General features: G+C 39.8%; 3 protein-coding genes across 5 annotated transcripts in view; 1 reads left to right on the top strand and 2 right to left on the bottom strand.

Annotated features, from left to right (window-relative positions):
* lats2 (large tumor suppressor kinase 2) overlaps positions 1-20,638 on the bottom strand; it is a 71,901-nt gene extending 51,263 nt beyond the window's left edge. Inside the window, exons 1-3 of the mRNA XM_072263054.1 lie at positions 20,312-20,638; positions 19,780-20,006; positions 11,699-12,219 (exon numbers count right to left, since the gene is read on the bottom strand). Coding sequence (XP_072119155.1) covers positions 11,699-12,037 — 339 coding nt within the window. The 5' untranslated portion in view covers positions 12,038-12,219; positions 19,780-20,006; positions 20,312-20,638. The remainder of the gene's footprint in view (positions 1-11,698; positions 12,220-19,779; positions 20,007-20,311) is intronic.
* Positions 20,639-34,347: 13,709 nt separating this feature from the next.
* sap18 (Sin3A-associated protein) lies at positions 34,348-45,455 on the top strand. Its single transcript, XM_072263065.1, has 4 exons — positions 34,348-34,491; positions 40,372-40,481; positions 40,681-40,803; positions 45,015-45,455. Exons 1-4 carry the CDS (start codon positions 34,378-34,380, stop codon positions 45,169-45,171), a joined length of 504 nt encoding a protein of 167 aa, XP_072119166.1. The 5' UTR covers positions 34,348-34,377; the 3' UTR covers positions 45,172-45,455.
* Positions 45,456-49,810: 4,355 nt separating this feature from the next.
* On the bottom strand, positions 49,811-71,711 carry ska3 (spindle and kinetochore associated complex subunit 3). Of its 3 annotated transcripts, XM_072263055.1 has the most exons (10): positions 71,617-71,711; positions 69,538-69,653; positions 67,485-67,549; positions 62,777-62,942; positions 59,170-59,581; positions 58,643-58,740; positions 55,566-55,729; positions 52,222-52,437; positions 50,929-51,035; positions 49,811-50,257 (listed from the first exon to the last, which is right to left on the bottom strand). In XM_072263055.1, exons 2-10 carry the CDS (start codon positions 69,635-69,637, stop codon positions 50,251-50,253), a joined length of 1,335 nt encoding a protein of 444 aa, XP_072119156.1. In that variant the 5' UTR covers positions 69,638-69,653; positions 71,617-71,711; the 3' UTR covers positions 49,811-50,250. The 3 variants fall into 3 exon arrangements, with proteins under 3 accessions (XP_072119156.1, XP_072119158.1, XP_072119157.1); XM_072263056.1 differs by lacking the exon at positions 49,811-50,257 and having other exon boundaries at positions 50,925-51,035; XM_072263057.1 differs by lacking the exons at positions 67,485-67,549; positions 71,617-71,711 and having other exon boundaries at positions 69,538-69,592.
* Positions 71,712-72,089: the final 378 nt, after the last annotated feature.

Below are 72,089 nucleotides of genomic sequence, written 5' to 3'. Positions count from 1 at the left end.
ATGGGTGGAGAGGAGAGATGGCCACTATAAAGAGAAGGGAAGTGGTGAGACAGGAGTGAAAGTGATAGGTGATAATGACAGGAAGATTGATAAGCATCTCCCACCAGCAGCTGTCTCCAACCACCCTCCCCATTTCCTAGCTCGCTCCATCTACCTCTTTTTTTTTCTTTGCCTGCTTCCATCTATTAGCTGAGTCTCCAAGATTTACTTGACTCTTTTATGGACATCTTGGTTTATATGATGATGGTTTTTACAAATGAACATCAATTTAACTCAATTGATAATCCTGACAAGACTCAAGTGTATATTCATAGTATGACTGAGCTGACACCATATTATTGAAGGTGTTAGGTTTCTGCTGAGGCATTGAGCTGAAATTGTTTATCTATTCAAGTCATTGTAAAAGATTCCACAGCATACAGCTCTCTTTATCTCTCAACCAGCAATGCACATGCTGGACAAAACCTCAAGTACAGATTAACTGGCTCTACTAAGAAGTGGCCCAATGATTGCCTCTGTAACAACAGTGACAAAATGTCAACAGTAATAAATGCAGTTATAAATGTTTTGGGATATCCTGAGGCAATATGATGCAGATTTTTATCTTTACCAGCTAGAGTTTAATAATTGTTTAGACAGGGAACCCAAAGAAGAACTTGATGGGGATGGGATTACTCAGCAGTAATTTAAATCTGCTAAATGTTCCTTCCATTCATTCAAATGGAAGAAAAGTAGTTTATTTTGTTGCTGTCAGCAATGCTTGGAATATGTTTGCTTTTCAGTGCTTCACCCTTTCAATGCTTAAGCCTTCCACAAAAATATCTTGATAAATGTACTTTATTTTTTTAAAAATCATGTTTGATGATATATTAAAATGGGAAAGAAGGGCAATCATATGAAAGGTAATGCATCACACATTTACACAAAACTGTATTTCATTTGTTGTTACAAAGTGGTGACATGATCAAAGAATTAGTGAACTTTCTTTAAATTTGGATTAATTGTCAATTGATTTCTGTTCCTCCATTGACTCGGATGCCAGAGGAAATGCAAGCCTTGTTTTCGGTTACTAAAAACTTCCATATAACTGTAATACTGTTGGAATCCTCTCCCAGGAGTTAAAGTTGATAAATTCACAATTTAAAAACAAACTAGGCATTATTAGTCCATGCTAACACCATAGCAACCAACATAAAACATACTCTAGCATTGCATAACATTTCTGTTTTGCCTTGGAGGTATTCCCAAATAGAAATGTGTCCTTTGCTTCTCCTCACTGCACCATTAGAAAGCTTAGGATCATCATGTTACTGCTAATGAGTGGGTTGTGGAAGAATAAACACATTTATATGATGTTCTTTACAATCTGATAATGTCTTAGGATCACTATACCAGTTACTGAAGTGCCACCAGTACCATACTTTTAAATACACAAGATTGCATTAACAATGTGCTAATGGCCAGACTATGTTTGCTTCATGTAGCATTATCTTTAAAGATAAATATTTATCAAGCCTACATGGAGACCTCTTGTTCTTTGAAAATCACCAAGGGATGTTTATATTTGTTTGAGAGGCAGACAGCAATCCTCACTGGTTTTTCATCGCACCATAAATTTTCTTCAGCAATTGGTAACACTGTGATAATGATCTTAATGAAATTCTGTAATGAGACTAAAATCGAACCAATCAATGTGCAATTGCACTGAGAAAATCATTGTCTTTATTTTATTATTTGTACTACAGAAACTAGCAAATGTTGTTCCCGAGAAAAATGAATCAGAATTTTTGTTCTTAGAGGTCATCAATGTTATACAAAGCACAAAAATGTTTGACAAGGATCTGATGGTTTATAAGAGATTGTTCTGAACTAATGAATCAACAAAGATGGCTAGTTTGAATCAGATCAGAATGGAAGGCAAGGCTAAAATCAAGCTCAGTATTGCCATAAACAAGGTTGCTAAACGTGTCAGAATAATTTTTGTGCCAGGTATTCCTCAATCTGCAGAATTTCATAAAACTTCACACTAATTTTACCAACCACATAAATGTGCTCTACTCAAAAATTCTGTGAACGCGTGTCTGAAAACAGCCACCACATATGAAAGGAGGTCCTTCCAAGGACGTGCCCAGGAATTGAGAGATTATATTTTAAAGGAAATGGCTGAACAGGCTAGATTCTTTTCTCTACAAAAGCAAAATGAAAGAAGAATGGTGAGGAAATCTCAGAAGATTTTGATGCAGTGAATCCAGGTGTTTTGAAGTACAAGAGAGACCCACTCCAGAGTAAATTGGTATATTTATTGTCACATGTACTGAGGTACAGTGAAAAACATACCATGCATTGCAGCCATACAGAATTGTAAATTCATTACAACAATGCACTGAGGTAGGACAAGATAAAATGATAACTAGGTGCAGAATAAACAGCAGAGAAAGTGCAGAGCAGGTAGACCGTAAGATGGAAGGTCACAACAAGGCAGATCGGGAGGTCAAGAATCCACCTTATCGTACTAGGGAACGATTCAATAGCCTTATAACATAGATGTCCTTGAGCATGGCAGTAGGTGCTTTCAGGCTTTTGTATTTTCAGGAGGGGAGAAAAAAAAGAGAAGGTTCCATGTGGGTGGAACCTTTAATTATGCTGGCTACTTTAGCAGTCAATGAGAAGCGTAGGCTGAGGCCAAAAGCATTAAAAAGTTAATAATACAATGGTTTTCGATTAATTGGGGCAGGCTCTTACTTAGGACAACTCAAAGAACAAAAACTGATTGAGAAAATAACTGAGGTTCCCTTTATTTATTTTGGACACAATGCCCCTTCACTGGGACAGGAGATTATTGCTGAACAGTTTCTAGCTAACTTCAGTTACATGCACTTTAGTGGCCGTTAGGCACTACACTTTGCTTTAAGCAAAGAGTTTTTAAAAACTGTCAGTTGCATGTGTTCAAAAAACAGCAATTTTTGTCACTGAAGGGTGGCGAGAAATAAACGCAAGACAATTCAGAACTGTTTTGCTCACTGCAGTTTAGGCTTGGAGGTGCTAGAAACACCAAGGAGTGAAAATGAAACTATTTCACTACTTCGACAAGTTAGGCACTATGAAGAACTTGCAGGTATTGCAAGTATTGATATCCGTACCACCCCCCACCGCTGGCATGCCCTCTCCATCACCTGACTCACACTCCTTCCGTGGCACTTCATCCTTGCCATTCCCAACATCCTTTGCTCCCACCAGATTTATAAACTCACACCCCACACGCATACATTATATACACATACCCACACACATCTCCAAGACATTTGCACAGTCTGAATATTGTACTATTATGAATCTGAGGTGATTTTTTTCTTTACATTTTATTTAGCTTTTAGGTTATTTATGTTTAAGTTTTCTTACATTTTGAATCATTAAACATTTTTCTTACATAAAAAAAAGATGAAGCTCCTATCAATAAATTAAATAAGGCATAAAGCCTTTGAAAGATGATGGAATGAAGGAGCAACAAATATCTTTAATGTTAAATCCTCAACCAATAACAAAATGTGGAATGCAATCAATGAAAAAAATGTACTGATAGCACAGAAAGGAATCCAGAACTCATGACTGGCTCAATGATAAGGAACTTTTGAGTTCTCCAAGTAATAGATAAAATTTCTCAGTCAGTGTTGACTAAGAGTAAGAAATCAAGTGCTCACATCAGCGACGATGCACGATTGTGGGCCCAGGCATGAACACATTTTGCAATCAAATGGTCAGGACATACCATAGTGTCATGCCAATTGATGACAGACAACATCTTGCTTAATGACATTATCCAACTCAATAGTATTTAGCAAATGTATTTTGTTGAAAGGAATTAAATTTTCAAATAGCTCCTTGTAACACTCCTAGCTCTCTAAAGCTTAGGCAGTAAATGACTGTCTGACATTATACTAACCTACACAGACCAGAAACATCAAGATTTATTCCAGTCAGTGGTGAATTAGTTTCTTATCAGATATTCTCTAGGGACACCATCCTTCCCACATCAGGGATAAGAAAATAAAACCAATACAGGCCTCAGTGATACGAACATACAAAGATGAAAGGAAAGCTAAATAGAGGTAAAACTCTAAATAATCTACGTTCCAACTATTTGAAAATTTTATTAGCTTGGCACCTGGTTCAATAGGTGCTAACTCTCTAACTATATTTTACAAACGTGTGCCCTGGTTCCTACCCTCCCTTGAAGCTCACCTGGTTCTTTCTCCCACTCACTCTTCCGAAACTTACTGAGGCACATTTCCTCTGCTCTCTTTAAACTAACCAGATTCACTGGAAAACATATTATTTTACTGCAGTAAAATGAAAACACTTCTGAATTGAGTATTCACATGACATCCACGTGTGCCAATAACTTCGCAATCAGAGACACTTTGGAGAATTGCAAAAACTGTTTTTAATATCTGTATGTTCTATGAATGTGCGGTGGCACAGTAGTACCACCCATGATATTGCTGTTGCCTCAGCGTTCCAGTAAACTGGCTTGATCCTGATCACCAGATGCTCCAAAGATAGACTGGTTGGTATGTTACTTGGTCAATGTAAACTGCCCCTAGTGTGCTGGTGAATGGTTGAATCTGAGGTAAAATGATGGGAATATATAGAAAATTTATAGTAGGGGTAGTGTAGATGGTCGATGTGGATTCAGTGGGCCAGAAGGATGTTTCTGTGCCATATACAGTAACTCTCTGCCGGTCTAACCTGTTTCAATAAAGAACAATACAAAATTTTCATTCCTAATTGCCTGCTTATCCTAGATCTAAATTTTTCTATGTTTAATGAACGCATACATTAAAGATTTATTGAACTCTTACCATTTTCTTTTCTTCCTGCAGAAGTAACTAAGTTCCCACTTTCCTGATAAACTCTGTCGAATGCCACCTTACACTTACTCACTAAGTCTAGCTAAATATTTACAGATTGCACCCTCCTTATTCTTCACTTTCCATTCTAGCTATGAGCATTATTGGACAAACATTTACCCAGGTCTTCTGATCTAATTGACACAAGTTACAAATTACCAAGGCTGGGTTCTTTTAGTCACTTTCTCGTAGCAGCCTACCTGCCTGAGAAAGACTATTTATTTCTACTCTGTTCTATTCTGTAAACAATCCTTTCTCCACACTAGATGGAAGCCCAATACTTATCTTATGTGACAACGTTATTAAATTCCTTTTGAAAATCCACATACACAAGTACAACATCCCACATCTGGCCTGCTGACTACATTCTCAATTTGTCAAACACGGTTTCCCTTTCATAAAACCAGACTGATTGTGCCGAATCTTATTGTAATTTTCTAAAAGACCTACTCTCACATCCTTAATTACAGATTCTGGCAGTTTCCTGGTGTAAGGGGGTTTCGACTTTTATGTTACTGCGGAGGCTAATTAAAATGGCATCTTTGTTATGTTAATCTGGGGAATGCGGCTTTGTTGTGTTAAACGCTGAGAAAGTTTGCGCGAACAGTTTGTTTTTGCTTTAGTGTGTGATAAGAGAGTGCTATTAACCAATTGGGATAGTTGTTATGGTTTTGGTGTATTTGAAGATACTGTATGCGCGGGGTTTTGGGGCAGAAGGCGGGAGAGCAAACGAATTACCCAGTTTGGCAGGGCCGAGGCTGTTTCCCTAGACGACAGCGAGCTGAGCGACCCTAAGAGTGGCCGGGGGGCTACATTGTGGGGGCTCGTCCGGGATGCTTGAGTCTGTTGGTATGCTGTGTGGGTGCCCTGTTTAAATCTGTAATGTGTGTCTCTGTGGGTTATTTGCTGTTGATTGCTGTATGCGTTGTGGGTGCAGTCTTTGTTTGAGTTCAGGCTGGCATTGACGAGTTGGAGGTGGCACTCGGGGCTGTCCATGCAGTTGGGAGAGAGAGGAAAGAGTGGTTTGATTTGGAGGTAGAGTCGGCGAATAAATGTTCTAGCTCTGGCAGGCTCCGCCTGGCACTTGGGATAGTGTCCACCCCAAGAGGGGCGGAGACTAGCGAGACATGGGCAGAGCGGATCTCTCAGTTGTTAGATGAGTGGCAGTGCTCGGTTGAGGGAGAGCAACAGGGATTGGTTGAAAGTTTGAGTAGGCGGGCTGGTGACGGTGTTAGAGCTGTCAGGTTCACTTACACCGTAGTGACAGCTGTCAGTTATTTGAAAGAGGGGGGAAAGTTTTCAGTGTGTCTTCTCTGGCGAGGAGGGCGGCTAAATTGCTTGCAGTGCCAGGGGGACCATTTCAGGGGATCAGTTGTTCAGCTGATCAGAGAGGTGTTGGGAAACTTAGTGGAGGCCCAGTGGGGGAACGGCCTGAGGTCTCTGGGGAAGCACGTTCCCAGCAATGTACCAATGAACTTCCGAAAGGAGCAGACCCTATTCCTGAAGGCTTAGAGGGGCCACGCCGCAGGGTGTCGCTATGGATAGAGGGAAGCAATGCTAAAGCTATCCTCAACCCCGGGGCACAGATCAAGTTGTTGTACAGTTCGTTTTACAACCGGTGTCTGAAGCATTTATCCTTGACAACCGCAAGGGCACCGGAGACTTTGGGTACTAGTTGCAGTAGTTATCCAGAAGACGATGATTGGTTAATGACCCTGGAGTTCATGGAGGCATTTTCTGGGCACCCAGCGTGTCGAGTTGCTTCTGAGGACGTGTGTAGCAGCCTTGAGCCGGTACCGAATTTAAATGAGACCCAGCGGTGGTACAGCCTGGGGAGAGTAGCTGAGGGTGAGACCCTCTTAGTAGATGCTCCGAACTACCATGAGGGAGGGGAGTTGACTGCTGAAGACACCTCAGTGAGAGAGAGGTCGCGGCAACTGGACCCTGGCGGCGTGGAAGATGAAGGCAGCGTGTGGGCGGATTATGCGACGTGGTTTAATGTGCTGCATCTGAGGGATGGATGTTGCCAGATCCTGAGGAGTGCAGCTGTTGGGCTGAAGATGGCCTTTACTCGTTCCCTAGGATTCTTCCAATCCGAAAAGATGCCCAAGGGCATATCCGGAGCCCCTGCATCCTTCCCGCGGGTCATGAGGAAGACCATGGGAGAAGTGAAGGTGTGTGGAGTTTTGACGTATGTGGATGACCGCCTAGAGCTTGGATTCGCCTGGGGGGACTATGAGGCGAGGCGAGTGGCTGAGCCCGGGGGACCGAAGCGAAGTGTCAAATGTGGAGGAGTTTTTGGCCGGAGAGGTTTGGTGCAATGTGAGGAAAATGACCCGACATACCAGTTGAACTTCCTGGTGTTGGGACAGACGGTGGTGGACCGGGGGATGGAAACCCAGGTCGTCAATCTGAATGAGACACATTCTCAAGACGTCCATTCAGAACAGATTGGAAGATTTACAAGTTGGGGAAGATCAAGGAAGTGTTCTGACTAAGGTCAACAGAAAACCGAGAGCCCAGGGAGGGGAGTTTGACTACACTCCCGAGGAGGTGAAGAAATGGAGGACAGATCTCGGAAAAGGGAGGCGGACGCTTGAAAGGAACCTGAAGATGACTATCGCGAGTTTAAATGAAGTGGAAAAACTGAAAATTGACCTGGAAGACGCCCTCAGGAAGAAACAACCGGAGGCTGAACATTCTTTAACTGCTGCTTTTCAGGTCAGGGTGGAAGAAGCTGGTGGGGTAACTGTGTCCCAGATTGAGATGGCCAGGAACCCTGAGTCAGAACTGTGGAGGCTGTGGCGAGAGTTGAAGGAGTCCCCGAAGAAGCTGACGTCTCGACTGTAGGAGGCTGAAGGGGTAGCCCCGGCTAAATGTTTCAGTTTGGAGAATCTCAAACAGCAGCTACCGATCGAGGGAATGAGGAAGGATACGGGTTCGAAGGATGATGTGCTGTACATGTGGTACATGTTGCCTTTCGCTAACTTCCCCGTGATTGAGGAAGAGACCTTTGGCCCTTCTCCCACTGAGTCAGGTGTAGTGGGACGAGCTAGCTGTGGGCAGTCTGAGTTATGGCAGGATCAGGAAGGAGGAGAGGCGGGGCCCCGGACACGGGACTGGGGGCTCCAAGCTGTAGTGGTGGCCTGAGTGAGAGAGGAGTTGGCAAGCAGGCCCGAGGTATCCCTAGTAGTGCCTGAGCCTTTTGGGTTTAGGTGAGGGGGTACGGAGGTCTCAGAGGGTTAAGAAGCTCCCAGATAGGTTGGCCTATGTAGCGTCTGTGGGACGGGAGTAAGGTCCACTGTTTGGGGAGCACTGTCACTGTGTGTGTGTGTGTGTGTGTTGTGTGTCTGCAGGACTGGTTGGCGAGTTATTTAGCAGTCATGAGAACATGACTTTATTTGGTGGGGGGGAGAGTGTAAGGGGGTTTCAACTTTTATGTTACTGCGCAGGCTAATTAAAATGGCGTCTTTGTTATGTTAATCTGGGGAATGCGGCTTTGTTGTGTTAAACGCTGAGAAAGTTTGCGCTAACAGTTTGTTTTTGCTTTAGTGTGTGATAAGAGAGTGCTATTAACCAATTGGGATAGTTGTTATGGTTTTGGTGTATTTGAAGATACTGTATGCGCGGGGTTTTGGGGCAGAAGGCGGGAGAGCGAGACAGAGGATGGACGAGGTGCTGTGAGTCCGCTAACGGGGTCGGACCCCGAGCGGGACGTTCGGCAAGGAGACTGATTCGTGGGGAGCGTCTGGTCGACCACTGTTGTTGGTCCCAGGCGGCCGGTCGAGGTGGTCCGAGGGGGTCGCAGGGTGAAGAAGAAGGTCCTTGAGCTCCAACGGCTTTTGTGCATGAAGAGATTGAACTTTGATAAGTGTGGCACCTTTTATTTTCCTTTTATATTTTATTCTCTATTAATTATATAGTTCCAGTAATATCTATAAACTGTAAATCATTTAATTGCATCTGGTGTATTGTCTGTTATTTGGGCGGGGTGGGGTACCTCACACAGCATCCACACAAACGAATTACCCAGTTTGGCGGGGCCGAGGCTGTTTCCCTAGACGACAGCGAGCCGAGCGACCCTGAGGGTGGCCAGGGGGGCTACACTGGGAAGTGATTTTAATTTATTCATTTTTCATATTTTCTGTTACTGGCAAGGGCAGCATTCATTGTCCATTCCAAATTGTGCTTAAAATGGTTGTGGGTCATCAGCTCGAATTGCAGAAGACTTCTGGTGGAGGTATTCTCACAGCGCCATTACACAGTGAGTTCCGCGACATAGGCCCAGTGACGAAGGATCAACAATCTTTCCAAGTCAACATGACATACACTTGGAATCTGCAAATGCCGTTATTCCCATCTGCTCTGGTCCTTCACGTGGTGAAGACCATAGGTTTGAGAGGCGCTATTAAAGTAACCAATTAACTATAGTTAACTCAAGCAACACACATCAAAGTTGCTGGTGAACACGGCAGGCCAGGCAGCATCTCTAGGAAGAGGTACAGTCGACGTTTCAGGCCGAGACCCTTTGTCAGGACTAACTGAAGAAAGAGCTAGTAAGAGATTTGAAAGTGGGAGGGGGAGGGGGAGATCCAAAATGATAGGAGAAGACAGGAGGGGGAGGGATGGAGCCAAGAGCTGGACAGGTGATTGGCAAAAGGGATATGAGAGGATCATGGGACAGGAGGCCCAAGGAGAAGAAAAAGGCGGGGGGGGAGGGGAACCCAGAGGATGGGCAAGAGGTATAGTCAGAGGGACAGAGGGAGAAAAAGGAGAGTGAGAGAAAGAATGTGTGTATAAAAATAAATAACGGATTGGGTACGAGGGGGAGGTGGGGAATTAGCAGAAGTTAGAGAAGTCAATGTTCATGCCATCAGGTTGGAGGCTACCCAGACGGAATATAAGGTGTTGTTCCTCTAACTCATGTGCGATATGAACCAGTACCACTAGATACTGATACTGTAGGGAATGGGCATTTGCGGTAGGACAGGGATGATCAATCACGTGGACAGTTCTGCCATCAGTGGTCAAAGAGCCACACAGTCAAACTGCACAGAAAGAGACCTTTTGATATAATTTATGTTTATCTAGTGCATGTTGCTTATATGATGCTATGTGCCTGCGATGATGATACAAGTAAGTTTTCACTGCACCTGTGCAGATGACAGTAAACTCAACTTTAAACTGACCAAGATGTCTGAATTAGTCATGCCTGCTTGCAGTTGTCTCATATCCCTTTCCATCCGTGCAAGTCCACGTAAAGATCCAACTCAGAGTCACACAGCTTAAAAGCAAACCTTTTGGCTTACCAAATCCTTGCTGACCATCCACCACCCATTTACACTAAACCTGCATTAATTCCACTTTTTTATTCTCCCCACAGTCTCAACAACTCCTCGCTTTCTCTCCGATTAACAACTCCCTGTTTTCACTCTGATTACAGTAGTCACCTGTTAGGGGCAATTTACAGCGACCAATTAACCTGTAACCTGCATGTCTTTAGGAAATAACAGGCAGGGTAGACAAAGGCCAGTCAGTGGGTGTTTTTACTTGCAATCTCAGAAGGCCTTTGACAAGGTGCCGCACGTGAAGCTGCTAAACAAGAGCCCATGGTATTACAGGAAAGATACTAGCATGGACAAAAAAATAGGCTGACTGGCAGGAGACCAAGTGGGAAAAAGTGATCTGGATGCTAGAATTAATGGCCTTGGTTCAGGTTTGAGGACAATACAAAGATAAATGGAGGGGCAGGCAGTCTTAAGGAAATAGGGAGTCTGCAGAAGAACTTGGACTGATTAGGAGAATGGGTAAATAAGCAGCAGATAGAAAACAGTGCAGGGAAGTGTATGGTCATGAACTTTGTAGAAGGAATAAAGGTGTCCACTGCTTTCTAAATGAGGAGTGAATTCAGAAATCCGAGCTGCAAAGGGACTTGAGAGTCCTTGTGCAGGATTCCCTAAAGTTTAATTTGCAGGTTAAATTGGTAGTAAGGAAGGCAAATACAATGTTAGTATTCATTTCAAGAGGACTAAAATATAAAAGCAAGGACGCATTGCTGTGGCTTCATAAGGCATTGGTTAGACCACATTTGAGCAGTTTTGGGCACTCATCTAAGAAAGGATGAGGGGCCAATTGAGAGATTCTAGGGGAGCCTCACAAGAATGATCCCAGGAATGAAATGGTTAGCATACGAGGAGCACTTGTTGGCTCTGGACCTGTTTAGAAGAATGAGGGGGAACTTCATTGAAGAAGCCAGGAGAATGGGGTCGAAAAGGAAAATAAATCAGCATCAGCATCATTGAATGGTGGAGTACACTGGATAGGCGAAATTGCCTAATTCTGCTCCAATGTCATAGGTGAGAAGAAACCAGAGCACTCAGATGAGAGACACATTGACGTAGAGTGAAGGGGTAAGCTCTATGTAGCACCCAAAGTCAGGATTGAACCCTGGTTTCTGGCATCATGAGACAGTGCCTCAACCAGCTGCCCCACATGACCTTTTGTTTCTCATTATATGCACCACCTACAATGAAAACGGATTTTAAAAAATTAACTGTACAATGGCTTCGGACATTTCACACCATTATTTCCTCCTACTTCTACCTCAGTCATCTACTACTGTCATTATCATTTACTGGTATCCAGTTGTACCCTCCTCATTACAATTGAATGTGGAGGTAGCTCGCATGGAAATTACAAGCCAATACACTTTTAGTTTCCCAGTGATAGTCAAAGCCTAACATTTTATAAATTAGTGACACATGGCAAAATGTACCATCAGTGAGACGTACCTGTTCACATCCAGCATTCACTAATTCTTGAAGCATCTGCCTGTTTACTTCAACGCTGATGGATGAACCCGACTCATTTGCAAATGGCATTAGGGAGTTTCTGATTTCCCTGAGAGCTTTCTGATAAGGGCCAAATTTTGGGACCGGTCGCATCTGCTGCTGTCTGGTGGAATCTTTTCCAACAGTGACTTTCAGGTCAAGCTGGGTTTCATTGTTAGAGCCAACATTCAAGCCCTGACTTGAAGATTTAGGAGGTTGCTTCAACCCCTCCCGAATTTCCTGTAGTCTTTGGCGGCTGTTTCCAACATACGAAGTGGCTGGAAATGTCTTTGGCCTCATCACCGAAACAATTTGTGCTTTTCATAAATAAACTCTATGGACTCAATGCAGATGTTGAGGAAGTTGTATTAGTCTGCTGTAATCAATATATTTATACTTCCTCTCTTGATAGTCACTCGTGGTCCTTTGATTTATTTTCAACAGAAAGATTATGTCAACTTCATTCCCATGACCATCCTGATCTAAAATATAGAAGAGGAGTTATTAAGACAGTTTTAATTACAAAAAGCAAAATCCTCTAACCTGTCACTTGATTGAAATATATTATGAACATGCTTTCTCCTTTACATACATGTCTGCAAGTATGTGCACATTTGTGGATGAATGGTTATAAAAAGGTTGCAAAAGTCAACATTCCAAGTATATTTTCAAATAAAATGTGAATATACACTTATTATTTTTCAAAAACTGCTAAGAATATCCTATACTCCAATATCCAAGTAGCTACTTAACCTCTTGTTAATAAAACACAGTTTATCCAGGTCTTAATATTTTCCCTCTCTTTCCTATTCTTGCAGAAGTTCCAGACTCATGTTGGAATAACGTTGAATAGTTCTCTGGGGGATTTTTTTTTCATATATGAACCCAGTAATGGGGTAGATCACATGATCATGATAGACATCACAGCTAGGCTTCACCTTGTCTTTGCTAAGTGACAAAGAGTACAATTTCCAGCAGGGTATTCTGGTTGGCAATGAGAAAAATTCTGGCTGGTTTTTATCTCCTTTCTAGCCAAGAGTGTTGAGGCCCCTATACTGCGCTATTTCTGAGAAAATAAACAAAAGCTATTCAGAAAGCAGTACTTGATACTTATGAATTCAGCCCTTTCTGATATCAATACCAATTCTTTTTGTTTAGAGGGTAAGTTGGTTTAATTGATAGCTGCTTGAGTCAACCCCCACAATGGACTTGCACATGTATTCCTGACACTTGTCACATTGTAACAGTGACTCAATAAGGTACTTTTTAGGCAGCCCTCAAGAATGACATTTTTTATCCATTCCAGTTCTGTTGGATTTAAGGTAGCTATTAAGAATTCTGCCACAAGAGAGGCAGAGACATTTAATGTGGTGGTTTGTTTAGAATGTTCTTTTGTTTCTTGTGTTTTCTCTTAGGATCCACATGATCTTCAAGTAACTCTCAGTACTTTCCCCAATGCCCCTTCTTAATTTTTAAGGCAATGGGACAAGGATCCCAATAGGTTTAGAAGAATATTAATCTCTCCCCACCTTCTCTCTCTCTCTCATACACCCCCCCCCTCCACCCCCCCCCCCAAAGGGAGGCGTGGACAACAAACTTGAGGTACTTTTTCTGTCCTTCTGGGAAACTCTTGACATGTTGAGCTCTGAATAGATGACAAGCTTCAGGGAGTTTAATGTCAGCCATGCAAACAGTGTGAGCATAGTCATAACTTCAATGATGGAGATATTGGCCTGGAGAGGAAGCTGATGTCAATTCTGTCAATGAATTAAGACAGCTCTTCAGACATAGTTTTGGGAGTCACTTCTCCTCTACTTTGAGGTGCCTTCTGGCAGTGGTCCATGTCTCTAAAGCATACAGAAGAACATAGATGACTGCTGCTCAGTAGAGCATCAACTTCATGCTGGTTTGAGTTTTGATCTTTGAATGCTTTTCCCCCCCTTGAGGCCAAAGGCTGGGCAGATGCACTGGATGTAGTGATGAATTTCACTGAGATGCAGCTCTAAGATATAAAAAGTGACCCATATTTTCTAAGATATACAGTGCATCCCAGTTATTGGGGGCAGCCCCTTATTTGTGACAACTCTTACAGAACAAAAACTAACTGAGAAAATAGCTGGGACTCCATTTATTTGGGACACTATGCTGCTTAATTGGGACTGGCCACTGTTGTCAAACAGTCTCTAACTAGCGTCAGTCACGTACACGCGCGAGGCCGTCAGACACTACACCGTGCTTAAAACAAACAGTTTTTAAATAGCGTCAGATGTGTGTGTTTGTGTTCAAAAAGCAGTTGGCAAGAAATAAGTAGCAAGACAATTTAGAATTGTTTTGCTTACAGTAGTTTTAAGCATTGAGGCTTGGAGATGCCAGAAACAGCCGGAAGTAAAAATAGAACGATTTCACTACTTTAACAGGTTAGGAACTACAAAGAACTTGAAGGCATTGACAATCATCTTGAACATTAAAATGAAAAATGAAGATTTGGAGCATGTAATTGTCAATAGTTTTGTATAAAGGCAATCCATTATCTGTGGTGATTTTGTTCATTTACAGTTAAAAGTACATGACACAGATGAATTCTTCCAGCATTATTAGGAACTAATACCAATTTGTATTACTGCAGTAGTAATGACAGTGTTCTAGTTTGTTCTATATGTTATTTAAATACATAATTTGTTACTCCATTTGTCTTTTTTTAAATACCTTTTTAAACTATTTCCATGAAACTTCAGCTAATTGGGGCAGCTGCTTAACTGGGCCAAAATGTACTGGTCCCGATGTGTCCCAATTAACTGGAATCCACTGTAGCTGAGAATATTTATTGGCTAATGTTGTGCAATAGGATATGTCAGAATCAGAATCTGGTTTATTATCACCAGCATGTGATGTGAAATTTGTTAACTTAGCAACAGCAGTTCAATGCAGTACATAATCTAGCAGAGAGAGAAAAAAATAAAAACATAATAAATAAACAAGTAAATCAATTACATATATTGAATAGATTATTAAAAAAATGTGCAAAAACGACCTTCATTTTATGGAAAAGCAAAGCAAGGCCCATACTCTTATTTAACTATCTGTTAAATCTTAGATCTCCCCTTTCTCTCCAACCTCAGCTTTCAGGTGCCTGTTTTGAGTGATACACTTGGGAACTTACTGATGGTACTATACCAATGCCAACCATATCTATCCTGTACTCTGGAATTCCTATCATCTACCTTCACGTATGCAAATACTCGTGCAGCAACTCAATGCATAAAAGAATGCAGACATGGTCAAGAGGTTCAGTTGTTCAAACATCAGAATGAGGAGGAAATGTGATCTAAGTGACCGACTGAAATGATTGTTTGTGCCAGATGGGGTGGTTTGAGCACCCTGGGATTTTCACACACAACAATCTCTGGAGGTTATACAGAATGTTGTGAGAATCAAAAAAAAAACATTTAGTGAGTGGCAGCTCTGTGGGGGGAAATGCCTTGTTAATGACAGGGGTCAGAGGAGAATGGCCAGACTGGTTCAAGCTGACAGTAACTCAAATAACCCCATGATACAACAGTGGAGTGCAGAAGGCATCTCTCGATGCACATGTTGAACCTCAAAGTGGATGGGCTACAGCACCATAAGACCATGAATACACACTCCTGTACCTAATAAAGTGGCCATTCTGTACACGTAGCAAAAGCCAAGCTAAAAGAAATTCAATAACTCTTCCAATCTGAAGTTTAAAAATTATTTTGAAGTTAAGCTATTTGCTCGAAAATGCAGAGATGAACAGTACTTTCCCATTACAATGCTATTACTAAGAGAATATATCAAATATCCACAGTCAAAATGCCCTCTAAAATATACCTATATCTCCTATTCAACACAACACACACAAAACGCTGGAAGAACTCAACAGGTCAGGCAGCATCTATGGAAATGAATAAACAGTGAACATTTCAGGCCAAGACCCTTCTTCAGGACTGAAAAGGAAGGGAAAATATGCCAGAATAAAAAGGTGGGAGGGGAAACGAGAGAAGCATAGCTAGAAGTTACATGGTTGAAGGGTCAGAAGGCAGCAGACATCACACAGGGGGAGCAATGAGAGAGGGTCTCACTGAACCCTTATTGAAGAGAAGATTTAAAATTCTTCAGGGTTGACCCATTCCCCAGATTTTGTTGCCATCTCAGTAGATCAAGTTTTCAAATTTAATTGAGGGGAAAATCTTGCAAATTAGTTTTTTTGTTTTACTGGGGTCATAACATACTCCACACTAATTTGGTACCATATATATTTTAAACTTTGTTGATTAATCAGCATGTCACACTGATTACTGCATTCTAATAAAATAATTCTTCCTTCAGTTACAGCACAGCTTTAATGCCTAATATACTCTTCGGAGACTCAGACAGAACCATTGAGAATCATGTGACTATTTATAGGGGAAGAAAGAGGAAGCTCCCCTACATTCACAGAGTGCCAGGTATTCTGTGATTGGCCAATGGAAACAATATTTGCTTGTTCTAGCCCGAGTAGACAATGTCAGTTATTTCCTTTCTTTGAAATGGCCACACCAAAAAAAAAAATCACCATAATTAGAAGTGCCAAATTTTACCATTTTGAAATGCAAAGTTATGGACCTTTATCCTCTGGATTAGACCAATGCCATTAACAATATAAACTACAACTTCAAAAAGACACTGAGAAAAAAAAATGTCAATAAAACAAAATAATGATATTATACAACAGAGAGGAAAGTGGAGGGGCATCTTGTGCTGTACAGTCGATCAATAAATTAAATATCAATTATTTTATGGAATGCATGAAGAGATGACGTAAATATCAATTATTTTATGGAATGCATGAAGAGAGCACCACTCAGTTAATTGTCTCTTTCAAGCAAATCAGTTAGTTTTGGTTTTTCTGGGCTGAGGTGGGGGTGGGGGCTTTTAAGCAACATCAGAATTGAAATTAATTGCTCACTTGTTTATTTTAGAATGCTTAAAATAGAATATTATACATGTGCACTATTTTGCAATAAGTACTTTGCAGGAAAAAATGTGAACTATGCAGTTTATAACAAGCTGAGGCAAGTTATAGTGTATTCTTTTCTTTCATCCATGAATTGGTTTAATCAGTAGTGTCAATTAAAGGGAGGAGACTTAACTTGCCATGACTTGCACAGGAAAATGAACAAATTTGTAATACTTATTAATTAAAAGCATTTACATCTATTAAGTACAAAGGCTTACTAATTGTTTTAAGACTTTGATATACATTTTGCAGTAGGATTTGACTATAAAAAGTTAATAATAGTTTTAATGTAGTTACAATAACCACAGCAGTTAACTCTTTACAATGTAACTGTTAATAGAAAACATGGGGCACCTTGTGTATAATTGGCACCTTTAATTCTTGAAAGACAAATATTACAAAAACATTAAAGTTATAAAGAAGATGTAACAGCTGAAATAATGTTGAGCAAGTTCATTATCACATTTTTCTTACAGGCTTTTTTCTTAGTAGCTGTTGTATTTGAAGTGTGCCTAACCAGAGGAATTTTATATCATTAGGCAATAAGCAAGAGATACTGATGTCCTAACTACCTTCTGGACCACTTAATATTTAGAGAATATATGTCCCTGTTGCAAAGCAATAGCTCCGCATTTGCTGAGTTCAGCATTATTAGACACTCTCACTTATTTGGCAAGAGGACACATTCTAATAAATTTCCAATACTTTCTATATCATACTACAAAAGGCCACTTTTCTGAAAGAGAATTTACTCCCGTTACACATTTAACTACTTAAATGTATGCAGAATATGGCATATGAGAAGTAATAAAACAACTTGTTAGTAATTTAACAGATTTTAAAAAAAATGGCACATGATATGACTGTTCTCAGGATCCATGGGACCTAGTTTAAATATTTATATTCTCCAGGATTCTACAACTTATTTTTAAAGTCAACTAATAAGACTAAGACAAAATATTTTCAAAACTGATTTTATTAACTTAAAACAAAAAATACTTCAGCTAACGTTTTACCTTGTTAATATTGGTACTGTTTCAGAGATAAAAACTTTCATATCTGTATTGTACAAACATCTTCTGTCACGGTAACCTGCACTGTTCTAATTTACCATGTTATTCTTCTGTATGCAGTTACATTACCTCTTTTCTGCAGCTATGGTTAAAATTACCTTTTTGAAAATTATGAAAACATTTATTGATTAACTGCTAGCACCCCATGTAATATTTTAAAATAATTTAAAGATTGTAGGAAATCAGATACTTGTATTTAGCTTAATGAGGCATAAAACCACATTCCAATGTTTCCTGCTAAAAAGAGAAAGTTACACCAATGTAGGGATTTAAAAAAGAGGGAATTGCTTTGAGGTTGAAATCCAGTGATAGTTAATTTGTAAAACTTTGAATCTTTTTCAAGTACAAAGTGATTGCTAACAATTATGTTGTTTTTCAGGTTTTGATACTACCAATCAAAATTGGATTCAGCAAAGTTTTGCATTACATTGTGTATACACACTGGGAAAAGTAATGCATTTGTTTATATAAATAGTAAACTGAAACATTGATTAGCAGATATGTTATAAATTATCTCTAATTTGGATTATAATTTGTTTGTGGATTGTTGTGATGAGAAACAAATGCATTACACATTTTAAAGTCTAAGATATGCAACAAATAAAGCACTAGAATGAAGACTGATGTTAATGGCACATAACCAATGTGAGAACATAAGAAATAACCAGATCTAAACCATTCACTCCTACAAACATGCTGCTCCATTTAGTTACACCATGGATGATCTTTCCTGTCAACTACACCTTTATGCATTACCCTTGTGTCTTCATTCCCCCACTTCAAAAATCTCTTAGTCCCTAGTCAGGTGATCTTTTGGGCTCATTACAAACTTTAGAACTTGGAGTTCAGCACTTTCATATCATGATATTATTACTCTTATTTACCCTTCCTTTAGAACTTTATTTTAAAATGCAAAATGTGTGTAGGTTTTCTCCATGTTTTTAAATTTTGTTTCCCTTACTCCCACCTTGAATACATCTTGAAACATATTACATCGTGAAATTTTTACTAACTTTTGAGATTAGTCACTCTAAAATGTCACCCGCCCACCAGAAGTATTGTCATACCAAATGAGCTTTTCCAACATATTTTCAGATTTTTCCAGCTAGTTCCCTTTAGTTATTCCAGTTAGTTTTCCCACCAGAAAACCTGAATAAATTTCATTCACTTCTCATTTAAGTCATTGTTAAGATTGTAAATAATTCAGACCAAGCACTGATCTTTCTAACACCCAACACCATTCCAACTGGCAAAGGAGCAAAGTATTTTGTTTCATAACCAATCCAATGATGGGCACTATATCTATCTTGCAAGTCCTAACCGCCATGAAGTCGGACAAATTAGTTAAATTGCATGACTTCAACAAAATTAGATTCTAGAATTTTCTCTAAAAGTGATAGCAGGTCGATTGCCCTCCAGATCCTTGTTTTCTTTTTTCCCCCTCCCCACTAAATGCGAAAGTTAGAAGCAGAATATACCATTAACAAAGAAACCGATTATTCTAGTAATCGACGAATAGATTACAGTACTCGAAAGTAGTTTATCGACAATTTTACTCTTCTGATAAATCTAACCTTCTCTTTTGATTGTACTTGATATTTTACACCGAACGTCTAGAATTACCGATGACAAGCTTCCGAAAGCATGCAAGCTTCAGAATTGCCTACATTGCGGCCCTGATTCAGCGGACGTCAGTGGCTACTCGAAGCTGTCATCGGAGGGTCTTTGGCTGGCCTCAAAAATGTTCTGAAATTATTATCATGTTTCAAATGGACACGCGAACTCTCCCAAAGTGGGATCTATCCTCGAAGTGGTCAAGGTTTAAGACGACTGCGAAATGGGTTTACTTCACGGTACATTTAAGATCGTAGTCAAAAAGAAACTGCTTCAAATAATCGGAGTTTTTTTTTAACGTGACAGGACAAGAAGAGATTTAAATAATACATTACCATCAAAAATATCTTCCGTAGTTAATTACGTTAAAATCACAAATCGTCTCCCCAAGACTGTCCCCGATGTAATGGGGTAAATACAGGCAATTTGGAGTCACCGCAGTTTCTCTTTTTTTTACACGAAGTTATGCGGCTCAGAGCCAATGGAACGCACCTCGGCCCGAGCAACCACATTCCACAGCAGGGAGAAAATACATTCAATCTACCAGCGACACCATGTTGTGCTGTGGGAATAGAGAGAAAAAAGAAGTCCCCATTTACCAACATTATCATTAAAAATTACTATAAAGTGGCATAAATCTGGTTAGTCTTCAACAATTACTCAAATTATTAAGAAACGTCAGCTGTAATCCTATAAAAAGCTCAGGACAGTACTTAACTCAGATTAGTTTCACTATTAAATTTTAAGAAATTCAATGCGTAGGCCGGACAATTTGATATGTATAAAATATTTAAATATGATAAATCTAATCATACAATTGAACTGCTTTGAGAGCTACTGCGTTAAGTTTTCAGCTTAATTACTTACTTGATGTTACTGCCTTTTCTACCCCTGAGCTTCTTGTTTGTAATAATTTCCTCCGGATCGTGCGCTTTAAACAGCGCCGACCGCAGAGCCCGGGGTCTCGGTCGGCGTCTAATTTCTGCCCCCCGCTCGTTCGCTCTCTGGCTCTCAGAATGTGGGCCGGAGTTCGGAAAGCACCTGATTGACAGCCGCGTTCCACATTATTTTCATTCCATTCGGGTCACGTGGCTGCGCTCACGCGGAGCGGCCCCGGCATACCAGCAGGAGGCGGGGCCCCCGCTCCAAAGATTCGTGACGCTTGTCCAAAATAGTTTCGGCTGACGATTAGTATTTCGTGGCATCTATATGGTACCCACTTTTTAATTGCATATCTTTGACTTCTTTGTCTCTTCTCACTCTTCAAAAAAAAATTCCCCAGTCGTGGTCTACTGCACTTGAACTTTGAAAATAACCGAACTAATGATGCAATAAGAATTAAGGGAAACCAATAATCTCGTGATTTCTCTTTAAGAAAATAGGAGGTGTTTCAAAATAACAGTACAGTTTCTGCTTTTAGCAATGAGGTACAACATCCTTGTGGCTTAATTCCGCAGATAGACCTGTTCTGTTCCGCGCTGTTCGATAGTGAATTTTAATATACAAAGAGCGATACTATTCTTGAAAGGGATTCAGACCTGCCATCCGTGTATGTTAAATCTCTTATTTGATATTGAAAATATCAAATGTGTGTTTTACTTTCGCACAAATGACTTCTTACGTCAACAAATTGCCCTTCTAGATCCGGTCCAAACTGATTGTGCTTATCGCTTCGAAGGGAAGGTGATAAATCCTCTTGACGTTCGTAGCTCCTTTCATCATGCAAACTTCTGCTGCAGATTTCCTTGAAATCATCCCATTCCTCTGATATGGAACAGTTTGCTTTGAAATGGATTCATATTGTTTGGAGTTCTGATGTGCGTGGTTAGAAATGCCTATCACACATTTGTTTTTGGTCTGATGTAGGGCTTATTATTGGTGTACCACCACTCTTAGCTGTTTTTGTCACTGTTGTTGTGCTGTGTCTGTCTTCTTTTGACTGTCGTCATTAGCTTTCTTAATCTTTTCAGAACATAGAATAGTACAGCAATAGCCCCACAATGTTGTGCTGACCCTTAAACCCTGCCTCCCATATAACACCCCACCTTAAATTCCTCCATATACCTGTCTAGTAGTCACCTGTGGACATGTACCCCCAGATCCCTCTGCTCCTCCACACTACCAAGTATCCTGCCATTTACTTTGTGCTCCGCCTTGGAGTTTATCTATCCAAAGTGTACCACCTCACACTTCTCCAGGTTGAACTCCATCTGCCACTTCTCAGCCCACTTCTGCATCTTATCAATGTCTCTCTGCAATCTTTGACAATCCTCTACACTATCTACAACACCACCAGCCTTTGTGTCGTCTGCAAACTTGCCAACCCACCCTTCTACCCCCACATCCAGGTTGTTAATAAAAATCACGAAAGGTAGAGGTCCCAGAACTAATCCTTGTGGGACACCGCTAGTTACAACCCTCCAATCCGAATGTACTCCCTCCACCATGACCCTCTGCTTTCTGCACGCAAGCCAGTTCTGAATTCACCTGGCCAAACTTCCCTGGATCCCATGCATTCTGACTTTCTGAATAAGCCTATCCTGTGGAACCTTGTCAAATGCCTTACTAAAATCACATCTACTGCACTACCCTCATCTATATGCCTGGCCACCTCCTCAAAGAACTCTATCAGGCTTGTTAGACATGATCTGCCCTTCACAAAGCCATGCTGACTATCCCTGATTAGACCATGATTCTCTAAATGCCCATAGATCCTATCTCTAAGAATCTTTTCCAACAGCTTTCCCACCACAGACGTAAGGCTTACTGGTCTATAATTACCCGGACTATCCCTACTACCTTTTTTGAACCAGGGGACAACATTCGCCTCCCTCCAATCCTCCGGTACCATTCCCATGGACAACGAGGACATAAAGATCCTAGCCAGAGGCTCAGCAATTTCTTCCCTCACCTCGTGGAGCAGCCTGGGGAGTATTCCATCAGGCCCCGGGGACTTATCCGTCCTAATGTATTTTATCAACTCCAACACCTCCTCTCCCTTAATATCAACATGCTCCAGAACATCTACCTCACTCATATTGTCCTCACTATCATCAAGTTCCCTCTCATTGGTGAATACTGAAGAGAAGTATTCATTGAGGACCTCGCTCACTTCCACAGCCTCCAGGCACATCTTCCCACCTTTATCTCTAATCGGTCCTACCTTTACTCCTGTCATCCTTTTGTTCTTCACATAATTGAAGAATGCCTTGGGGTTTTCCTTTACCCTACTCGCCAAGGCCTTCTCATGCCCCCTTCTGGCTCCCCTCAGCCCTTTCTTAAGCTCCTTTCTTGCTACCCTATATTCCTCAATAGACCCATCTGATCCTTGCTTCCTAAACCTCATGTATGCTGCCTTCTTCCACCTGACTAGATTTTCCACCTCACTTGTCACCCATGTTTCCTTCACCCTACCATTCTTTATCTTCCTCACCGGGACAAATTTATCCCTTACATCTTGCAAGAGATCTCTAAACATCGACCACATGTCCATAGTATATTTCCCTGCAAAAGCATCATCCCAATTCACACCCGCAAGTTCTAGCCTTATAGCCTCATAATTTGCCCTTCCCCAATTAAAAATTTTCCTGTCCTCTCTGATTTTATCCTTTTCCATGACAATGCTAAAGGCCAGAGAGTGGTGGTCACTGTCCCCCAGATGCTCACCCACTGAGAGATCTGTGACCTGACCCAGTTCGTTTCCTAATGCTAGATCTAGTATGGCATTCCCCCTAGTCGGCCTGTCAACATACTGTGACAGGAATCCATCCTGGACACACTTAACAAACTCTGCCCCACCTAAACCCTTGGAACTAATCAGGGAAGTTAAAGTCACCCATGATAACAACCCTGTTATTTTTGCACCTTTCCAAAATCTGCCTCCCAATCTGCTCCTCCGTATCTCTGCTGCTATCAGGGGGCATATAGAATATTCCCAATAGAGTAACTGCTCCCTTCCTGTTCCTGACTTCCACCCATACTGACTCAAAAGAGGATCCTGCTACATTACCCACCCTTTCTGTAGCTGTAGTAGTTTCCCTGACCAGTAATCGCACCCCTCCTCCCCTTCCCCCCCCATCCCTTTTAAAGCACTGAAATCCAGGAATATTGAGAATCCATTCTTGCCTTGTCTCTTCTTCCTCTGTCTGCTCTCCTGAGTATAGAGTCGCCAATGACAATGGCTCTCCTCTTCTCCGTCCCACCCTTCTGCACCACAGGGTCAGACTGAGTGCCAGAGGCCCTGCCACCGTGGCTCACACCTGGTCGGTTGTCCCCGCTAACAGTATCCAGGATGGTATATTTATATATTTCCTGTTGGACTGTATTTGCATATTCGTCTGGGAGGTGCACAACTGAAATGAACAGGTATGAACACTGGATTAGGTAATTCACTCCCATCAACCCAGCCAGTTCACTCTGTTGACCTTTAGCCCTCCCCCAGCCCATTATGTAGACTCATTACCCTCTCCCACCAGGTTCCACCTGCCCACACCCATCTACTTAGGTTTATTCTCACCTTTCCTGTACACTCCCCAACATGGTTCCACCTGTCCATCATTCCTCCTTCTACCACTCTCTGCCTCTACCCTTATACCTCTCTTCTGTTCTCCCAGCCATTTCCACTAGCCTATTTTAAATAAAATTCTCACGTTTCCATCTGTCACCTACCAGCCTTTGTCTCAAACTGCAAAACTAGTTATCTAACATTCTTTTTTCCATTAAGATTTTTTTCCTGTTCGTGTTTGTGAATCTAGAACTACCATCAGTCAACCGTTTCACTTTTGGTAGGTTTCAATGTGCACGTAAAGTATCTAAGCCATTCTCTGAGGTTTAATTTGAGGGTTATGTATCAAGCTTGTGACTTATGAGATTCAATAACATCTTAACTTCCATCTGAAACACACACAAAATGCTGGAGGAACTCAGCAGGTCTGGCAGCATCTATGAAAATGAATAAACAGTCGATGCTTTGGCCCGAGACCCTTTATCAGGACTTTTTTAACTTCTGTCTCTTTGGTTTTATGACCTTTTCAATATACTGTATCATTTAAAATCATTTTTTTCTGATTTCTCTACTCTTAAAGTTATTTGCAAGTGCAGCACATCTTGCCCTTGCTAGCTTTTTGAAATAAATACTGAAGTGGTCCTATTCTCCTGTTTTTTTTTTACTTACAGCTGATTCTTTTTTCTTTTTTAGGTATGTATCCAATTCCCTTTTTGTGCTTATTTTTATTAGGTTTATTTTCTGTTTTTTTTCAGTAGTGTAATTAAAACCTTATCAACTTACTGCAAAATACATTTTTCATTTTCCCTCCAGTTGGTTTTCCAAGTCTACAACTCCCTGAATGTGACTGTGAAGGTAGATAGGCTGGTAATGATGAAACTTTATCAAACTCTGATTAGGCCACATCTGGAGTATTGTATTCAATTCTGGTCAACCCATTATAGGAAGAATGCGGAGGCTTTGGAGAGGGTGCAGAGGGGGTTTACCAGGATGCTGTCTGAAATAGCAGGCATGTGCTAAAAGGAGAGTTTGGACAAAATAGGTTTGCTTTTCTCTAGAGCAACAGAGCTGAGGGGGGACTTGACAAAAGTTTATAAAATTACAGTAGGAGGGGTATAGATGGAATAGATAGCTGGTATCTTTTTCCCAGGGTTGAAATGTCTAATACTAGAGGACATACGTTTAAGCTGAGAGAGAGGCAAGTTCAAAGGAGGTGTGTGTGGTAAGTTTTGTTACACAGTGAGCAACTGGTGCTGAGAATGCAATGCCAGAGGTGGCAGTGGAGGCAAATATGGTGGGGGTGCTTAAGGGGCTATTATATAGGCACAGGAATATGCAGAGAATGGAGGGATATTCACCCTGTGCAGGCAGAAGGAATTAATTTAATTGGGTATCATTAGCTTAATCAGTTTGGCACAATGCCTGAGCCGAAGGATCTGTTCTTGTGTTATTCTGCTCTATGTTCTATAACAACTTTTAAGTCTGTGTTGAGAGCTAACAGACACACTGGCCAATGGAAATAGGTTCTCCCTATTCATTCCAACAAACTTCTGATTTTGAATGTTTGTTTTACATTTCCTTTTATCTTTATCACTCCCAAGAAGAACAATCTGAATTTCTCTAATCTCTCTACATGACTGGAGCTGCTTTGCATGTTGGGAGTTGGACTGTGCCCAATCAGTGAGTGGGCGCATGAGAAAAAGCTGCGATTTCACTTGCATATGTGGCTGAAGATTTAAAAAAAACAGCACTTTGTGGTAGTTTTTGGAGTTGGACAGTGCCCAATCAGTGAATGGGATTCATTAGTAAGGGTGAATAAATATAAGGTAGGGGCAAGCAGAGTGACCATTGTCTGAGTGAGTCAGTGTTGCAATGGCTTTGGCTCATCAGGCCTGAGCAAGGTAAGTATCTGGTAAGTTTCTTTTTCTTCTTCTTTATTCATCATTCCTCATCTGTTATGGTACAGTTAGGCTCCAGGCTGTATTTTGTTCTGTGTGTGAGATGTGGGAATTCTGGGAGACTCAGGGAACACATTAAGGAACTAGAGCTGCAGCTCGATGACCTTTGGCTCATACGGGAGACTGAGGAAGTGATAATTCAGAATCAGGTTTATTATCACTGGCATGTGTCATGAAATTTGTTGTCTTAGCAGCAGCTATTCAATGCAATACATAATATAGAAGATAAATAAATAACTAAATAAATTACAGTATATGTATATTGGAGGTTAAAAATTATGCAAAAACAGAAATAATATATATTGAAAAGTAAGGTAGTGTTCACAGGCTCAAGGGCCAGTGAGGAGTTGGATGGCAGAGAGAAAGAAGCTGTTCCTGAATCGCTGAGTGTGTGCCTTCGGGCTTCTGTACCTCCTACCTGATGATAGCAAAAAGACAAGGGCATGCCCTGGGTGCTGGAGGTTCTTAATAATGGATGCTGCCTTTCTGATACGCCGTTCCTTGAAGATGTCCTGGGTACTTTGTAGGAAACTGGAGCACCCAGAGGGAATCCATGTGGTCACAGCGAGAATGTACAGACTTCTTGCTGACAGCAGTGGGGATTGAACCCCAGTCGCCTGTACTGTAAAGCATTTTGCTAACCGGTATGCCAGATGGGAATAGGGCTGAGGATGGGGTAGTTGGTTTACAAACGGAGGCAGTGTGTAGTGAGACTGCTAGCAAGGAGAGACTGTTGACTTGGCAAAATTTCAGTCAACAGGATAAGTTGCAATGCAAAAGGGGGACAAATTCAAAAAGGGTGATGAATACAGGACTGAAGGTGTTATATTTAAATGCACAAAGTATACGGAATAAGGTAAATGAACTTGTAGTACAGTTACAGATTGGCATGTATAACTTTATGGGCATCACTGAATCATGGCTGAAAGAAGACTATAGCTGGGAGCTTAACATCCAAGGATACACATTGTACTAAAAGGACAGGCAGGTAGACAGAGGGCGTGGGGAGGCTCTGTTGGTAAAAAATGAAAGCAAATCATTAGAAAGAGGTGACATAGGATTGGAAAGTGTAGAATCATTGTGGATAGAGTTAAGGAACTGTAAGGGTAAACAGACCCTGATGGGAGTTACATGAAGACTCCAAACAATAGTAAGGATGTGGTCTACAAATTGCAATGGGAAATAGAAAACACAAGCTGAAGGGGCAATATTACGACAGTCATGGGAGATTTCAATATGCAGGTAGATTGGGAAAATTGGGTTGGTGCTGGATCCCAAGAGGGGGAGTTTGTGGAATGCCAGAGAGATGGCTTTTTGGAGCATCTCATGGTAGAGCCTACTAGGAGATCAGCTATTCTAGATAGGATGCTGTGCAATGGGCCCTTAAAGGCCAGTGATCATAATATGATAGAATTCACCCTGCATTTTGAGAAGGAGAAGCTAAAGTCAGATGTATCAGTATTGCAGTGGAGTAAAGGGAATTATAGAGGCATGAGAGAGGAGCAGGCCAAAGTTGGTTGGAAAGAAACACCAGCAGGGATGATAGTGAGCAGCGATGGTTGGAATTTCTGGTGGCAATTTGGAAGGCACAGGATAGATACATCCCCAAGAGGAAGAAGTGTTCTAAAGGCAGGATGACATAACCGTGGCTAACAAGAGAAGTCAAAGCCAACATAAAAGTCAAAAAGAGGGAATATAATAGAGCAAAAATTAGTAGGAAGTTAGAGGATTGGGAAGCTTTTAAAAACCAACAAAAGGCAACTAAAAAAGTCATTAAGAAGGAAAAGATAGAATATGAAGGTAAGCTAGCCAATAATATTAAAGATGATACCAAAAGTTTTTTGATATATAAAGTGTAAAAAAAGAGGTGGGAGTAGATATCGGACCACTGGTAAACATTGCTGGAGAGGTAGTAATGGGGGACAAGGAAACGGCGGAAGTATTGAATTGAATAAGTATTTTGCATCAGTCTTCACTGTGGAAGATACTGGCAGTATGTCGGCAGTTCAAGAGTGTCAAGGGGCAGAACTGAGTGAGATTGCCATTACTAAGGAGAAGGTGCTTGGGGAAACCGAAAGGCCTGAAGGGAGATAAGTCACCTGAACCAGATGGACTACACCCCAGGGTTCTAAAAGAGGTGGCTGAAGAGATTGTGGAGGCCTTAGTAATGTTTCAAGAATCAATGGATTCTGGCATGGTTCCAGAGACTGGAAAATTGCAAATGTCACTCCACTCTTCAAGAAGGGAGAGAGGCAGAAGAAAGGAAATTATAGGCCAGTTAGTCTGACCTCATGGTTTGAAAGATTTGGAGGCGTGTGTTAAGGATGTGGTTTCAGAGTGCTTGGAGACACGTGATAAAATATGTCAATATTAGCATGGTTTCCTTAAAGAAAACCTTTGCCTGACAAATCTGTTGAAATTCTTTGAAGAAATAACAAGCAGGATAGACAAAGGAGAATTGGATGTTGTGTACTTGAATTTTCAGAAGATCTTTGACAAGGTACTGCACATGAGGTTGGTTAACAAGATGGTATTACAGGATAGATACTAGCATGGATAGGGCATTGGCTAACTGGCAGAAGGCAAAGATTTGGAATAAAGGGAACCTTTTCTTATTGCCTTCCGGTGACTAGTGGTGTCCCACAGGGGTCTGTGTTGGAAACGATACTTTTTGTGTTATGTCAATAATTTGGACAATGGATTTGATGACTTTGTTGCAAAGTTTGCAGGCAATATGAAGATAGGTGGAGGGTCGGGTACCTTTAGGAAGTAGAGAGGCTAGAGAAGGATTTAGACAGATTAGGAGAATGGACAAAAAAGTGGCAGATGGAATACAGTGTTAAGAAGTGTGGGGTCATGCACTTAAATTGGTGAGAAAATTCTAAAATCTGAGATGCAAATGGACTTGGGAGTCCTCATACAGGATCCCCTAAACTTAAGGTCAGTTTACTGTTGAGTCAGAGGTGAGGAAGGCAGATGTGATGTTAGCATATTTTTCAAGTGGACAAAAATACAAAAGCAAGGATGTAATGTTGAGGCTTTATAAGGCACTGGTGAGGCCTCACTTGGAATATTGTGAGCAGTTTTGGGTGCCTTATCGAAGAAAAGATGTGCTGACATTCAAGAAGGTTCAAAGGAGATTCACGAAAATGATTCTGAGATTGAAAAGCTTTTCGTATGATGAGCATTTTTATGGCCCTGGGCCTGTACTTACGGGAATTCAGAAGAATGGGGGGGGAGGATCTCTTTGAAAGGGCTCCATAGAGTGGAGGTGGAGAGGATGTTTCCTAAGGTGAAGGAGTCCAAGACCAGAGGACACAGCCTCAGAATAGAGGGTCATCCATTTAGAATGGAGATGAGGAGGAATTTCTTTAGCCAGAGAGTGGTGAGTCTGTGGAATTTGTTGCCACAGGCTGCTGTGAAGGCCAAGTCATTGGGTATATTTAAGGCAGAGGTTGATAGATTTTTGATTAGTCAGGGCATGAAGGGGTATGGGAAAAATGCAGGGGATTTGGGCTGAGAGAGAAATGGATCAGCCATGATGAAATGGCAGAGCAGGCTTGATGGACCAAATGGCCTAATTCTGCTCCTATAGCTTATGATCTTATCATTCTAGCGAATTTCATCTGCATCCTCTTCATAATCCTGTTTTTATTGTTTTCTATATAATCTTGAGGTCATTGCCTTTGTCAGAAGGATAGTAAAAACACAACTATTTAGATGGTATAAGACAACTGAATGCTAGTGTCCAGAAAGGCCCTTTAACAAGAAGGAAAAACTTGAGATACAGGTGCTACATAATTAAGAAGGCAAATGGGACAGAGGCCTTTATTGCAAAGGAAATGCAGAACAAAATTAGGGCACCTCTGCTGCAATAATATGGGACTTGGAGGGAACAAATCTGTAACACCATTTTGGATCTCTATCTCTTAAAGATGGAGATGAAAGAATCATTGAGTTGTACAGCACAGAAACAGCCTTTCTGCCCACCACATCCAGACTGACCTTAATGCCTTTCATGTCTTTGATTTGGAGACATTGCAGTGAAGATTCATTAGATAAAGTATTATGGAATAATAAAGTGAGATAAAACAGGTTAAATTCATGCCATCCAGATTTTGGAAGAATGAAACGTGATCTTATTTGAAACATATAAAATTCTTAAGGGACCTGAGAAATTAGAGTATGAGAAGACTTTTTGGTCCGGTACCCATTTAGTACTGAGCTAATGAGGAATTTCCTCTCTCAGATGGTTGTGAATCTTTGTAATTTGATTCATCCTGCACAGAGAGCTGTGGATGCTGAGTTTTAAAGTGTATTGAAGCTTAAAATAAATAGACTTTTTTGACTTTAGCAGAATTGAGGATCTTTGAGACCCAGTGGTGAAGTGGAGTTCAGGCCACAATCAGATTAGTCATGATTTTATTAATGGCAATGCAGACTGGAGTGCTCATATTTTTTATGCCTAGTCCATTTTTTATGTTCTTTTTATGAATAATTCTTTTTTAGTCACTACTAAAATGGAAGTTTAAACTAATCAAATTAAAAGCTTACTTCTTTTTTGATATTGTGTACAGCAATTTTACAAGAATGGTTTAAGCATTTCTGTGGTTAATATACCTTATCATCAGGAGGTCCAAAGCAGTTTACTCACATTAACTTTTGAAGACTAACCATTGACCTTTCTACGAAGGAGATCTATCCAGGCTTACTGATACAGGAAAAATAGAGCTATGGCCAAGGAAATAACAATGTACTCTTTCCATGAATTTTGTGTGTTACAGCTTAAAAATTCTAACAGATTTGTTGAACAGAATTTTCTCTTTTATTCAACTGTATCAGCTCTCCCAACCATAATATGAATTTGTAAGAACCTTGTTACTACATTCATAATAGCTTACCTTAAAGTGAATTTCAGGCTAACCAGCTTCTTTCATTGGTTACCTTTGAATCCATGGTAACTGTTCCAGAATTTAGAAGATTTTGGATTACGTATTAATACCAAAGCATTCATTATTTTTGGAGTAATTTTGTTCTAAGACAGGGGTAGTATACCCTTGGCACGCATACCCAAGATGACACCTGCAAAAAATTTTTGTTGGCATGTGGTGTGCAGTGCCATATCCTTGGTTCTTTAAACATTACTCACATTAGAAAGATATCTTCGCTGCCAAATGAAGCAGCAAATGAGTTTTTTTTAATAACAACCCGAAGGCAGTGAGATTTCTTCACAGGAAAAGTCTCATGCGGGCCTGTCTCCAAATAGACAGCTGCAAGAACATGTGATATTGGATGATGCATTTTGAAATCCTCACAAACCTGCTGCACAGTTTAGTATTTGGTTAGTAAATGGATGGGCCAGTTGCCTTATGTTTGTAAGTGAGCACTGGATATTCAGTGATAATAATGGTAAATACTGTATGTAGTTTTGTGCCTCCATAATATTTATTTTTATACAGTAAATGTATTTATTTGTATTCATAAAACAATAATATCTGGTTCATTGGTGAAATATTTTAAAATTTTGTTTGCCCTTTTCTGCCTATTCAAAATGTCAGATGCACTAGAAAAGAAATGAAAATTTTCAAATAAAAGGAGAAGCCAAGATGGAACAGAGATTATTAATGAAAAGGTCTGCTTAAAATTACCAAGGCATGTGAAAAAACTATTCAGAATAGTATTGCTAATTTGGGCACACACTCTCAAAGAGGTTCGTAACCCCTGTTTTCAGGGGGACTGTTGACTTTTCATTTTTACTTTATTTAGAGATACGGTCTTGACCCCACTGCTCAATTACTTTCCACGTTTTCTTGACTGATATTAATTAGTTTAAATTCCTAAACTGTATTCGATTCTAGTTCCCTATAATTTTCATTATTTGTTTTTCAGCCTGAGAACAGACCCCAATATTTCTTTACTGTACAAAAATTAAACCTACGAGAAGGAATAGGCCACTCAAATCTCAGCTCTGCAATGGCATTCATGATATAATGAAATGGCATTGATGATATAATGAAATGGCATTGATGATATAATGCCTGATGCAATTATGACTTCGCCTCCACTTTTCCATCTACACAAAGTAATTATCACCCCTCCCCTTGCTTACCAGGTATTTATCCACATCAGATTTAAAAGTATTCAAAGACACTGCTTCCACCACCCTTTGAGGAAGTTTGTTCAAAAATCATGTGAGAAGGGGAAAAAATTGCCTTCTCTCTGTCTTATATGGACAACCGCTTTTTAAAAACCTCCAATATTCTTCATTCTTAGCTGTGTTTCCAACAACCGTATTTATTTAATTAATTTTTACAATGGGTGTAAATGCTCTATAATCAGTTTTTGTACAGTGGAAAGCATTCTGACTGGTTGCATCACCACCTGGTAATAAGGCTCCAATGTGCAGGACTAAAAGAGGCTCACAGGCAGAATCTTCCCCACCATTGAGGACATCCTCACAGGCAGAATCTTCCCCACCATTGAGGAGATCTTTTAGAGACAATGCCCTCAAGAAGGTGGTGGACATCCTTCAGGGCCCACGCCATTAGAGACATGCCTTCTTCTTGTTACTACCATCAGAAAAGGTGTACAGGAGCCTGAAAACCTTATATGTTAGCAACAACTTCTTCTCTGCTGCCATCGGATTAATGAATAGACCATGAATCCATGAAACACTGTTTATTTATTTTTAGACTTATTTTAATGTCTTGCACTGCACTGCTGTCACAAAAAGCAAATTTCACAACATATGACAGTGGTAATGAGTCTGATTCTTATTCTAATCACCAACATTTCATTGGTCATCTATGGTTAAAATATCTCAGGCTCATAATTTTTAACAACATTGCAAGACTTTTATAAATGGAAGATTATCTTTAACTCAGTTAGCTTTGGATGCAGTGTTTATCCTCCAGAAGACATATTTTCATTCAGAAATATAATTACTTTCAATATTTATGACTGCTTGTCTACCAGATTTTCAACTTAACTTTTCAATCTATGTCTGTCAACTCACCTTTCATTAAAGTCATCTGCTGAATTTGTTCACACTTATAATCATAGTTGTGGGTTTAACAACATCATTGTCCCTATTCCTTAATTGGTTCCTCATACAACTTTCTCAGATACATTCTATGAACTCCCTCTCCAGCCTGTTTTTGCCAGTTTGGTTTGCCCAGTCTTTGAGGATAATGTTACTTCATAAATATTATGTGCTCCTGTAGCTTTTGTTTTACTTGATTACTGTCGTTATTCTAGCATCTATTTCTCCTTTATTCTCTGTTCTATCTTATTTCTTAATGTGATTGATCAACAACCTGACTATAAAACAAGGAAAAAGCTAGAAATACTTACCTGGTCAGGCACTCCTTGTGGACATACAGTAAGACATAGGAGCAGAATTGGGCTATTCAGCCCATAAAGTTTGCTCCACTATTCAATAATGCCTGATTTATTACCCCTCTCAACCCCATTCTCTCGCCTTCTCTTTGTAACCTTTGACACACTGACTAATCAAGGACCTATAAACATCCACTTTAAATATACCTAGTGACTTGGCTCCACAGCTGACTGTGGCAATGAATTCCACAGATTCACTCACCAGCCCTCTGGCTAAAGAAATTGCTCCTCATCTCTGTTTTAGTGTGATGTCCTTGTGTTCTGTGTCTTTGCCCCTGGTGCTAGACTCTCCCACTGTTGGAAACATCCTCTCCATGTCCACTCTATCTAGGCCTTTCAATATCCAATAGGTTTCAATAAGATCCTCCCTCCCTCTTCCAAACTTCAATGAGTACAGGTCCAGAGCCATCAAACACTTCTCATATGCTATCCCTTTCATTCTGAGCATCATTCTTGTGAATCTCCTCTGTCATACACCCTGGGTCTAATTTATCAGATATTCCCTATGTCCAATCTGTCCTTCCTTCAACCTATTTGCACCTTAAAACTAATGTTTCTCTCTTTTACCCTGTTTTTATGAAAGGTTTTCAATATAAAATGCTAAGTCAACTTCTCTTTCCACGAATATTTCATGACATGCTGCATTTTACATTTTTTTTGTTTCAGATTTCCAGAACCTGCAGATTTTTCTTCGATTGAAATTGAGGTCAATATGGGAGTGAGTATATAGTGAGCATATGCTGTTGATAGGAGTTTTCCAGTAATTAGTGAGCGGGTACAAATTTCAGTTATTGCATAAGTTATTTAGAAAGTTAGCAGCGAAGACTAAGTGCGCAATTCTACGTTAAAGTTTTTGATAATACATTTTAAAATGTTTATAAAGACGAAAATACAAATAGTCAAACGAATGTAGGAAGAAAGGACAACAGACTAGAATTGGATTGAACAGCCAGATTTCGCACGAAATCGAGAGCTGGAGATCGCCGTCCGCTGCCTACATCAAAGATGGCCACCGTAGCAGTCACAGGAACCTTCTGGCGTGCGCATGTGTGCGCGCGGGACACTCGATACCGATGGTGCGGTCGCCATCACTGAGGGAACGGCGGGGAGGGAACATGGCCGTGGAGTCCAGAGTCACACAGGAGGAGATTAAGAAGGAGCCAGAAAAACCGGTGGATCGGGAAAAAGTAAGTATTGTTGATGGTGATGATGGCGCGTAGTTTATACGAAACCGCGGAGACTGAGGTTGGGTCGAGGCCGTCACTCACTCGGGTGAGTGAGATGGCTGGAGGAAGCGACAAGGTGCTGCCGCCACGACTACCAGCCCCTCTCTCCGTGCCCAATGCCGGTTGGGGATGGACAGCTGCATCTGAGCACTTAACGTTTAACTTTTAAATGGTGGGTGGTGGTCGTTGAGGGCGAAGCGTTTCTCCGAGTCTGGACGAGCTTAGTTAGGGAAGGCGGCCTGGGGAAGCGGTGGGGCCTTCCCCGACTGGCGGCGGCTCAAGGTGCTGCTTGGATTGCTGCAGGCAGCTGGAGTTACACGGTCGCACAATTCGCTGAGAAATGTCGAGACACAAAATAACTGACCACAAATGTTTCAAAAAATGGGTAGGACATAAAGAGCCCTGAAGAAATTAACTCTGCTCAAAATGAAAGGGAAGAGGAGACGTTGTATTTGACCAGATGGGTTCCCATGAATTGATAAAGTCGTTTCATGTCATTTAGGGTCATTATTGCTTCAGTTATATAATTTTGGGCAGTCTTTTCAGATCGAGAGTACGCTTAAGAGTACAAAATGTTTACACTCTGGTTCTGACGTTACTATTGAGTTGATTGAAATCTTTAAATTCTTCCATTGATGGACCATGATGTAAGTAATTTGTAATATAGTTCATCCTTTGTTTCAGTAAGATTTTTGTGTGCTCATGCACTTCAAAATACTTGATTGTGTGAATTGGATTGGTTTTTTCAATGTCATTTTGGAAAAGGATACTTTTCAGATTGTAATTTATCAGTTTCCTAAATTCTGAACGGAGAGAGTTGATAGAGGGGAAATGATAGATGTAGTGTTTAGTCTACCAAAATGCATTTGACCAAGTGTCACGTCGGAGGCTGGTGCATAAATTAAAAGTCCATGGTATAAGAGGGAGTGGAAACTGGCTGTCTCATAGAAAAGCTAGAATAACTGCATCCCTTTCAGACTGGAATAGTGGAGTAATACATGGACCAGTTCTTGGCCTGCATGTTCACTTTTCTCATCAGTGATCTGGACGAAGATTTGTATGTGAAGAATTGTAGAGTTCCCACATTTGCAGAAAATAGATGGAAGGGCATACTGTGATTCTTCAGTGGCATAAAAATTTAGAGAGTGGAGTTTAAAAAAAAAGAGCTTGATGTGAGGAATTGTGAAATGCTCTTTTGGTAAAGGAAATCAAAAGCAGGTTGTTATCTAAACAGAAGCATCTAGCTTTCTACTGCATTAATCTCAAAAATCATGGGCAGGCAGGCTGAATAAGTAGTCAAGAAGGCAAATGGCATTTTAGCATTCATTGTAAAAGGTTTGGAGTTTAAAAACAGGCGAGTTTGGTTGCAATTGTACAGAATGTTGGTGACGTCTGACCATACTGTGTATGGTTTTAGTCCCCTTATCTTGGAAAGAGTATAAGTAACATTTGAGGCAATACAAAGGAGGCTTGTCTTATCAAGACAGACAAAATACTTTGGGCATGTATTATATGGAATTTAGAATAAAGAGGTGGTGATCTTATTCAATCATAAGATTCTGAGGGTGTTTGACAGGGTAGACATTGGGATATTTTTGGTAGTGGAGAGTCTTAATGGAATGTAACTACAAGAGGTCTGTATATAGAAATTTCTTTTTTGCAGAAGATGAATCTGTCTTGGCTGCTGGTGGAAATTGAAGCATTAGAAGTAATAACATTAAAGTGGATAAATATTTCACATCAGATGATAGGTGTAAGGAGGAATCACATAGAAGAATTGAACTCTGCATAGATTAGCTATGATCATATTCAGTAGTGGGAAAAGATTAAAGGGTCTGATAGCCTACTGCTGCTCTTAAACACGAGAAAATAACATCACTTGACAGGGATTGTGGGGCTATATATTGAGGAGACTTGGTATGTCACCAAAGACTCTCACAAATTTTCACAGATGTTCCTTGGAGAGCATTCTAACCGGTTGTATCGCAGTCTGGTGTGGAGGGACTACGGCATTGGATTGGAAAAGGCTGCAAGAAGTTTTAAACTCTGTCAGCTCCATCATGGTCACTTGCCTCCCCAGCATCCAGGATATGTTAAAGGTGCATCTATCATTTAGGACCCCATCACCCAGGACGTGCCCTCTTCTCATTGCTACCATCAAAGAGGTGCAGAGTTCTCAACACGCACACTCAACGCTTCAGGAATAGCTTCTTCCCCTCTGCCATCAGATTTATGATGGACAATGAACCACAAACATTTCCTTAGCATTTTCCTCTCTCTTTTTGCACTACTCATTTAACTTAATTTTCTTCACTATATATACTTATTATAATTTAGATTCTGCCCTCTTGTACAGTGCTGTGCAAGTCTTGGGTACATGTATATAGCTCGGGTGCATAAGACTTTTGCATAGTACTGTATTTGTCAACGTGGAGTGGAGAGTAAGTCTGGCGGGAGCAAAGGACGTTGGGAATGGTGAGGGTAGAGTGCTGTGGGACAGGTGACAGAGAAGGAATGGCCCTGAGACACTTGATTCCAGTTGGTTTGTCGATAATTACGGAATGTCACTCCGTGTGCTTCCTGCTCCCTCTCTTCCTTTCCCAACCTGATTTCTCCCCCCCCCCCCCCGACCCCTTTCCGCTCTCAGTCCACAATAGAGAGCCATATCAGAATCGGGTTTATCATCACTCACGTATGTCATGTTTTTTTTTTGTGGCAGCAATACCATGCAATACATATATGCCTAAGACTGGTCAGTTGCCATATTTTAAGTAAATTCATTCACTGAATCATTTAAGATGGCCTTGCACTTCTGCAAAACAAAAAATCCTTTACCAACTTGTTTGCACTGTACAGGATTGTCAACAATAAAAGTTCCTCAAGGCATCACTGGGTAATGTAGGTCACTTCAGAATCGGGTTTATTAACTCCATTATGTGTCGTGACATTTGTTAACTTAGCAGCAGTTCAATGCAATACATAATTTAGAAAGGTGGGAAATTTAGTAAGTAAGTAAATCAATTACAGTGAGTTCAATGTTCATTTAGGAATCATATGGCAGAGGGGAAGAAGCTGTTCCTGAATTGCTGACTGTCTGCCTTCAGGCTTCTGTACCTCCTTCTTGATGCTAACAAGAGAAGAGGGCATGCCCTGGGTGATGGGATCTTAATATTGGATGTCGTCTTACTGAGGCACTGCTCCTTGAAGATGTCTTGGGTATTACGGAGGCTAGTACCCAAGATGGAACTGATTTAATTTTACAACTTTCTGTAGCTGCTTTTGGTCCTGTGCAGTAGCACCCCCCCCCCCCCATACCAGACAGTGATGTAGCCTGTCAGAATGCTCTCTACGGTACATCTATAGAATTTTGTGTTTTAGCTGACAAACCAAATTTCTTCAAACTCCTAATGAAATACACCACTGTCTTGCCTTCTTTATAGATGCATTAATATGTTGGACCAGGTTAGATCCTCAGAACATGAAATTTCTCACTCTTTCCACTTCTGATCCCTCTGAGGGTTCGTTCATTTGTCCTTGTCTTACATTTCCTGAAGATTATAATCAGCTCTTTGGTCTTACTGACATTGATTGCAAAGTACTCAACTAGCTGGTATATCTCGCTCCTGTATGCCCTCTCATCTCCATCTGAGATTCTACCAACAATGGTTGTTTCATCAGCAAATTTATCTATGGTATTTCGGTTATTCCAAGCCACACAGTCATGGGAATAGAGCAGAGGGCTAAGCACACACCCCTGAGGTGTGCCAGTGTTGATCGTCAGCAAGGAGGTGATATTATCGCCAATCTGCACAGATTGTGGTTTTCTGATTTAGTAGAGGATCCAATTGCAGAAAAAGGTAGAGGCCCAGGTTGGTGATCAGGGTCATGGGAACAATGGTGTTAAATACTGAGCTAGTCAACAAACAGCATCCTGCCATAGGTGTTTGTATTGTCCAGGTGATCTAAGGCCATGTGAAGAGCCATTGAGATTGCATCTGCCGTAGACCTATTGTGGTGATAGGCAAATTGCAGTGGGTCCAGGTCCTTGCTGAGGCAGGAGTTTATTCTAGCCATGACCAACCTCTCAAAAGAATTTCATTACTATAGATATGAGTGCTACTGGACAATAGTCAATAAGGCAGCTCACAGTACTCCTCTTAGGCACTAGTATAATTGTTATCTTTTTGAAGCAGATGGGAACTTCGGACTGTAGCAGTGAGAGGTTGAAAATGTCCTTGGATATTCTTGCCAGTTGGTTGGGACAAGTTTTCAGAGCCTTAACAGGTACCCCATCGGCGCCTGCCACCTTGTGAGCGTTTACCCTCCTTAAAGACAGCCTAACGTCGGCTTCCAAGACAGATCACAGTATGCAACAGGGATCTTCACAGCTGTAGTTATATTCTCCCTTTCAAAGTGGCAGTGGAAGGCGTTGAGCCCCTCTGGTAGTGAAGCATCACTGCCATTCATGATATTAGGTTTCACTTTGTAGGAAGAAATGTCTTGCAAACCCTGCTAGAGTTGATGTGCATTCGATGTCACCTCCAACCTTGCTTGGAATTGTCTCTTCCTGTATCTTAGAGCCATCTCTCAGTGAAGGCAATTTTGATGAACTGAATACGTCTTCCTTAGTTAGTGTTCAATTAAACATTCCACGATAATGCCCGAGAGAGTAGATTTACGCAGTAATTTTAAGTAACCATGCATTGAGTGAAGCAAAACATGAAGTGATAAGAGTTTGAATCTCATATGTATTTAAGGTAAACCATGTAGCATTTTTAAAAATAAACTCTTTGAAGGTGGTTGAGCTACTGTACTTAATCATGGAGTTTTAAATAGGAAGTTAATAAAACTAATCTATTTCACTGCAGACTATTGGAGCTATTGTGAATACATAACAATTTTTGAAAAACAATGTAATTTTATAAGACTAAATAGCTTTCCTATAGACCCCACTGTTGTTTACATAGGGAGCAAAAATCTCAGACCTGTTGGACAAGCTCGATGGCCGTGGCTCCTCCAGAACTACTCTTGGAGTCTTCCACTTGCTTCAGTCACAGTCACGCTGTCTTTTCCCTGGACTGAATTTAAGTGTTCAGGCCTGACTGCCTCCTGAAACAGTGTCCAGGTAACTCTCTGCCTTTTTGATCTGTCACAGTGCTTGAAGTTGGTGACCTGGAATCTTAGTTTCTCAAGCAACCAATGCGTGCTGCCAGTGGCACCCAGGAAGCAGAATAGGGTCTACCAGCTCCCACATAATGCAGCTACAACACGTCACCTGATCCTGCATCCTACTTTAACTAGTTGTAATTTGGTGTCTTTTTATTTCATTACTAAGTCAGTAACCTTGTAAGTCTCAACTATAATTCTCTCTACTATGGCCGTGCTTGAAACCCTGCAAGGGAGTACATGTGGATCCATTCAGCTAAACTGTTTCCATGACTACAGCAAGGACAGTGCAGATCTCATGAGTCTTAGCAAACCTTTATGCAGCTATGGATTTTAACCTTACATTGTAATGTCATGCAGTAGAAATGTCAATGGGTCAATATTAGAAATAAAAAGTATGTAATTTTAATGTGATTTCAGTTTTCAACACTACATTATCTAGTTTGAAGATGGCATGTTGTGTACATGTGTAACAATTTTTTTTTTAATTCTCATGATCCAATCACAGAAACAATACCTGGACATTTTATTTCTCAATACCGTTATTAATTATTGGGTCAGTTTCACATAATTGGTCCTGCTGTACAGCTTATAGTGGATCTAGAAAAATGTTAAGATGCTCTGTTGACTTTTTCCCCATGTTGCATTATTTATATTTTACATTTATCTGTTTAGACCTGCCCTCTGTTGCTGAGAGTATTCACAACTAATAATGGAAGACATCACAGAATGGATGACTTTGCGAGAGGGAATGTCCCATCTAGTGAGCTTCAGATCTACACTTGGTTAGTATTGTTCTTATTAACTCAGTTCTGATGATTATGCTATTTTTGTAGTGATGGCCATAGTCTTGGCATTCGTCTATGTAAAAGAAGCCAACAATATAAAAACATCTATGCTCAAGCCTGTACACGTGCTTCTTGTACTAATAATTCTTTGGAAGATTTGCTTTATAAATGTAAACAGCAGTTTTTTCCATTTAAGGATGGATGCAACATTAAAAGAGTTAACAAGTTTAGTAAAAGAAGTTTACCCAGAAGCACGGAAGAAAGGAACACACTTCAGCTTTGCAATTGTGTATCCAGATCCAAAAAGACCTGGTTACAGGTTAGTATAAGATCACCAAATTCACTGTACATCAGACTCTGCAAGCGCATAATATCTTAATTAGCATTTCCAAGTTATATCCTTGTAGAGGTGACACAACAAAAGGTCATTTGCTAATATTGTCTTCAGTTGCCCTTTTTGTTTGCTAACATTTTGGAAATGACATATCTTTGTATTGGGGTAATGGACTGCAAGGTTGCTTAAACACAGGACATTTTGTCAATTAGTGCAGATGTCTGATGTAAATTTGTAATCTTTAATGCCAATATTAAAGATAAATGAACATTAATGCATGAAGTGATGACTCTGTGAAGGATAAGTTTAAATATAAATCATACATAAAGCACATACAGTTTTAAGGGACTATTAAAGTTAAGTTCAACATAAAAGTTAATTGTAAAGGTTTAAGGGTTTTTCCTACAGGTGTACTGGTCAGGGAGAGCGAGGAGGTGATAGAAAGGAGTTATAGGCAAGTGGTCACACTGGGGCCACAGGAGACAGACAGGTGGGTCACAGTCGGGAAGGGGAAGAGTCAGGTACTAGAGAGTACCCCTGTGGCTGTACCCCTTGACAATAGGTACTCCTATTTGAGTACTGTTGGGGGGGACAGCCTTCCTGGGGGAAGCGGCAGTGGCCGAGCCTCTGGCACAGAGTCTGCCCCTGTGGCTCAGAAGGGTAGGGAAGAGGAAGGCAGTAGTGATAGGGGACTCTATAGCAAGGGGGTCAGACAGGCGATTCTGTGGACGCAAGAAAGAAACTCGGATGGTAATTTGCCTCCCAGGTGCCAGGGTCCGGGACGTTTTGGATCTTGTCCAAGATATCCTGCGGTGGGAGGGAGAACAGCCAGAAGTTGTGGTACATATTGGTACCAATGACATGGGTAGGAAAAGGAAAGAGGTCCTGAAAAAAGACTACAGGGAGTTAGGAAGGAAGTTGAGAAATGGGACCGCAAAAGTAGTAATCTCGGGATTACTGCCTGTACCACGCGACAGTGAGAAAAGGAATAGGATGAGGTGGAGGATAAATGCGTGGCTGAGGGATTGGAGCAGGGGGCAGGGATCCAGATTTCTGGATCATTGGGACTTCTTTTGGGGCAGATGTGACCTGTACAAAAAGGATGAGTTGCACTCGAATCCCAGGGGGACCAATATCCTGGCGGGGAGATTTGCTAAGGCTACTGGGGAGAGTTTAAACTAGAATTGTTGGGGGGTGGGAACTGAACTGAAAAGACTGGGAAGAGGAGGTTGGCTCACAAATAGAGAAAGCTTGTAGACAGTGCAAGAAGGAGGATAGGCAGGTGATAGAGGAAGGATGTGCTCAGACCGAAGGTTTGAGATGTGTCTATTTTAATGCAAGGAGTGTTGTGAACAAAGTGGATGAGCTTAGAGCGTGGATCAGTGCTTGGAGATATGATGTGGTGGCCATTACAGAGACTTGGATTGCTCAGGGACAGGAATGGCTACTTCAAGTGCCGGGTTTTAGATGTTTCAGAAAGGACAGGAAGGGAGGCAAAAGAGATGGGGGTGTAGCACTGTTGATCAGAGATGGTGTCACAGCTGCAGAAAAGGTGGACGCCCTGGAGGGATTGTCTATGGAGTCTCTGTGGGTGGAAGTTAGGAACAGGAAGGGGTCAATAACTTTACTGGGTGTTTTTTATAGGCTGCTCAATAGTAACAGGGATATCAAGGAGCAGATAGGGAAACAGATGCTGGAAAGGTGTAATAATAACAGAGTTGTCATGATGAGAGATTTTAATTTCCCAAATATCGATTGGCATCTCCCTAGAGCGAGGGGTTTAGATGGGGTGGAGTTTGTTAGGTGTGTTCATGAAGGTTTTTTGACACAATATGTAGATAAGCCTACAAGAGGAGAGGCTGTACTTGATTTGGTATTGGGAAATGAACCTGGTCAGGTGTCGGATCTCTCAGTGGGAGAGCATATTAGAAATGGTGATCATAATTGTGTCTCCTTTACAATAGCATTAGAGAGAGATAGGAACAGACAAGTTAGAAAAGCATTTAATTGGAGTAAGGGGAATAATGAGGCTATCAGGCAGGAAATTGGAGGCTTAAATTGGAAACAGATGTTCTCAGGGAAAAGTACGGAAGAAATGTAGCAAATATTCAGGGGATATTTGTGTGGAGTTCTGTATACGTATGTTCCAATGAGACAGAGAAGTTATGGTAGGGTACAGAAACCGTGGTGTACAAAGGCTGCAATAAATCTAGTCAAGAATAAAAGAAAAGCTTACAAAAGGTTCAGAGAGCTTAGGTAATGTTAAGAGATGTAGAAGATTATAAGGCTAATAGGAAGGAGTTTAAGAAAGAAATTAGGAGAGCCAGAAGGGGCCATGAGAAAGCCTTGGCGGGCAGGATTAAGGAAAACCCCAAGGCATTCTACAAGTATGTGAAGAGCAAGAGGATAAGACGTGAAAGAATAGGACCTATCAAGTGTGACAGTGGGAAAGTGTGTATGGAACTGGAGGAAATAGCAGAGGTACTTAATACTTCAGTATTCACTATGGAAAAGGTTCTTGGTGATTGTAGTGATGACTTTCAGCAGACTGAAAAGCTTGAGCATGTAGATATTAAGAAGGAGGATGTGCTGGAGCTTTTGGAAAGCTTCAAGTTGGGTAAGTTGCCGGGACTGGATGAGATGTACCCCAGGCTATTGTGGGAGGCGAGGGAAGGGATTGCTGAGCATCTGGCGATGATCTTTGCATCATCAATGGGGACAGGAGAGGTTCCGTGGGATTGGAGGGTTGCGAAGGTTGTTCCTTTATTCAAGAAAGGGAGTAGAGATAGCCCAGGAAATTATAGACCAGTGAGTCTTACCTCAGTGGTTGGTAAGTTGATGGAGGTCCTGAGAGGCAGGATTTATGAAGATTTGGAGAGGTATAATATGATTAGGAATAGTCAGTGTGGCTTTGTCAAGGGCAGGTCGTGCCTTATGAGCCTGATTGAAATTTTTGAGGATGTGACTAAACACACTGATGAAAGAAGAGCAGTAGGTGTAGCGTATATGGATTTCAGCAAGGCATTTGTTAAGGTACCCCATGCAAGGCTTATTCAGAAAGTAAAGAGGCATGGGATCCAAAGGTATATTGCTTTGTGGATCCAGAACGGCTTGCCCACAGAAGGCAAGGGGTGGTTGTAGATGGGTCATATTCTGCATGGAGGTTGGTCACCAGTGTGGTGCCTCAGGGATCTGTTCTGGGACCCTTACTCTTTGTGATTTTTATAAATGACTTGGATGAGGAAGTGGAGGGATGGGTTAGTAAGTTTGCTGATGACACAAAGGTTGGAGGTGTTGTGGATAATGTGGAGGACTGTCAGAGGTTACAACAGGACATTGATAGGATGCAAAACTGGGCTGAGAAGTGGCAGATGGAGTTCAACCCAGATAAGTGTGAAGTGGTTCATTTTGGTAGGTGAAATATGATGGCAGGATATAGTATTAATGGTAAGACTCTTGGCAGTGTGGCTGATCAGAGATCTTGGGGTTGGGGTCCAAGTCCATAGGAGGCTTAAAGCAGCTGTGCAGGTTGACTCTGTGGTTAAGAAGGCGTACAGTGTATTGGCCTTCATCAATCGTAGAATTTAATATAGGAGCTGAGAGGTAATGTTGCAGCTATATAGGACCTAGGTCAGACACCATTTGGAGTACTATGCTCAGTTCTGGTCGCCTCACTACAGGAAGGATGTGGAAGCCAGACAAAGGGTGCAGAGGAAATTTACAAGGATGTTGCCTGGATTGGGGAACATGCCTTATGAATAGGTTGAGTGAACTCAGCCTTTTCTCCTTGGAGTGACGGAGGATGAGAGGTGACTTGATAGAGGTGTATAAGATGATGAGAGGCATTGATCATGTGGATAGTCAGAGGCTTTTTCCCAGGTCTGAAATGGTTGCCACATGAGGACACGGTGCTGGGGTGTAGGTACAGAGGAGATGTCAGGGGTAAGTTTTTTACACAGAGAGTGGTAAGTGCGTGGAATGGGCTGTCGGCAACAGTGGTAGAGGCAGATACGATAAGGTCTTTTTAAGAGACATGTAGATAGGTACATGGAGCTTAGTAAAATAGAGGGCTATAGGTAAGCCTAGTAACTTTGTGGGCCGAAGGGCCTGTATTGTGCTGTGGGTTTTCTATGTTCTATGTGTATAGAAGAAAATTTACACTTGTTGGCTAACTTGTGCTTTTTTTTAAATCATAGAGTAAAAGAAATTGGCACCACTGTTTCAGGAAGGAAAGGACCAGATGACTCTATGACATTACAATCACAAAAATTTCAGATTGGGGACTATCTGGACATTGCAATAACACCGCCTAGTCGAGCACCACCACCTCCTGGCCGTATGAGACCTTATTAACGTTCTTTTCCCATCCCCTTTTGTTGGGGTGATGTTGGGAAACCTCATAATTAGGTTTTGTTTGGAACAGGTGGGCCTTTATGGAATATTTGTTAGTGGCCCTGCTACAATCTAACTGTTACGGAAAACAAAACAAAGTATGCCATATTCCAATTCCATTGTAAGCAAATGTATTTTTGGAAATTTGCAGTACTGATTTGTAGCGTTTGTGTGTTGTATCTTCATAGTTGTGGATTTTGATTAGTCATTTATTTGGAATTTAATAAAGGTAAGCCTTTTGTGAACTTTATTTCTCAACATTAATACAATTTACACAAATTTGGGAGGAAGAGTAGGAGAGTCACCAATCACCAGAAACAATTAAGTATATATATTTGTATTGACTACACTTCTCTGCTTCACTGAATAGAAATTTAGCAATATTCATGCTTATCATTCAGGCTAAATACTGTGCTTCATTCAAACCCATTTCCCACTGTCTTTTAAGAATCTATGCAGGTAAAGAAATCCTAAATTACTGCAATGTTGGAGATTAAAAAGCAGAGTAGAGTGGGATTGGTGAACAGGGAATTAGAGTGGCAGGATACTGGAAGCTCAGGATTAGCTTTCCAGCTGTTCTGCACTAGGTCACATTCTTGTCCATAGTAGAGGTTACTGTTATTTGGAAATGGTAGTGAGTTGCTGTTTCACTATGTGGATTATTTGAAGGTATTAGAAGCAGGGAATCTGTTTGTAGAGAGGAAAGGGGTGGAATTCTGTTGAAGGTGAAGAAATTATGGAGGTTGAACCAATAGCTGGTGAGCTGGAAGGTGAGAACAGAATAGTGAGAGCAGCTATGTACAGAAACCAAGGAGGTACAGTTGAGAGCCCTGTCGGTTATCTTTGAAGGAAAACTATAGTTAAGAAAAATGAACAATCACTGTTGTAGAAAGCCTGGGCAGTAGTTATTTGACATGGAGGCTGAAATGGAACTCTTACTGGTTGCTGGGGGTAGGAAAAGTTGGTGTAGTCAAGAAAGGTGCAGTTATTGTAGGTTTATAATGGATGTTGGTAGTTAATTTATTTCCTTAAAAGAGACATCAAGGAGGGAGAGTCAGGATAGAAACTGGCAGCAGAAGTGAAGTTCTGTATAAGCACACAAAGTAGCAAAAATCAGTAAACAACCTCATGGGAAAATGTTGAGAAGAGATCTGAAAAGGAAATGGAGATCAGTCAATGTATCCAACAGAGACACTGTTAACTTGGATCCGTGAGCTCCCTGGTTACACTCATGACGTGGAGAAATCATTGTTTTAAATATATCCAATGATCTAGCCTTCACTACCCTTGTTAGAAAATTCCAGAAATTCACCATGCTAAGTTCCCACTCCGTTCGGTTTTAAATGACTTTCTCCCATATTGAAACTGTGCTCCCTTTGCTATTTTTTTAGCTACTCATGGTAGGAACAACTCTTTTCCTAGATACTAAGGCTAGTAAATTTCTTTTGGACCACTTCCAATGCTGGTATAACTTAACTCTCACCAATTATCTTGCACAATTGTAACATGAATTCCTTTTTCTAAACTGTAGCCCTTGTGCCTGCTAAAATTTTGCAATTTGTTCACCAAAGAACACTGAGATTCCTCTGTACTTTATATTACAGTCTTTCTCCATTTATTTAATAATTTGCCTTCTGATTCCTCTTAAGTGCCTGACCTTACATTTTCCTACATTAAGCCACATTTATCAAGTTTTCGTGTATTCACTCAACATACCCACATCTCACTGCAGGGTCTAAATATCCTCACTGCAACGTACCTGCCAACATACTGTATTATCATTGACAAATTTAGATATAATGCACTCTACAACCCCCCCCCCGCCCCCCAGTTCAATACAAATATAAAGTAACCAAGGCAACTGGTCTGTGGAACTGAGTTATATCCTTCCATCCTGAAAAATACAGGTTTATTCTGACCACTATGCAACAGAGCTTCATTCCATGCTTAAATACTTTCCCCAAAACCACGGCTCTTGGAATATCAGCTTTAAATGTGGCACATTGTTGAATGCCAGATGAAATGCGGTAGTCTTTGGGGTAACTGCAAGGTCTGTGTCTTTGCTATTGCTTAGCTCACTCTTGTGCTTGGTAGTAGATGCGCTTCTTTTTGCCAGGGGGAGGGGGGTATTGTTGCCATGCTACCACTTACGCCCAGGACGGGGGAGACTTTGGGGTTCTCACATAACTGTTCATTCCTTGGGGCATTTCTGTTTTCTTGGATGTTTTGTGAAGAAAAAGCAGTTCAAGATGTATATTGTATACATTTCTCTGACATTAAATTGGACCTTTGAAATCAACTTTACATCTACAAGATGCCCCTCTATCGACTCTGCTTACTTCTTGAAGAGCTTTAGTTGTCATAAAACTATTTTCTTGTCTTGAATCCATTGACTGTCTCTAAATGACTAGCTCCACTTGGTTTTGTACAAACTATCCTTGATGTAGCACAGTAAGTCTAAAACAAAGTAAATAGTCAATTGTGCACACTCCCACCAGGTTTTCATCCATGAAATCTGTGGTGCTAAGTACCTTAAATTATTACAGGCTTTAATGGAAAAGTTTAATCATATAGTATTAGTAAATATCCATAAGTTAGGCAGGAAAAACAAAGAAAAATAGAAATCCTGATCATAAGCATAAATTTTCAAACTTACATCTGTACAAATTTTAAATTCCCATTAAAAAGGCTAAAATTGTGGTAGTTCTTTTCACTTTCATTTACACCTGCATAAATAAAATCATGCACTAATGAAAAATACACAGCATACCACACATCTAGTTCATACTGACCTGCCTAGTGCCATCTCGACTATATTCCTTTAAACCCCTCAACCATGTATTTATTCAAACTTTCTTACATGTTACAACTGAACCTGCGTCTACCACTTTCACCAGCAGCTCATTCCACACTCATACCACCCTTAGTGAAGAATGTTCTCCTCAATTACCTTTTTATTTCATCTTTCACCCTGAACCTATGACCTCTAGTTCTTCTCACCTAACGTGAGAGGAAAAACCCTACATGCATCCATTCTATCTATATCTCTAATAATTTTGTACATCTCTAAGATCTATAAGTTGTTGAAGGCAGAGGTGTATATGGATTTTAGTAAGGCATTTGAAGTTCTCCACGGTAGGCTCATTCAGAAAATCAGGAGGCATGAGATCCAGGGAAACTCAGGTGCATGTATTCAGAATTGGCTTGCCTGCAGAAGGCAGAGGGTGGTAGTAGATTCTGCCTGCATGTCAGTTTCCAGCAACTTCAGGAATTTGTTCTGGGACCCCACTGTCTGTGATTTTATAAATGACTTGGATGAGGAAATGGATGGGTTAATTTGCAGATGACATGGAGGTTGGTGAAGTTCTGGATAGTATGGTAGGTTGTAATGGAACTGACAGGATGCAGAGCTGAGCTGAGAAGTGGCAGATGGAGTTCAACCTGGAATAGTGTGAAGTGATACATAGTACAGGGTTAACGACAGGATTTTTAACTGCGTGGAGGAACCGAGGAATCTTGGGGTCCATGTCCAAAGTTCCCTCAAGTTTGCCAGGATGGTTAAAGTGGTGATGGTCAGGGGACGAGAAGCCACAAAGTACTGTTTCAACTCTTATAAAAACTCTGGTTAGACCATACTTGTAGCATTGTAAACAACAGGAATTCTGCAGATGCTGGGAATTCAAGCAACACACATCAAAGTTGCTGGTGAACACAGCAGGCCAGGCAGCATCTCTAGGAAGAGGTACAGTGGACGTTTCAGGCCGAGACCCTTCATCAGGACTGTTCAGTTTTGATCTTCTCATTATAGGGAACTTTAGAGAGAATGCAGAGGAGATTTACCAAGATGCTGTCTGGATTAGAGCATGTCTTATGAGAAAAGGTTTTTCTCTTTGGAGAAAAGGAGGATGAGAAAAGACTTGATAAAGGTTAGAGGTGTACAAAAGGCATCGATTGACAGCACCTTTTTACCTTATTCCCCTAACGTGGCAATGGTTAATATATATTTTAAAGGTGATTTTAGAAATGGGGGGGGGGAGAGCAGAGGTGTGTGTGTTTTTAATATATACACAGAGAGTGGTAAGTGCATGGAATGCATGCATTATGGAGACTTAGGCAGGCACATGGCTGAAAGAAAAAGCTTTATGGGAGGGAAAGGTTGGATTGATCTTAGCGTAGGTTAAAAGGTTGGCACAACGTCAAAGGCGCGGTACCGTTCTATGTTCATCTAACTCATTAATATAGATGATAAACAACAAAATGAGAAATGATCCCTGTGGCTCAGCACTCATCACTCTTCAGTCAGAGACAGCCATCCACTCTACCTTTGGGCTCCTCCTGCTAAGCCAATGTTGTTTCTAACTGGCTACTTTATCCCGATGGCTAACAATAGAAAATAAAAATGTAAGTACTAGATTAGCAGAAAGGACAATACATGGAAACGAGTTTGATCTGGGGTTTCCTCAGTGATTTCCCCCCCAGCTGTTTCTTGATGGTAGTTCTTCAAATGAAATGTTTGAAATCCTCATGTACCCCAAGTGTATACTTTATTTGCTAATGAAAATAATACATAAACCAATTTTATAAAAAACTAATGTACAAAATTGAGAATTTTACAGAAATTATGATTGTGATGACCAGTGTTATAACTTTGTTTGAATTTAAAATCAATTCCATAATCACATATTGAATGTCAAAAAAATCAGTAATTTAGCTTCAAATAATGCATCTTATTCTAGCATACTGAGCTTCAAAAATACATTTCTTCACATACCTAACTGCACTTTAAAGTAATTATTTGATCTACCTTTGCAATATGCCAAAAATATGGAAACTATATGTTTCACTATTAATTGAATTTATTCTACAAGAACTATTTACATGTATCACTTCAGCCTATATGGATCTGTTGTTGCTTCCACACCTGGTTTTCAACAGCACAGTTCCTCTTCCAGAACCACACTTCTGGTCATATTCAGACTTTTCCAACTAATTACATTTATTTTTGAATTTCTTGTGCCAAGACTTCAATGTACAAACAGATCACATTCTAGAAAAATAAACATTATTAGAACATTACTTTTTCCAAATTGCTAAAAGTTTACATGTTTAAACCATTATTACCATATCGATAGGCCACTGAATAAAATTACTGCATCATAATACAGCAAAATTATTCTTTATACTAAAATTAATAATTTACTCTGTAAAACCCTTTAAAACTTTACTCTGTAACTTGGCCAGCATGCAAATATTTACTGGGCCACTAAGATAAAAGGTATAAGAGAAATAATACCTTAGGACAAATTCCAAGGATGATGATATTGAAGAATCCCTACTTAGTACCTTGAAAGCTCTATAACAAGAGCATGCTGCATTATATCAGAGGGAAAATGTATTCAAAATGAGATACAGCTTTGAATCAGGATAATTGCATTACTGAATCAGAATTCCTGACAGATAAATTTAAAAATACAAACAAAATAATTAATGATTCCGACTTAAACAACAGGAATTCTGCAGATGCTGGAAATTCAAGCAACACACATCAAAGTTGCTGGTGAACGCAGCAGGCCAGGCAGCATCTCTAGGAAGAGGTACAGTCGATGTTTCAGGCCGACTGGAGTCCTGACGAAGGGTCTCAGCCTGAAACGTCGACTGTACCTCTTCCTAGAGATGCTGCCTGGCCTGCTGCGTTCACCAGAAATGATTCCAACTTACCTGTTTTCCTTTACAAATTTATTCCTTGGTACAGGAGTCATTAGATCAAAGGAAGTCAAATTTTCCCTGTTAGGTTTGTGTCGATTTGTATCATAAGATGACAGAATCTGGCAGAGATTAAACAATTAGTTTACCATAACAAGCAAATTATGAACTATGATTTTAAAAGCAGTAATATTTAACTTTTATTGTATTTCTTACTTGAATATCAAATTCCAAGGAACAGCTTATGATCATGCTAAAATGAATGGTGGGTATAAAATTTTACAATAAAGGTGTTGTCCATTTTGCCCACCCTACACTTGCTAAGTGTTTTTGAAACTGCTTCTTAAACATAGCTTATATTTATACAATGCCTTGCAGACAATAAAAGAAATCCCAAAATTGTTTCAACAAGTGTTAACTAAATTTAACAATACCATACATTGAGACATTAGGTGAACAAAGCTGAAATAAAATAATGAAGCTCCTGACGAGAGCATTAAAGAGAGGAATTGAGAAACAAAGGATTTTCAAACCTTAAGGCCACAACAGCACAGATATTTTTGCTGAATGTAAAGTCAAAGAATGTGCAAGAAACCAGAACTAGAGATTCATAGAAGGTTGTGGGGGGGGGGGGGGTGTGATTAAGCTAAATAAAGCAAGGCCACAAATATTTGAAAATGAGGGTTAGAATTTTAAAATTAACATGATCCTGAATTGGATGCAAAAGTGAACACAACTTGACATGCGCTTCAACACGAACAGAGCTTTTGGGCAACCTGATTATACAAAATGTGAAAGATGGAGTGTTTTCCAAGTATGTAGTTTCCAAGAATTAAGCTATGAAAAGTCTTAGCTTAATTCCACCCTTCTGCTGTCTTTTACTCTCCCCACCCCCCCAGCTTTTACCTCCTAAAATTGTGCTTTTACAACCCATGGTCAAATTGATTAATACTTAATTCTCATTAGGATATTCCATTTTAATTTTTATGACTCTTGTAAAAAGGTTTACTATCATACCAAAAATATAGTTTGAGAATTATTTTGCACTTTTTTTATTCTTAAGTTTTAGTCCTCTAATTATTGACTTGCTAAAACCAATTATGGCAGAAAACCCATTCATAATTTTTCTTACAATAAGGAGATCATATCAATAAAATCCTTCCTAAAGTAAGATACTCCAAACAAATAGTACACCAACAGTGTCCATTATAAATAGTGTAATTTTAGGAGAGTCTCTTTGGTTGAAATCATATGCTGCACTTCATTAATTTCTGTTCAATTTTGTAATATAATAAAAGCAAATCCAACCTTTAGAACATCGCTTGGAATTTGTGCGGTCATTTCTGGAACTTTTGGTGTATCAAAAAGAATTTCATAGTTAGTCATTATCGGCGGAGGTGATGGCGATTTGTTGTATCCATTCAGAAAGCCAATGGAGCTCATAGCTGGTAGCTGAGGTTCTTTTAAATCAAGTTCATCTGATGCTTCTTTTTGTACACATGCCTCATTTTTAAGATGTTGCAACTAAATTTTAAAAAAATGTAATATGAAATATAATAATCCAGATTAAAGGAAACAAGATTATTTGTACTTAATTCAACTAATATTATCCATTTTTCCTGGTGAGATTGCCTCATGCTATTTTCTTCTCACAGGTACCCAAAAATGCAACATTCATTTTCTCTTTTGGCTAGTTGAAGCAGTGATAATTAGGTTCTTTAATTTCATTTCTCTATAGTTCCATAATCCAATAAGCAGGTATCATATATGGATTAGCGGTTATTGTTGTTGAGAGGGTTCAAGCAATTTTAGATTTTACCACTTTGGCGCCTCAATGGTAGTGTGCTATTTTCCACTTTGGGATTTTACAAGAACATTGTAATTATTACATTTATTCTTTCCCATAGAACATTAAATATAATTTGGGAACATTAAACACAGGGATGTAAACACAGATGCAATGTACAATGATACAAATTTCAGATTATAATGGTCAGAGATGTACTATGAAAAACTGTCTTGTGGATATTGATGTAAGGGAAGCTTATTTTGTAATAACACAGAATTCTGTTAATTGCAAACCTATTGTGTTTCCAACTGATCTAGAAGAAAGCTTCACACAAAGGTTTAGTAGTGTCTGTGGTGGGTACTTCCCCTTTGCCAATGTCTTGTGCTAACTGAGCTCCACTTCTAGAGGAATGCTTGTGTTTTGAAACTGATGTCACTACTTTCTTTGTTTATCATTAATTTCTTTGTTTTCTAATGACTATGGGCATTCAGTCTTTTGAGGCTATGATAGATATCAGAGAAATCTCAGTCAATACTATTTCTCAACAACAGCATTTCAGAAAGAACACCAAACATCTATTGCCTTGGACCGTCTCATTTCTATATCTCATGTCCTTTTGTCCCTAGTTCCATCAAGATCTGCAGCAGTCACAGAATTCAAAGAGATCACTGCTCTCTTGGAAAGCTGTGCCAGTTAACAAGTCTGTAACAATATGTGTATATATTATATCTTAAAAGCAAGAAAAAAAATACACACAGACTCATTAGGTACGGGAGTGGTACACGGTGTGGTCTTCTGCTGCTGTAGCCCATCCCCATCCACTTCAAGGTTTGAAATGTTCTGGTTTCAGAAGTGCCCTTCTGCACATCACTGTTGCAATGCATGGATATTTGATTTTCTGACTGTCACTTCCTGTCAGCTTGAACCAGTCTGACTATTCTCTTCCGACCTCTCATTATCAAGGCATTTTCACCCACTGCCGTTCCATGGATTTTTTTTTTTTGTTTTTTGCAACATACTCTGTAAACTCTAAGAGACAGTTCTGCATGAAAATCTCAGATCAGAAGTTTCTAAGATACTCAACCAGCCCATTAGGCACCGACAACCATTTCACAGTCCAAGTTACTTAGATCACATTTCCTCCCCATACTGATGTTTGATTCGTAGAAGTAATGAAACTCTTAACCATGAGGGTCATAGAACGCAAACACGAGGAAATGTGCAGATGCTGGAAATTCAAGCAACACAGACAAAATGCTGGTAATCACAGCAGGCCAGGCAGCATCTATAGGAAGAGGTACAGTCGATGTTTCGGGCTGAGACCCTTTGTCAGGACTAACTGAAAGAAGAGATAGTAAGAGATTTGAAAGTGGGAGGGGGAGGGGGAGATCTGAAATGATAGGAGAAGACAGGAGGGGGAGGGATGGAGCCAAGAGCTGGAAAGTTGATTGGCAAAGGGGATATGAGGCTGAAGAAGGGAGAGGATCATGGGACGGGAGGCCTAGGGAGAAAGAAAGCTGGGGGGGGACCCAGAGGATGGGCAAGGAGTTATAGTGAGAGGGACAGAGGGAGAAAAAAGGAAAGAAAAAAATAAATAAATAAGGGATGGGGTACAAAGGGGAGATGGGGCATAAATAGAAGTTAGAGAAGTCAAAGTTCATGCCATCAGGTTGGAGGCTACCCACATGGAATATAAGGTGGTGTTCCTCCAACCTGAGTGTGGCTTCATCTTGACAGTAGAGGAGGCCGTGGATAGACGTATCAGAATGGGAATGGGACGTGGAATTAAAATGTGTGGCCACTGGGGGATCCTGCTTTTTCTGGTGGACAGAGAACGCCTGGCCCATAATCGTTCATAACCCTCCCATCCACCCTCCTATCCAAATTTCTCTTAAATGTTGAAATAAAACCCACATCTACCACTTCTGCTGGTAGTTTTCTCCACACACTCACTACCCTGAGTGAAAAAGTTCTGCCTCATGTTTCCCTTAAACATTTCACCTTTCACCCTTAACCTCCACTTCTAGTCTCACCCAACCTCAGTGGAAAAAGCATGCTCGCACTTACCATGCAGAACTTGTTTGCATGCTTTTATGTATTGAGCTGCTGATACATTATTTGCTGATTAGATATTTATATTAATGAGCAGATGTACCTAATAAAGTGGCCACTGAGTGTGATTGATGGATAATATATACACAGACACACACACATTCAATTCATACATATATACACACACATAGTTGTTGGTTGGCATCTATCTTGAAGAACAATGGGTGATGATAATCATTATCACAAGCCCGGGTGGAAGGCACGGAGATCCTGAGATGCAAAGTTGTCAAGATCCCCCTTTCAGCCTCACCAGGGTAGCCCAAAGCTTATGAAGCAAAATGTTTAGCATCAGCTTGGCTTCAGGAGCTGCTGGAAGGATGTTCAATGACGTCCAGCTGCCTTAGGGGTTCCGCTCTGGATTTGCTGTTTGGGTTTACTCCCATAACCTTCGTCTCTCCCGAGAATGCCCTCAAGGCAGTGGGGCTATTTACCCATTGCTGGGGATCTGGTTCATGAGCATTGGGGTGACAGACCTCTTCCCCATCCTCTGTAGTTCAGCCCAAGTCCGAAAGGAGTTTAGTTTCTGTGTGTTGCCAGTGAGGAGGCACCACACGAGGCTTGCTGTTGGAGAGGCTGTGGACTGGCAGGGACAGGCGTACTCATTTGGCTCTCCTTTTTGCGAGACTGCTGGCCAGTGGTGGAAGCTGAAAGTGAGAGCGACTACCACACTAGACGCAGCACTATAATCATTTTATTAACGTGCACACACAAACAATATATATATTTCCGCTTGGCTGAAGATCATACTCACAGTAGATTGCCTTTTCAGCCAGGGCGTTTCAAAGTTTGGTACTACTGGTGAAGAAATTGAGCCATTTGATTTCCTATCTTCAACCACTGAAACTTGGTGGTTAGCCTTATTTATTTTCAAACCAGGTGTGCAGAACACAGGAGGCAGAGGAGAATTCAACTTATCTGTTAAAATATGAAAATAGATTGCCAGACAGGACTGATATAGTTAAGTATACAGATGTAGAATTTGAAACTCAGACTGGAGTACTAATTTATGAATGAGCAGAATGAAAGTACTTTGGATTGTGAGCACAGACAAATTTAATAGAAAAAAATAAGAAAATAATAAAAATACTACAGCAGAAAATCACATTTAACAGACCAAAATCTTTTAAAAAAAATTTGGGTGTACTGCGGGATAATTTAAGCATATTTCTTTGTTCACCTGTATAAACATTACCAGTGAATTACAAAATCCTTGATAATTACTTATAATAGAGAAGTGGGAAAATGACCTAATGTTAAGTTATAAATATATGAGAGGATAGTGGTGGGTGGGTGGGTGGGGGTGAGGCAAGAAAAGGACTGAGACGATGCAAAATCATAGGCTCTCTACAAATAAATTGCCATAACTCAGGAGATAATCAGATTACCATCTGTATTTTAACTTGAATCTATCCTGTTCAGTTCAGATTGCTAGCTGCTAGCTCACAGCAATGATGATAGTTGATAGTTGAAATAGTTGGGGGTGGGGTCAAAGGATCAGTTTTATTTTTAACTGATGTACAACTGTTTTCAGAACCTTTGTCTCCAAAGCTCATCGGCAAATAGTTATGCAGAGAATTCTCTTCATTATTGCATACATGACACTTTTACTGCAATCAATTTCAAACCACATCCCCTAATGAATTCATCAAATCCAGCACATGCTTTAATAAGGATTACAAATTTCAGGCTAAAATGCTACCAAATATCAATGTTTTTCTACACAAAAAGGCTTCTATTTTAATAATGAATGAAGGCCCAGTGACTCGGAAGAGGGCAAGGGATGGGAATGAGAGCACCAGGTTAGAAAACGGAGGAAGGGAGAGAAATGTAGATGTCAGATCCAGAAAAAAACACAGGTAGGAGCAAAGCAATTGATATGATGACATTGATAGTTTGAAGCGTGTGTATTTTAATGCTAGGGGTATTATGGGTAAAGGTGATGAACTTATGAGCATAAACCAGTACATGGAACAATGATGTTGTGACTTGGTTAAGAGAGGGACAGGAATGGGTGCTCCATGTCTCATGGGGGCACCACAGTAGTGTAGCAGCAAGTGTGACACTATTACAGCTAGGGGCATCAGAGTTCAGAGTTTAATCCTGGTCTCCCTGCAAAATGTGTGGGTTTCTTCTGGGTGCTCCAGTTTCTTCCCACATTCCAAAGACGTACCAATTAACAGGTAAGTTGGTCATTGTAAATTGTACCGTGATTAGGCTAGGGTTAAATTGGGGATCGGTGGCAGCGTGGCACCAGGGGCCATAAAGGCCTATTCCTCAATGTATCTCTAAATAAGCAAATAAGAGCAAAAGGATAATTAGGGAGTGGATGGGACCACTCAAGGATAAAAGGGGGAACATTTGTTTGGATGGGTAGATGCAGAGAATGTGGGTGAGGTCCTTCATGAGTACCTTACATCAGCATTTACCAAGAAGGATACGTAAAATAGGGAGACCAGTGCTGAGTGTATTGATATGCTAGGGCATTTCAACGCAAAGGAGGAAGTAGTGTTAGGTCTCTTAAAGAGCATTAACAGTTTTGATGACCAGAGGGATCTTGGAGTCCAAGTTCATAACTCCCTGAATGTGGCTACATAGACTGATAAGGCTTGCCTTTATTAGTCAAGGCATTAAGTTCAAAACTCAGGAAGTTATGTTGCAGTTTCATACAACTCTAGTTTGGCTGCATCCAGAGTATTGCATACAGTTCTGGTATCGCCATTATAGGAGGAATGTCGAGGCTTTGGAGAGAGTGCAAAAGAGTTTTATCAGGATGTTGCCTGGATTAGGGGGTCATGTGCTATAACGAGAGGTTGAACTACCTTGGGTTGCTTTCTCTGCAGCAGCAGAGGCTGAGGGGAGATCTGGCAGACGTTTATAAGATTATGAGAGGCATGGATAGAGTAGACAGACAGTAACCTTTTCCCTCCAGAGTTGCAATGTCTAATACCAGAAGGAAAGGGGGTAATTTCAAAGCAGGTGTGAAGGGCAAGTTTTTAAAAAATATAAACAGAATGGTGGGTGCCTAGAATGTGCTGCCAGGGGTGGTGGTAGAGGCAGAAACATTAGGGACTTTTAAGAGACACTTAGATGGGCATATGAATGGGAGGGAAATGAAAGGATATGGACATTGTCTAAGCAGAAGAGATTAGTTTAGCTAGCCATTGATTACTAATTTAATTGGTTTAGCACAGGACTGTGGGCTAAAGGGACTGTTCCTGGGCTGTAATATTCGAAGAACCTTAGTTAAAACAACCATTCAAAGTCTTGAAGTTGGGGACTGACAATACATTAATGTTTTCCTCTTGGCTTTACTATTTTATTCTATTAATCATAATATTAAGTCTAGGGCTGTTAAGCTGAGATGGACTTGGGAATTTATGATCTGTCCCACATGCAATCCTTCACATCTGTCTGTATTACATTTATTTGCATATTCATGCATATTTAAAATTTTGTAGCCCACAAGTGGCCTGCTTCATTCAATTGACAGTCTTAATTTGCAATCAATGACAGATCTGAACTATTTTTATTTTTACTTCTTTCAAATTGTAAGCTGCAATTCATAAACCACTAAGCTAATATATAGCAAGTATATACAACACTGAATTTTACAACTTGAATGTTAGTTCTACAGAAAACAATACAAATATTCTAATATTTTTAAAAATCAATTTCTAACAATGTATTCTCATTTAATCAGAATGTTAATTTGTATTTCCAGCATAAATGTAATGAACAGACCAATTAATAAATTAAATGAGTTTATCAAATAAATTGCTATAATAGGCTTTTGATCTCAAAATTAAAAATGTATTATGTAATACATACCATTCAACACTGATGGGTGTGACATACAATGCACAAAGTCATCCTTCAGTGAAGATGCTTTCTGTGGTTGATCGTCTGCAGTTGATAGAGGATTACAACTGGAAACCATTTTGTTTTGGGATGGGAGAAAATAGTACAAGGAACAAAAAAAGAGACATGTTAGGAAGAATGGAAACATGATTTTCCTCTCTCTGAATTACAAATGCTGCAAAATAAGTTACATGAAGTACTCAATAGTACTACCCATCACATGATAAAATCAATTCTGCAAAGTTAAGTTGCTATAAATGCTTAGGAAGGAAACTAGATTAAAATCTGTAGAATGTTTTAATGTTCATGCAGAAATCAAAAAATGCAATATAGCTGTTGTTATTACAAAAAGTAAATTCAAAAGTAGAAATCCTTAAGGTATAAAATCAATAATGAAAAATTCCTAAAAATCAGTCATTATCAATTGTTGAAATCACATACATTATTGGAAACTGAATAGTAACGTATGAACAATTAGAAAAATGTTTAAAATTTACCTGTTGATATTCAGTTGATCACGTTTATTATACAGTGCCAAAGTAAAGTCGTTTACATAGCCTGTATGTTCATCAATTTCAAAATTTTCCATCTTGGGTGTAAGAAGCATATCATCTCCCAGCTGCAATGTACATTTTGGTGTCTTTGGCATAACTGGACCTTGAAATGTGGAAGATTGCATATCGTAATTTCCAGTCATTTTGGGATCTGAAGGCAGAGGACATTCTGGTACCCCCCAAGCACTTTGAAACATTAAATGACCAAGTCCAAAATCTTCAAGCTGAGGGGTACGCGTAGGGTCATTTAGCAAAGGCTTTTCATGCGTTGGAGTAGTAACTTCATCGTTCTGTGATTCAAGATTGGGTTCAGAATTTTCAGCCAATTCAGTTTCAGTAAGTTTCATCTGTGGTTCTTGAAGGGAAAAAAATTGCATTTATTTGGATAAGCAACACATAAGCAAAATGCTGGAGGAACTCAGCAGGCCAGGCAGCATATATGGAAAAGAATACAGTCAGCGTTTCAGGCTGAGACCCTTCACGAGGGCTTCCTTGTTGTTTATTTTATATATAAATATTATGGATGTGAATGTAGCAAATATAATACCAAGTTTGCAGATGATATGAAAATTGGTGTTGTTGTGGATAGTATGGAAAGTAATCTCAGGCTACTGTATGACACACAAGATAAACATTTGGCAGTGTTGGCAAATGAAATTTAATCCTGCCAAGTGGAAGGTGAGGTATTTTGGGAAGTTAGATAGGGGTAGGAGATACAGTAAGTGGTAGGGCACTAAGGAATGTTAAAAGAACAGAAGGACATGGGGGTTCAAGTCCATAGTGTCTTGAAAATGGCAAAAACAGGTAGATATGTTCGTTAAGATGGCATACGGCATGCTTGCTTAAGTCAGAGTATAGAATACAAAAAGATGGGTCTTATTTTGAAATATTACAGAACACAGGTTAGCTGCTTTTGAGGTAAAGCCTGTAGTCCGGGTTGCCATACTATAGGAAGGATATAGTTGTATAAGAGAGAGTGTAGAGGATATTGCCTGAATTGGAGGATTGAATAAGTTTATTTTCCCTGGAGTAGAGGAAGGTGAAGGTCGGCTGACAGAGATACATAAAATAAGCAGCATAGATAGGGTAAATTGTCAGAATCTTTTCCTAACACAGGGTTATCAAAAACAAGAAGGCATGGGGTTAAGGTAAGAGGAAGGAGTTTTAAAGGGAAGCTTTGAAGAGCAAGCTTTTTTTTTTTTTACAAAGAAAGTGATTGATATTGAAACCCTGTCAGAAGTGGTGCTGGAGTCAGATATAACGACTACATTTAAACAGGCATTTTATTTAATAAGCAAGACATAAAAGGATATGGACCTAATGTGGACAAACTGGATACTGCAGATGGATCTGGTAGGCTGAAATACCCACTTTTGTGCTGTACAATTTTGTGTCCATTTATTTCGTAGTTAAAGGACCATTATGTGAATTTGCTGCAAAGAACAGGTCAGGTGGAAAAATCTTATATTAGGTAAATTGTAGATTAAAAGCAATTCAGCAAACACTCTAAGTAGTTGTACTGACTATATGCAAGATACATAGTCCCTCTATGTTAAAATATGCATTTAGAACTCTACAACTTAAAACAACAAAAAGTTCCAGCAATAATTCCACTACTAAAAGAAAGATGTAATTGGTGCCTGCCAATTGCAGGGAGATCAAATAAAAACATGCAATGAATTCTTTCAAGCATCTTTTATTACTTTAGTTCACACCAAAGGTGTATCATAATAGCCCAACATTTCCTGAAAGATTGTCTCAGGTAATCTTATTATATATTGATTTATCAGAGATGGGTACTGCCAGCTAAGTCAGCAAATATTGCCCATTCTTGCCAAAGGGTGATTGTACGGAAAGGTCTTCACTAATTGCTGCAGTCCATGAGTAAAAGCATTCTCACAGTGGTACTAGGTAGAGAATGCAACATTATGTTCTACTGGACAAGTAGTTCAAAGAATTATAGCATGCAACCAAACTTCCAGACTTTGCAAAGAAATGCGTTGTAAGAAACTCATCTGTGCTCAATGCTATTACTTTTGTAAATATTTGTATTTATAAATTTAATATTAGTTTAAATTAATGATTATTCTCCACTATTGCACACAGTGAATGAGATGAGGTTCTAAGATGGAGTTCCATAATTTTATCCTAGCAACAATATAGAAACATGTTTTTCCAAGACAGGAACAGTTCCGTTTAAAAGGGAAACTATGAGGTGGTGCCACTTCTAATTGCAGGCTGCCTTTCTTCTCTTTGAAGAAAGCTATTGTTGACGTAGCTATTGCTACTTTGGGAGGTTCATAGCATCCCCCTTTTTTTAAACAGAAAAGATAAAGAAAAAAGGTAAGAAATTAAACTTATACATCAACATTGCTTCTGTCCTCATTAACACAACTGCCACTTTGAATTATCTGTTCTTAGATTGGGAAATACTGATAATGGAATGAAGCATTCAGTAGTTTTTAATCATTATTATTTTCCCAATTCCCAAAGACTATTGTGATTAACTAGTTGGAATTGTAGAGAATTATATATAGGCGCAAATTGTGATGATGAATACAAAACTCACAAGCAAAATTAGTTAAAGTAAGGAAAATGGAGCTGTTCATAAAAACTGAAGTTAAATTTGTAACAGAATTTTAAGTTGCTACAGATTTTCATATTTTGTTCAAAAATCCATTACAGGGATGAGTGTTGTGTTCCTAGTAAAGAATCCTATCACAATATTCTATAGTGCAAAGTTATGTCATCAGTGCATACATTAAGAAATGAGTGTTCAGAAATCAAACAATCTTTTCAGCCCATCCCATTCATAATTTCTATGACAGCAAATTTTACTAATTTGATAAAGGAGACACCAAAAAGGCACTGAGCCTCATGTAGGCATATACAAAAATCTAGTGAAATCAGTTATGCAATTCTTTGGATTTTTAATTGCTATAATTGGTGGTGAACTTCCGGCTTTGAAAAAATATTATACTGAATGTCCTGGCAACCCTTTCATATATTGCATCACCTGATGAACATTTCTTTTTTTTCTAGCAAAGGGAGAGGGGGAGAGGGAGAGGGAGAGAGAGAGAGAGAGAGAGAGAGAGAGAGAGAGAGAGAGACTGACTGAGTGGCCCGCCACTCCTCATTTTTTCGCACTATTTTCCCTTTATTTTACGACGTTGAGTTGCGATCTCGACACTCAACCCGGCATGGATGGAAAGCGTACTCGGGAGCGGAGCCGACTGGTTTCGAACCCGGGAACCTCCACTCCCGGGTCCGGCGCCAATGTCATTGCGCCACCCGCCAGCCCGACCTGATGAACATTTCTAGCATTGTGTTTTTATTTTAAATTTGCAGTATCTGCCAATTAAAATTTTCCAGAATAGTAATAGCAGATCACTGCATGCAATAATTCAATTATTTTGTAGCCCTATTTTTTTAAAACTTCTGTATATTACTAATTAATTTTAGTAGAATATTTCAACAAGATTCTAAAATTTATCAAAGCACAATGAAATTGCAACTGAGAGTTATATTCTGTTCTCATCTATTCACATACCTTCATCATTTTTATGCAAGGGCTCATACCCATAATTTTGAAAGTGTTCTTCGATTTCCTCAAGGTCTGCAGTATTCTTCTGGTGCAGTGTCTGGAAAGCTCTAATTAATGCACTATTATCTCTGTTTTCTGTTTCAAGAGTTTCTAATTTTTTGTGAAGATCTGCCTTTAAAGAGGAAACAAAAAATATTCAAAAATATTGACAAGTATGAATTCCATTTAACCTGGGTGTCTGCAAAACGAGATAAGACAATTCAAACTTGTAGTCTATAACAATCAGATGAGTTTTATCACTTCCCTTAGATAGTTTTAATATAAAGATAGTTTTTTCTTGGAGTAGTTCAATATTTTGCCTAGTGATTTAACAAATTTGTCAGTATGATTTGGAGTCTACTATTAATTTTTATTTTCACAATAAAGTAGCACCAAACAGGCAACTTCTCTGCAACGTACTTTTGAAATATTCTTATACAAGATCATTCAAACCTTCCATTTGGATGCACTGTTCTATTAGAGATAATCAAAGAACAAAGGATAAGATTTGCTGATTTAGGGCTGTATAGCAAGAACGGCTATACTTCAAAACAGAATTACAGAATCAGCGCATCACGTTCTTCCTACCACGTTGTGTTGTGTGGTATTACAACTCCATTAAATAGCTCTTATATTAGGAGGCAATGGACCATGAACAGCAGCAGCAACGTATACTACCATAAACTCACGGCACTACCATCAAGCCAGGGTGTCAACACTAGTTGAATCAGAAATGTTGAAGGACAATTGATGGCTTTGTGGACAAGTTTGTAGATGATGCAATGATAGGTGGAGGGTCAGGTAGTGTTATGGAAACAGGTAGTCTACTAAATTACCTGAACAGATTAGGAGAACAGGCAATGAACTGGCAGAAGGAATATATTGTAGTAAAGTGTATGGTCATGCACTTTAGTACAAGGAATAAAGGCAGAGACTATTTTCTAAATGGGAAACAATTTCAGAAATCAGGAGTGCAAAGGGATTTGGGAGGAAGTAATGCTGAGACTCTATAAGACATTGGTCAGACCACACTTGGAATATTGTGAGCAGCTTTGGGCTCCATATCTAGGGAGGGGTGAGCTGGCACTGGAGAAGGTCCAAAGGAGGTTTTTAAGAATAAGTCCGGGATTAAAGGGCTAATGTATGAGGAGTGTTTGATGGCTCTGGGCCGCTACCTACTGGAGTTTCGAAGAACAAGGGAGGATGTCATTGAAACCTAACGAAAACTGAAAGGCTTAGATAGAGTGGACATGAAGAGGAGGTTTCTAATAGTGGAAGACTCTAGCAACAGGAGGCACAGACTCAGAATACAAGGACAGCCCTCTAGAAAAGAGATGAGGAAGAATTTCTCTAGCCTGCGGGTAGTAAATCTGGGGAATTCATTGCCACAGATCGCTGTGGAGGCCAAGTCATTGAGTATATTTAAAGCAGAAATTGACAAGTTCTTGATTAATAAAGATGCCAAATGTTACAGGCAGGAGGCTGGAGAATAGGGTTGAGAGGGAAAATAAATAAGCCCTGATCGAATGGCTGAGCAGACTCAATAGACCAAATGCCCTAATTCTGCTCCTATGTCTTATGACAGAGCCATACCTGAAGCACTAAAAAAAATATAGTACCAATCCAGTGAAACTGTAACATGTGCATAATTAACATAGAAGATATGAAGTTAAGTGGTGACACAATCCTGCCACTTTTACCGATGACAGAGATGGATAATAAAAAGTTAATGAAAATCAGCAGCTCCATGAATATCTCCATTCAATGATTTTTTAAAAAAAAATTAGCAATATAGCGCGGAACAGGCCATTTGAGCCACGCTACCCCAGCAACCCCTTGACAAACCCAATTAACCTAATCAGGTTTATTATCACTGGCATGTGTTGTGAAATTTGTTAACTTAGCAGCAGCAGCACAATGCAATACATGATGATATAGAAACAAAACAAAAAGAGGTAAGGTTCCTAGGTTCCATGTCCATTTAGGAATCATATGGCAGAAGGGAAGAGGCTGTTCTTGAATGAATGAATGTGTGCCTTTTGGCTTCTGTATCTCCTTCCTAATGGTAACAATGAGAAGAGGGCATGTCATTAGCAGTTTGAAGAGACTTAGTTTGTCACCTAAAACACTCGAAAAATTCTAACAATGGACCGTGAAGAACATTCTGTTAGGCTGCATCACTATCTGGTTTTGGGGGGGGTTCCTGCACAGGACCGAAAGAAGCTACAGAAGTTGTAAAATTAGTTAGCTCCATCATGGATACTAGCCTCCATAGTATCCAAGACATCTTCAAGGAGTGAAGCCTCGGAAAGTTGATGTCCATTATTAAGGACCCTCATCACCCAGGACATGCACTGTCTTGCCTTCTTTATAACTGCATTGATACGTTGGGACCAAGTTAGGTCCTCAGATACTGACACCCAGGAACTTGAAGCTGCTCACTCTCTCCATTTCTGATCCCTCTATGAGGATTGGTTTGTGTTCCCTCCTCTTACCCTTCCTGAAGTCCACAATCAGCTCTTTTGTCTTACTGACACTGAGTACAAAGTTGTTGCTGCAACACCATTCCACTAGCTGGTATATCTGGTACTCCCTCTCATCTCCATCTGAGCTTCTACCAACAATGGTTGTATCATCAGCAAATCTCAGGACAATTTACAATTAACCTACCTATCAAAGGATAAGCCCTGAATATAAACAGCAAAGACAAAACTGAAGTATTCACAATCACATTTAGCCAAAAGTGGATAACCTATCTTAGAGTTCTCTGGGAACCACCAAAGTCATTAGAGCCATACTTCAATGACTAAGAGCACTGGATATATCCTGGGGTGTAGGACCAGATAATATCCTAAGTACTGAGATTACATGAAAGAAGATCAAATTGAAATAGATCTTAATCAATGCATGTTCAGCAGCAAAATAATTTCTTGTCAAATTTGCATGTTTACAAATTGGTGGCAAAGAAACTTTGCTGTGAGCAAATACGTTGTTCCACATCACCTGAGTATGCAAATATATGCTGAAGACAAAGAATTTTGTTTCTACTTTGATAAAATTAGCATCTATTGTGTTGACTCAGATATAGGAAATCTCCAAATTTTGCCGTGTTTCATGAAGCTGTTCTATACAGTGACAATATTATCCACCCAACATGGAAAATTTTCTAGGTATGTGTTCCTCAAAGGAAACAGGGTAAATCTAATCCAGTTAACTACCACCCAGCATTTTCTTAACTCTCAGTGAAGTGATGAAAAGTTTCAATAGCACTTATTCTTCAATAACCTGATCACCTATGCTCAGTTTGGGGTTTGCCTGGGCTGTCCACCTTCAGGTGAACCAACGGGCTCATTTCTAGTGATGTGATGAGAATGATATCAAGACAGCATTTGACCAAGTGTAGAATCAAGAAGTCCTGATAAAACAAATTAATTTTTATCAAAGGATGAACATTATGATGTTTGCAGTAATACCACACTTAAAAAGAAAATGCCTGTGGTTATCTAACCCAGGATACCACTTTAGAAGCTCGTCACAGTAGTAGCCTTACACCAAACCATTTTTAACTGCTTCAACAATGACCTTGTTTTCATCATTAGATCAGATGTGGGGATATTTGTTGATGATTCCATTGAACACTCCACAGCAAATGAAGGTATCCATCCCTGCCTGCAACAATACCTAGTCAACATTCAAGAAGGGCTGTTAAGTATTAAGATACAGCCCTTATAAAAAACTGGGCAATGACCACCTTCATCAGTAGATCCAACCACCTATTCATTACATTCAATGACATTACTATCACTAAATCCCCCTTCCATCAACATCTTTGACCTGTAACTCATTTGCTGATATTCCAAAATCTTTCCACCATTTACAAGGCATTAGTCAAGAGTGTGGCTGGGTGAATGAACTATGTGTATTGTTGAAGTTGCAATACCATCCAGGATAAAGCAGCTCACTTCACTGATATCCCTTTCACCTGTACTAGCCACAAAATGCACTTGAAGATTAATCAACCAAGGAGACTAAAGGTTTCAAATGCACAGGAATAGCATCACCTCCAAGTCCCAAAGAATACATCGTCATTTCTTCTTCACTGTTAGGTCTAAACCCTGGAACACACTCCCCAACAGAAGTCCAGCATTTAGATTTATACTTAATGAAGGATCATTATAAAGACAGTGCACTACAACATCCTACAAGAGCACTTAGGATAAACAACAGTCATGTCCATATCACAAGAAATGTGCAAATAAACAAAACCTCAAATGTAAATAGAGACAAAAAAAAATCCATGTTAATATGTAAATAAACCAACTAATAGCCACATTGAGTTATGTTGTACTTCTCAAAGTGAAAGGTGTATGTTAGTTTACTCACATCAGTTTAAAAGGTTTTCTGACACTGCTACATATTTGAAAGCTTGACCTTCATCTGCAAATTTCAAGAGTTACAGTTGCTGACAACAGACTCAAATAGTTATCAGTAATTAAGATACCAATCTTTAAAATATTTACTTTCTGTCTGGCCAAAGTAAAGGGTTAGGGGAAATTGCAATTATAAACTATTTAATATGCAACAAATGAACTTCATGCAAAATAGTTAGAATTAGAAGTAAAATTTCCAAACTAGTAAATCTACCATTTGATTGTATGTATAACTTAATAGTTACCTTAATATTTCTAACTTCTGAATGTAATTCATGAAGCATCTTTATGCGAGCAGCTTCTTCATGGTCTTCATGTGATAGAAATAAAATGTTAGGTTTTGGCTCCTTCATTGTGTCATAAAGCATGGAAGCAGGCCCAACCTATCCATGCTGAACAAAGTTTCTTCCTGAACCAGTCTCATTTGCCTGCATTAGGTCCATATCCAGAAACCCTTCCCATCCATGAACCTGACTAGATGTTTTTTTTAAATGTTGTAATTGTATCCACCTCTCCCATTTCCTCAACAGACCCTTTCATATACCCTCTACCCACTGTATGAAAAACCTGCCCCACAGGTCATTCTCCTCTCACGTTAAACTTATGTCCTCTAGTTTTGCACTCCGCTATCCTGTGACAATCTATTTCCTCTCTCTTGCTCCTTATGTATTGCTATCATAATCTGTATTTTAATAGCAGAACTCTCCTATCACCATTACTTTATAGATTTTGTACATTTTCACAATTTCTTTGAGGCTTTTCTCTTTAATATCCTTTCTACTAGAAACCATAGAGTAATGCACCAAATTGGACCAATATAATAAATATCTCTCTGCAGAGCAAACAAAGAGAAAATATATAATTGCAGATTAATTAGAATATAAAATGACAAAGTATGGCTGAAACATTCATAGCAAATGATAAGATAGCCAGAAGTATAAAAATTAGTAATTTTAATATATATTTAAAGAGCAAAATGAGCATTGGTCTTATATAAAGTCAAGTAAATAAATAATGGAAAATAAGGAGATGGTATTATGCATCAGTCTTCAGTACAGAAGACAGAACATCCCAGAAATAGCTGTGAATCAGAACTGGGAAGGAAGAAGGAACTCCGAGAAATTGACCACCAAGGAAGTGGTAAGAAAATTGTTGGATATATAGACAGTCAAGTATCCATATCCTGATAGACATTATTTTAGTGTAAATAAAAACTGATATAGATTTAAATTGTCAAAGATTCCATGGTTTCCAAGATGATTATTTTAAATTGCTTTTAGTATCCCTCAATCTGTCACTTTATTCTAAAAGGGACCCAGAAAACAAGCAGTTATAGCAGCTTGGAAATTTTTTAAATAATCAGGTAATGTCGATAGTATTCTATAAAAGAGAAGTCAAATTTATTTTAATTCTTTCAACGAGTAACTAGTGCTGTAGTTGAGGGACGAAAATGTCGATGCATGGTTCTTAGATTTGCTGAAAGCACTTGATAAGGTGGCACATCAAATAAATTAATGAAAAATAAAAACTCTTACTCTATGAAGTAATAATCTAGCATGGTTTGAAGATTGGCTGGCTATCAGAAAAGAGGGTTGTGTGCTCCTAACCTGTCACAATTGATAAAAATAATTTAATGAAGGCACTGGTTAGTAAATTTATTGTTAACACAAAGGTAGGAAAGTATGTTGTGAAGAGGAAAGAGGATTATACATAGGTTAAGTTAGTAGCTAATGATCTGGCAAATGGAGTATAATCTTGGAAATGCAAAATTGTTCAATTTGGAGGAAAAATAAAAAAATAGCTTGACATCAAAATGGTGAGAGCTCTACATTGCAGAGATTATGAGTGGATTGTGCAGTATTTGTAAAAGGCTAGTGTGTAGGTATGACATGTAATTTAAAAAAAAAACAGAATAGTATCACTTTTTGCTAGGGAAATTGGAGAGGTTAAACTTCCATTACAGTGCATCTTTCCAAACTAGAGACAAACAATAAAAAATGCCAGGAGAGAGGGAGAGAGGTGCATGCTATATTGTGCTCCTAATTCATGTGTACGTAACATTACTGAACAGATGATACATCATAATATAAAGATTTGAATTTATGTCTCATTTGCATTAAACTAAATGAGCATGGTTGGGGGGGGGGGAATTCTATGTAAAATATCTCTGGTTTTAATTGGAAATTTCAAAATAATTTATTAAGGCATTTATAACCTAGTCACAGACTCCAGGGCTGTTATGTCTTTTCAGCAGAACAGACAAAATCATCTTTGCAAAGTATTAATTAACTTGCTTACCATAATCATTATTCAAAGCATTGTCCAAATATTTTGCCTCTTTCTCCAAATTTACTGCAAGCGTTTTCAACTTAGTGAAGAAATTAGCTGTTACATCCATCTCTGTTGGAAACAAACTAGAATAAAAATTAAAAACAATTTTGATAATGGAAGCTCATGGATTCTTGTGATCACGCTACCTTCTTGACTTAGGACAGTGGTCCCCAACCACCGGGTCGCAAAGCATGTGCTACCAGGCCGTGAGGAAACAATATGATTTGGTGATATGAAACGATATGAGTCAGCTGCACCTTTCCTCATTCCCTGTCACGCACTGTTCAACTTGAAATAACCTACCAAATCATACTAACACATAAAACCTAAAATAACACTAACATATAGTAAAAGCAGGAATGATATGATAAATACACAGCCTATATAAAATAGAGATAATGTATGTAAAGTAGAAATAATGTATGTACAGTTTAGTTTCACTTAACAGAATCGGGAAGATTAAGCAAAAACCGATTTGTAGAAAAAAAAATCAGCAAGTACACGCATACGCACACAGGTGCCCGTGCAAGGCTTCATGGTCATGGTAGTCTTTCTCGGGGTAAGCACAAGTGTCCCATATCCGACTGCTACTTTTGTCCCTTATTTGGGAGTGAGAAAGTTGGCAACCCTACTTGAATACCGACACCACCCTCCGGTCGGCTGGTCCGCAAGAATATTGTCAATATTAAACCAGTCCGCGGTGCAAAAAAGGTTGGGGACCCCTGACTTAGGAAACCCAGCCACCAGAAGTTTTTTGTTTGTCTCTAAAGGACTGAAATAAAATTTTAATATAATACAAATTAAGTACCAAATATAAAAAGTTTCAATTAAGCCTGTCAGAGTACTGTTTCAGGATCATGCATGGTTATTCCTTGATCCTTTTTGTTAATACAACCTTGCCGGAGGCAAGCACTTGCATGGTCCAACTAAAATGTAATTCAGAACTTACAAATTCCTCACAACCATGGAAACCATTACCATACTTTACTTATTACAGTTAAAATTCTCTAGTCCTAGCAATGTCTTAAACCTCCTCTGCATGTTTTTTACTGCAATCACAATATGCCTGTAATATGAAGAAAGCTGCATTCAGTACCGAACATTTTATTCAGTTCCACTGAGACTCCCTTGCTCTTATGTTCTGTATGTTGACAAATAAAGAACATTATTCAATATACCTTTAAGAATTTCATCTACAATTATAGTTACTTTCAGAAATTGGAACATACTTCTCTAGATCCTCCTGTTCTTTTCCAATCACTATGCTGGTTTAGGTCCAGTGCCTGTGATCACCACCAATAAATAGATTCCACATTTATGTCAGCTGGATGCTTAAGAGGTCTGAATGATAACTAGTCAGCACAGCCGAATGGCTTTCACAGGAGACAATATTGGGTAAAGCTCTGTCTCATATTAACAATATTATGGATGAACATTTTAAAAATCATTGATTTTCGCTGCATGTGGAATTGAGTAATATAGGGATTTGGTTTCCCTAATTTGTCAGTCTGGGACCTCTGTTAAAATGTCAAAATACTCGCAATTCCTTTCAAAAAGGATAGTCACAGACAACAGGATTTTGTCCATTACGAATTCTTTACTATGTTTGCACTATCCAACAACCCATGTTTTCCATAAAACACAAAATTAAATAAAATGAGTCAACTGCGAACATTCACAAGCAAGTCACCCAAATGATTGACAGCTATAAAAAAGCCGACGACGGTGAACAAACGTTGCTTTGTCCCTGCTCTTAAGCTCCATTTTCCAAATCGTCACAAGGTTGATCGCAACTTCTGTGCACTCTATTTTTCTTTCCGTGAGTGTTAGAGAAAACTCTGGCTGATTCCTTTATTTTTTAAGAGTGAGCCCGATGACCAAAAGCCGAAAGACCAGTGGTTTCCCTTCCTCAGCCTTCGTCAGCGGATACAGTTCAATCCGTGACGGCCGATTTTAACCGCACATAAACCGCAAAAACCGATTTAAAATATCTACTATACTCCCGTAAACAATTACTTTGACAACTCAGAAGTTGATGATTTTTACCAGTGTAACGGTCGCCCTCACATCCGTGTCCAAACACACCAGCTTGAATTTCGCGCGCGCCGACCTCCGCGCATGCGTCTTCCGCTCAACGGCCCTGCGCCGCGCCTGGCCTGGCCTGGCCTGGCCTGGCCTCCCGAGGCACCCACAGTGCATCCAGGCGGATAAGCGAGGATCTGCAACTACCGGTATTTTGCAAGGCAGTTTCTGCATTTTTATTACAACTGCTAGATTTGAAATTATAGAACATGAACAGAAACCGGTTTCTCGGCACATAATGATGTCTCGAACTAATTAAATGTCCAACTGAATGAATTGCTTCTGCTATCCTTTTTCTCTACCCTCCCCCACCTTTTTATTCTAACATCTCCCCTCTTCCTTTACAGTCCCGAGGAAGAGTCTTCGCCCCAAATGTCAGCTGTTTATTTATTTCTATAGATGCTACCTGACCTCCAGAGTCCCTCCAGGATTGAGCG

This window comes from Mobula birostris, chromosome 7 (assembly GCF_030028105.1).
Source record: "Mobula birostris isolate sMobBir1 chromosome 7, sMobBir1.hap1, whole genome shotgun sequence".
Lineage (NCBI taxonomy): Eukaryota > Metazoa > Chordata > Chondrichthyes > Myliobatiformes > Myliobatidae > Mobula > Mobula birostris.
The sequence above is the reverse complement of the archived record's forward strand: the minus strand, read 5'-3'. Positions and strand labels throughout refer to the sequence as shown.

Bases quoted from the DNA above. Each gene is read 5' to 3' on its own strand.
- sap18 (XM_072263065.1), top strand. From the start codon at position 34,378: ATGGTGCGGTCGCCATCACTGAGGGAACGGCGGGGAGGGAACATGGCC. The intron at 34,492-40,371 runs GTAAGTATTGTT...TTATCTGTTTAG, and splicing joins AACCGGTGGATCGGGAAAAA to ACCTGCCCTCTGTTGCTGAG. The intron at 40,804-45,014 runs GTTAGTATAAGA...TTTAAATCATAG, and splicing joins CCAAAAAGACCTGGTTACAG to AGTAAAAGAAATTGGCACCA.
- ska3 (XM_072263055.1), bottom strand. From the start codon at position 69,637: ATGGATGTAACAGCTAATTTCTTCACTAAGTTGAAAACGCTTGCAGTA. The intron at 67,550-69,537 runs GTAAGCAAGTTA...TATCACATGAAG, and splicing joins TGCTTTGAATAATGATTATG to ACCATGAAGAAGCTGCTCGC. The intron at 62,943-67,484 runs GTAACTATTAAG...TCCTCTTTAAAG, and splicing joins CAGAAGTTAGAAATATTAAG to GCAGATCTTCACAAAAAATT.